The sequence below is a fragment of the Prunus avium genome, chromosome 8 (genome assembly GCF_965620075.1).
Source record: "Prunus avium chromosome 8, drPruAviu1.hap1.1, whole genome shotgun sequence".
In the NCBI taxonomy this organism is placed as follows: domain Eukaryota; kingdom Viridiplantae; phylum Streptophyta; class Magnoliopsida; order Rosales; family Rosaceae; genus Prunus; species Prunus avium.
In genome coordinates, this window is record NC_142291.1 from 25374834 (window position 1) to 25446922 (window position 72089).

The window sequence follows — 72089 nt, forward strand, 5'->3', positions numbered from 1 at the left end:
TTAAGCAAGTTGTGAATTTGAATGAAAAATGCTAACCACCACATGTTAAAATATTTCCTTTAAACAATTGTATGGATATAAAATTTACCAACCGCATTATTAAATGGATATAGGGAAAGAAAAATATCATGTTAGTGAATGTCATCTAATTCTACAAAAACCTTTGTGAAACATTATTTCAGGATCATGATTCATGACATAGGAGCCGTTGTCATGTTACGAACCAAACAAAGGAGATAAGAAACCAACAACCATGATTGAAAACGAGACTGCTGTTGAACCTTGTCCTTATTGATCCACTCTTTAACTCTAATATTTTTTGTAGTAAACTCTAAAATATAATTTAATTATAAAGACATCTATGTACAGATAGACATTTACCAATAAGACATTCTGGCTTACTAATAATAAGATCCCATATGGACTAAAAGATGAGTCCCAAATCAATGTCCAACATCCTCTCTATGAAATCGACGTTGACAGGGCAGCTCCATCACTCCGGTAGATCCTTCCATTGTTGAGTCACAGTCTTGATCTGGGTGTAAAATTGAAGTCCAGATTTGCCTGAGGTTCAAAAATCTCTAGCTTGAATGAATTTTTAAAACTTCCCTATCTAATTTACTCAACATAATTTCCTCTAGCAAGTAAGGGCGTATAATTTACCATCAAAACTAAGATCACCCGCAAAAGATGGCCTGGAGCTAGTAAACAAGGAAAAGGGCAATGGAACTGATATAGGAACATTTATGCCAACCTGAACCAAATCCAGTTCAAATGAAATCAAATTAAAAAGAAGTTACATTCAATCAAATGTATCACGGCCAATAATTAATAGCAACTTTCATTACCTGGCCAACTTCAATCTCAGTCTGGAATTTTCTTGCAGCCACACCAGATGTCGTAAAAATTGAAGCTCCATTGCCATATCTATGAGACAAGGAGATATAAGTTTTAAAGGTTCTGGTACCACTATGGAAATCAAGAGAGTTTCTCTGTTTGGAAATACTTATTTTTGTTGACGATGTTTATAGCCTCTTCGATGCTGTCAGCCTGGCAATCAGAAAAATTAAAAATTTTAATCCGTTCTGACATGACTACACAACCAATTTGTCAATTAAGGAACAAGAGCTACGAATATCAACCTGCATACAAAGAAGAACCGGGCCAAAAATTTCCTCCTGCACAACATAAGGTGTTAACATTGGACTAGGAGATCAAGACTAATTGAAAGTTCAAGTCTTCAACTGAAAAATCAGTAAGTATCTTCCGTTTTTTTTAAAACAAATAATATGAAGACACCTTATAACACTCCATGTCAGCGGTAACATCAGATAAGATGGTGGGACCAATGAAGTTTCCACGCTCATACCCTGGAACCTATTTTTTTACAAATCAATAATTCAAAATTAGAACAGCTAGAGCCCCTAAAATACATTGCAAACAACCAATTCTTAACCATAATAGAAAATTAGCAATGTAAATGCAAATGCCAAAACAAAAATAGAAAAGAAAGAAAGAAATGGTCATATATTTAACCACTGATATTTTGCAAAACTGGAGACAAAATTAGTGATATAGCATTGACCAAAAGAGCTACACCCATGGCAAGAAATGATATAAAACTGAATTCAAGTTATATTAAAAAATGGTATAATCAACCCTTAAATGGAAACCCCCACCCCAAAGTTTGGTTGTGCCACAATTCTTCAATGCATACTAAAACTACTTTACATTCTGTTAAGAAAAAATGAATTCGTATTTCAGATAAAATATCCATGTCCTGCCATGTATGACAAAGTGGATTCGTCAGATTTGATTTTCTATAATATATAGCATTTATATTTACCATTATATGTAGGTGGCATGTCATACAACCATCCACAAACACAATATACCATCTTATCCATAGTTCTACGGGAATCAGGTGGAATCAGCCTTTCAAGCGGCGATCATGTATGACATACTTGTTTTCATCTGTCTTTATTATTTTCCTAGGTGTGATCGATACTTTTTAGCAACTGGTTATAAAAATATTATACATTTTTTTAATTGATTACTGTGCTTGAATAATGATCAGTGGCTCTTTTCAACTATTTTATACTATTTAATTATAAAAAATCAATTCTAGAAGGTTTAAGCCTTATCTCACCAATAATAAACTGCCTCACATTACTCTTTCTCCTTTGGAGCACTGAGCACAATAAAATCGCACTAAACATGGTGTAATATAAGAGAGAATAAAAAAACCTTACCACACTGTTTCTACCATCAAGCACCAGTTTTGCACCACTTTCAACACCTGTTTGAATCAATCTGCATATCTGTTCCTTCGCCTGTAAATAATGAAGAATACAGGTAAATAGGAACTGATAATAAGCCAGACGCAACACTACAAGCATCTGATCTTTCCAAAAAATTCTCAATCATGCTGCAAAGAAATGACTCAAAATTTGTTTCACTTATACAGTACAACACGTATATAGGGTATGAATTATGTAATCTGTGAAAGGTATGAATCATCTAAACCTGCTTGCTAATCACTGGACCAAGGTCTACATCTGGTTCTGTTCCAGCATTAACCTTAAGTGCTTTGGCACGCTCCACTAGTTTATCTTCCCTGGAAAGGTCATAACAATAACAAAACCCTCTTTACCGAATTATTTGATATTTAACAACCAAATTAGTTCTGACATGCTACTCACACATGCACAGGGACATTATGCACAATAAACAGACTCACATATTTCTTATACATTAATTCAACAAAGTCGCATACCTAAGAAACTCAAATATAACCTTTCTTTATTTTAAATTTTGATTCGCACACCTTCAGAAGAGTATCAATAGGAATTTGACATGCACAACAAATTAGATCCACTATTCTTTTCACGTTTATTCTTTTCTTTTTGTTCTCCAGATACTTCCACCCTAAGTATGGGCATTGGGAGATCCCATCACAGTTGAAAACTAGCCTAGTTCTACCACCACAAACCTATGTTTAGTAGCCCCTGAGGTTAAGGAAATCAAACTCTAGGCCCCGTTTGGTTCACGGAATGGATTTGAGGGGAAATCAATTCCCATGTCATTTCCCAAGGAATGGGAATGAAAGATTCCTTTCCCACTTTGGTAATGTTGGGAAAGTAACCGGGAGATTTCACTTTGTTTCCTTTCCCATGTTTGTTTTGAGTAGGAATGGAAAACAAAGTTTGTATAATTTTCCAATTATATCCATATTAAATCAAATAAAAAAAAGAATGCATTTAGTGATACGTTGTAATTATAAATTGTTCATAGGGACAAAATAGTCATGAAAATTGTGCATTGAATGTTGGCTCATTTTCCCAAACTTTCCCATGAGGAGGGAAACCAAAACCCAAGTTAAGAGAAGGGCATCACTTTCCCCCCTACTTTCCCATGTGCAAGGCATCCATTTCCCATGCTGGACTTACCAAACATGGGAAAGGAATTGAATTCCCATTCCCAAGTCTCCTTTCCCATGAACCAAACGGGGGTCAACCATATACAGTACTTTCAAACTAGATTTCGGTCATGCACCCTAATCTCTGACTAAATTTATTAATAGATTATTATAAATAAACCCAATCCTAGACATGTATTTATAAAAAAAAACCCAAACACTATTTAAACATAGAAACACACCCAAAATCAACCCCAAAATCAACAATTGTATATTTTTTGGGTGTGTTTATAAATGGGTTTTGAGTGTGTGAGTGTAATGATGGGTTTTGGGTGTGTTTATAAAGTGTTTTGGGTGTTGGGTTTTTTTATAATTTCAGCCCCCATTTTGGGTGTTTTAGTGAAACCCCCATTTATTAATGAGATATGGAATATCATCAAAATTGGGTTGCATAAAGAATAGTTAGTCCATTTGGCATTACAAATTAAAACAATCAATTAAGTATACAAAAATTACAATGAGGCATAACTCCTTTTTTCATCCAAGTAGTAGAGTTGAACTACGTTATTTTTAGACATTTACACAGCAAATATTTATATAGAAACAAATGTAATCATTAATGTATATCAGAAATGGGATTGCAACAAATGGAATTTTAAAAAAAAAGAGTACTGAAGTTGGCTTCCAACAGACTATTCAGTAATGCTGTTACTAGGAAATACACTAATTTGACACAAATTAAATGCAGGCAGTCTCATTTACATTAATAGGGAATAACTGCAGCTCAGTAATACTAAACATAATTCTTTTTTTCGGAAATGAAATACTTTCAATAAATACTGCGTATTGAGCACATCCAATTCTAAATGGATTGTAGGAAACAAAACTAACTTTCTGAAATAGTTTTCTAAATTCAAGATTGTTTCCAATAAACACTGAAACGAATTCACAAATTTTCAGTAAAAGAGAATAGTTTCATCACTTATTAAAGGCAAGTAATGAATAAGACATGAACTCTCTTTTCAAAAAAAATTAATAATAATAATAAGACATGCACCTACTTCATATGATCAATCATACACTTCTTAATAGAATCATAACATCTCTAAAAAAGCAAAAACGATGACAATATTGAAGCAACATCCACTCACTACCAGAATCCTGATCCAGATAAGGTTCTTCTACAGAAATGCTCAGTCTTGCTGATTTTATCATTTCATGGGCATGCAAACACCTTGAATCTACAGTACAGGTAAAAAAAGTATAGTAGGTATTTGTGTGTTCTAAGTATGGGTTCCTTCTGACCAAAAAAAAAAAAAAAAAGTATGAGTTCCATCTGACTACCATATGTCGGAAACCCTATAAAACCATATTAGTCTATCATTCTATTCTTCCCTCTGTATCCAAAGTGCACACAGAGGTGAAATAACTCATTCTCAGCGTTGCTATGTTTACAGTTTTTAACCTTCAATAGATATAACTCAAAAATACCAGGATTAAGGAAGTCTAAACATTGAATAAGGGGCAAAAATGCAATACCATAGACTTATGCCTCCAACAAAAACAACTGTACTGAGTGCCATACACTTTTGTCCCGCAGCACCAAAACCAGCAGCAACTAGAGCATTCAAAGTAGCATCCATGCTTGCATCAGGCAGAACAACTGCATGATTTTTGGCCCCAACATTGGACTGAAGACAATAGTCAACCAGCCAATTTACATTGACTTCAACTACTGCATTGGTAAAAGTGCAACCACATTGCTCATAGTAAGAATATTAGGTTTGTTACGAAAGAAATGCTTGAAATTACCTGAATGCGTTTCCCTGTAGCCAATGCTCGTGAATATATGTAAGCACCAGCCTTTCAAAATTTTGAAGAGGAAATGATCAAACATGAAAAGTAAGCCCAAGTAAAAAAGGCAATAAAAAGAGCAAAATAAGACACGAGAATTTTGAGATCACAAAGCTAAAAAACCGTATGTTTCTACTATAACGTGTATAGCATCAAAATACTATTCCAAACAGGAAACAAAGAAAACAAAGAGTAACTAAAGCTGAGATAAACAAAACAAAGAATGAAACATTACAGTCAAAGGAATTATCATGTCAAAAAATATTCCTGTAGGGGTTGCAAGATGTCAAGTTAGGATACATAATCAAAAAGAACCTGCATGAAGGTGTACTGTGCATGGTATGTAATCTAAAGGACTTGCTTAAGATAAGTTTCTGGAATTTCACTAAACCTAAGTGATGTAGAACAGCCCGTAGGTATTAAATTAATCACTTAACAATCGAACAGAGAAGAATATAAGAGATTGAGGAGAAGAAATATAGATCAAAAAGACGAGGCAAAGGGCAGAAGCAGTAGAACAAAGAAGAATATCGGAGGTCGAGGAGAAGAAAATATAGATCGAAGGTATGAAATCAGAGAGTTCTAGGAAAAGGTTTACTCAACATTCAAATCTGAATTTTAAAGAACTACATGGGGGTATTTATAGCAAACTAAAACCTAGACATAATAGGATAAAAATCTCTTGCTTAAACAGAAATCATAACCCAAATAAAATAGGAAACTTAAAACTAGAAATCTGGAAATCTGGAAAAGTAGAAATCCTACTATAATTTGGAAAACTAGAGTATCTAGGAAACTAACAAATACATTAGGAAACTAATAAATTTAGGTCCTACGCGTCCTACATCATTCTCCTCCACCGAAAAGAACTCGACTCCGACGAGTAAAGAGCAATAAAAGCACAATCCTGAGTGTGAAGAGGCACGTTGCGTCCTTTAGTTCTACTAGATCAGCATCATATTTGCCACCTTGAAACCATCTGTTCCGTAAGCATGGAACATTATGCCTGTTAAGAACGTCAAATAGAGATCTCTGCCTAGACCATGAGCAACAGGATCGGCCAATGAACACAAGCGTGTGTGTGGGTGTGAGAGACCCTCAATCCAGTGTGTTCTTAAGTCATCGCCGTAGTGCCGCTGTTTAGGAAAAACACCTGGCTGGGCATGGTGGTCTATGTCAAAATCCAAGTGTTGGTGCACAAAGTTCTTGTCATGTTGTCGGGGAGGCAAGTTAGGGATGGGAACTGTGTCGTCAACCAGATGAGAACCCATCATATGTTGGGTATAGTTGGGCTGCAGCATAGAATCAAAAGAAAAGAAGGGCTCCAGTTGAGCAATGGGCATACCAATCGATAGTCCCTTGGAATGATTTGGCATACCTGGTTGCACGGCCTTCAGTTTGTGATCCACCAGTGGATTGGGAAAAAGGCCACCTTTTGGCAGCGGTGTAGACGAACTCGAGAGCACCACTGAGGTAGAAGAAGGCTCAGCTGAGGTGGATTGGGAAAAAGGCCACCTTCCAGGATGATGAACGATCCATGTTTTTAAAACATTGATCCATAGTGAAATAAAGCTCCTTATAGTACATCTCTATAAATTATTGGCTGTGACCTTAAAAGTTGGACACATATTACAATTCGAGCTTACCTTCATGTGGCTATAAATCCACCATGTTTAGCTACATCACCCCACTATAATTAAAGGGTCATTATTTTCTACCACCAGATCAAATGCAAACTTATAAACCAAATAGGAGAAGGCAAAAAGGACATATTAGTCACAGATGTTTAACACTTATGATACTTTTCATATAAACATAAGAAAACTGCAACTCGTAACAGTAGTTCAATTGAGGAATAACTTACTGCATTTGGTCCGACAAATGAGATAGCTTTAATATCATCATCATCAGAAATAGCATTGAGAATATCCTGCTCCGAATCAAAGTTTAAATAATGTCAAATTTTACAGCGCAATAAGGACACATTAATTGCTAAGGAATGTTGAATCATTAAAACAGAATAAGTTCAACTCCAGTTAAAAGTTAAAACTTCTGGATTAAGACAAGAAGAAAAGTGAATAAAGCAAATGACATAGACCAAACAGAAGTGGATTTGTTTGTCAGACATTCAATTGAAAAAAATAACATGATTTACTAAATAGTTACAGCATCAAACATTTGGTGCAATTTCAAATGGTTTAATGGACTCAACAAAAACTGATAAATGATTGTTAAAGGCTTACATCAGTGCCATGGACAATATTTAGCACACCATTAGGTAAACCAGCCTCAGTAGCTAATTCTGCAAGCATCACAGAAGCCCCTGAAAAACACAACAGAATACGTCACTTCTTTTTAAGCACAACCATATGCACCTGTAGTGAACCAATAAGTAGTTGTCAAAAAGTCCTAGTGTTTAAAGGGAGAAAAAGGCATAAGAGGCAACCCATAATCCCAATTGTTTTAATTTGCAATACTTTACTTAAAGTGAATAAAACAAAAAGAAGAAAAAATGAAGGAAAAAATATCAACAAATTGAGGGAGATACGAGGAGGAAGAATACCAAAGGCTACAACCTCCAAGGATCACCAACATGCAATAATCATCTACAGTACAGACCAAAGAAAGACGATCCCTCGAGGGAAAAAAAATACACCCAAAATAGACAATTAGGAGATACAAGAAGTAGCCAACCGTTGTCCTTTCCAAACTACCAACTAGACTGATCAGTCCAAGCGGATTAACCGATCTGACCAGAATAACTGAGAACCAGTAGGTTGGCCAGTTTTTATCATATCAGAACTGGCCAAAAATAATGAACCGGTTGGTTCAACAATGGACTGATAAACCTGATCATGGTACTGAGAACCAGTAGGTTGGCCAGTTTTTATCATATCAGAACTGGCCAAAAATAATGAACCGGTTGGTTCAACAATGGACTGATAAACCTGATCATGGTACTGGCTAGTTCATATGAAGTGTGTGTCTTTATGTTCAGTTGAACTTGAACCAGCCAATACATATAAAGCGTCATTATGCAACAAAAAGCATTGTTATGTATCCTGGATACTAATATAGAGGATATGTCATGGAGTTAAATAAAAATACATATGTATATATACTGAAAGGATACAAATTTTAATGATCGTCTCAAAAAGTGCAAAACTGTGGATATGGAGTCCACATCAAAACTACAAAACAATTCTACACACAAAATTAAATCACAACCAGACCAAAGCTAAACAACATGAAGGTATATTATATATAAAATATGTGCATATATAATGTATTCACAAGCTCTCCCATGTCATTGGGGTTTTAGGTTAATTCTTGAATTGGCTTCCGCTTGGAATTTCACTATGGGATGTAAAATTGGCTGAAGAGTATTGTTATAAGAATAATTACCCTCATGAGTTTTGAATATGTTCAGTAGGTTTTTAGGAAAAATCCATGTCCCTATTATCTCTAGTTTGAAAATTGACCCAAAAGCCCTACCAGTATCATTTAAAACCCCAAAAAAAAAAAATACAAATTACAGATTAAGAAAGAAAAAAGAGTTAAATTTAATGCATTATAATTCTAAGGAGCAAAAGCTGTAAAATTCAAATCACATTACTAGGATGGTTTTGGCAATCACCTGGATCCTTCTCTGATGGCTTTAGAATAAATGTATTGCCACATGTGACTGCGATAGGGAACATCTGCATATAAAAGGTGCATCAGAAAATACTTTTTAAAATTAAATCAAACTTTTCTCTTTCTTTTATTTTTGCAACAAAAAGTCTTTCTTGCACTATGTAAGATCCTAACCTTTGCATGAACATGATTAAAATACAAAACTTAACAATAACAATTAGTTTAATGGAAAATTGGAAATAGCTCAAATAAGTTTCCAACTTATCACAGCAGGAACTGTTTGAGTGCATTTGCCCACACAGGTTTTTTGTTCAACATCTATGCAACATGCATCTGTGCTCTGTGTTCTGCAAGCTCATAATTGTTGCACCATAATGTGTAAGCTTTTTAATTTCTGCATGTTTGCATTCCTTGTACTCTTGTGTTTAAATACAAGTAACCAACACTGTAGGTCGAAAGTAAGGGAATATATATCCCAAAACAAAGGGTATGGCGTACCCTACAACATCAAATTGGGGCTGAACTGTGAGCATAAAAAGACTTTATAAAATTAATTGAGGGCTGAATCAATGGGAGGTTTGACATGATGGCATCAAGCATATCATGAAGTTAAAAGAAGTGTATTGAGTACCAGAGATCCAACTAAAGCATGCATGCAGTAGAATAAGAGAATTCTTTAGAAAAACGGAGCCATATTTTTACTCAATCTGTTGTGTAATCACCATCCTGACAACAATTCGTTGTCTCATTTAAAAGCTAATGAGAAAAAACAGCACTATTACTAATCACCTTATTAAGCATGTCCCTAGATCAAAACGATAGCCCAAAACTAACCAGAAAAGAAAAAACAAATTAAAGTTTAGCAAGCTTACCCATAAGGGAATCATGGCTGGAAAGTCAAAAGGGCAAATCCCAGCACAAACACCGAGTGGCTCTCTAATGCTATAGCTATCAACTCCATTGGTTACATTGGAAACAAATTCCCCCATCTGCAGCGTTGCCAGTCCACAAGCATGTTCCACCACCTCTGCAAAAGGATATTAAAAAACTTACAGGAGGTAACCATGACCAAGTAAGGGTTTTATAATTCAAACCACTGACCTAGCCCGCGTAAGACATCACCGTATGCATCCTTCAATGCTTTTCCATGTTCACTTGTAATGCACATAGCAAGCTTATCCTAGGACAAAAATTGTTATAGCTCCCATTAATAGAAACTTTTTTTAACCTAAATATTTCAACTTAAATTATGTAATCATAACATAAATTTTACAATGTCTCTCCGAATTAGCTCTTGGAACTTAAACATAATGCGCTGACGAGTAGTAATAGGAGTATTTCGCCACAATGGAAAAGCACGTTTTGCTGAAAACACTGCAGCTTTGAACTCCTCATTTGTTGTTAAAGGAACTTGTGAGACAACTTGCTGCGTTGCCTGCCAAATAAAAGACATAGTTACTGAAAAGTTAACTTCACATAGACAAAATGAATAGGCAGTGTTCGTGTTTTCGCACTTACAGGGTTTAGAACATCGATGGAGGTAAATGACTGTGAATCAACAAATCTGCCTCCTATGAGATTGGGAACTCTCTGTTTTACATCAAAGAAATTTCATGTGGAATCATATAGCACCCATTGACAAGATATATTTATACAGAGAGAGAGAGAGAGAGAGAGAGAGAGATAATAACGCCAATAATTCCTTATGCATTTATCACCATGTATCAGTCACAGAAGTAGTTGAAATAATAAGACTGTGAAACCAAAAGTTAACTATGTTGATTGGCCCTTTGTTGAATAACATCTAGCTTACCTGGGGGTTGCACTGCCTCCAAGATGGTTCCGTAACCGCAGAGTAATTGTTTCTTACAAAAGATTTCTGCGTGCTCAAAGACTTGAAGTTTCTAACTGCAACACAACATGCAATCACCCACTGTAAGGAAACCGAATCATTTCTTTTTGTTGAAAAGAAAATTTAAGAAAGGGAGAAGAGGAGATCTTATTTATCAATCATCCAAATCAACCAAATCAGCTCAATACATAATGAAAAGTCAATGAAAATTCCTACAGATTAGCCCCGAAAATATCTAAATCTGCTCAATCAAATCAACTAATTTAGATCATCAGTAGCCCTAAATTAGCTAAACCATATCAGCAAGTTAGCTCAATCATCTCTAAACATAAGACTGTTCATAGCCTTCATTGACACTCCCCTTCAAGCTGGACAATAGTTCTTGGTGGCTGAGTATATAGAAGCTCCAAAATTCTGAATAAATCTTGGCTAGTCGTACCAAAACTACAAAACAACCAAATCATATGCAACCCATATGATATCAACAACAAACTCATGAACCTACAACCCAAAGAGATATGCTAGATCTGATTGTAAACTATGAAGGACATCGGGGCTGATGGTTCACTAATAATAATTAGGTGGTTTTTCTTTTATTTTTCCTTTTACCTTTGAGGAAGTGAGAGCAGATTAAAGCTTAGCAGTCAATTAAAGACTCTTTATATACTTCCTCAAATAAAGGTCTCTACCTGCCACGTTTCCTTGTCGAAGCTTTGCTTTAACATTATAAACATGCTTCGGAGTTGATAAAAGATCCGGATTGCTTTGTCTTAATCTCTTTAGAATTTGGCGAGGTTTTAATCCAGATTCTGTCATCTCTTTAATTAGTAAAACTTCTCTCTCAGAGAAACGACGAGCAGAGGGATGTTCTGAAATGTCCTTCAAGGGTTCATGGTTGTGTGTTCCATTTTTTATGGTAAGTACCCACAAGCCATCATCCTTTTTACCTACAGCCTCAAAAGGACAATTTGTCAGCCGAGAACCTGTTTTTTTCCTGCGGCTATGTTCACTGGAGGACTCATCAATATGTTTCTGCCTGTTACGATAAACACCTCCTCTGTCACAGCCAAGGATAACTACTCTATCCCTCTTAGACTGCTTGATAGTTACAACATATCCCTGTGATACAGCGAAGTCCCCAACATGTTGAATGAGTTCGTCACGATCCACGAAAGTTCCAGATGGAGGTGGAAGCATCTGCAGTGGATCATCTAACTCTGTGCATATCTGAAGGTCCATCTTTAATAACTAGAAGACAAAACCTGCATCGAAACATCCTTATCATCATCACTCATGTATCATATTATCCCCAAATCCAATGTTTCTTGCTTCCTCTTTTTTTCCTATAAGAAACAAAATTTATTACTATCAAAATTCAGTGTCCCATATCCATTGCGATATGGCTCCTTCATAAAAAACAGAGAGGCTTTCTTTTTAAAAGTAAATTCGGATTTTGAATTTCCATACTGACCATCCATGCCCCTCTAATGTCAGATTGTCATAAAAGTAATGTGAGATGCATAACTACAGAAAAAGTAAAAGGATATTCACCTCATACAATAGCCTGAATATTCCCCTCAAACATTTCATTTCCTGCAAGAAAAAAGCAAAAAAGAAAGAAAGAAAGAAAGCAAGAACACAGCGTCAAATTACTCAGGTTCTACTTTTCAATTAGCTCATTCCCAGACTGTTTATGACTAGCTACACTTGATTCAAAGGTATTAAACGAATCTACTTCAACCAATTATAAAGGTTGATCTAATGTAATAAACAAAGGATGCTATATTAGCTCTCGCACTTCAATCACAATTTACCATTTAGAAATTATGTTCTTTTAGGGGAAACTGAAAAGTAAATTACTGATACAGACGTATATTTACATTGAAGGTGAACAAGGAGTCCACATAAACAAAAACAACCAAATAAAATCAACTAAGAACTCAATATCCGGAGACGTCCTGAATTTTAGTTATATGTATAGAAACATCTTGCTCTTTTATTTAAGGGAAGGAGTGACTCTATTAAGTAAGCCCAAAAAGTACAAATGAAAATTGAAACATCCATCAGTAGGCTGTCCACTGATGAATGTTCCATTTTTACATTTATGTGGACAAGAAGCACACAAATTTACAGAGACAACATAACAAAAAGAAATATCATCTAAAGCCCCTACTAATGTGATTGACCTTCCTACTAAGAAATCTTTCTTCTTTCTTTTCACCAGTGATTTCAGGTTTTAAGCTTCCACCTTTCCGCATATAATGATTGCTAATACTAACAACACATCTGAAATTTATAAGATTTACTTGATTTAATCTCAAATTAGAAAATCAATTTTTTTTTATCAATGAGAGAGGGGGAAACTGAAGCTTGTAGCTCTTCCAACATTGTGAAGAGAAAACCCACTAGACCAAGAACTAGTTGTTAGAACATCAATTTTAAGATATCAAATAATTTACTTGCAGCTTATATTACACAGCATTTAAATTTTTATCATTTAATCTTTACAGGACTATTTCTACTTGCAGTTTCCTAGTTATGCATTTCCATTGTCAAACTGATCTATTGTACCAAAAATGCATTTAGCCACACCTCATACCAGATGTGGCACACACTAAACGCTTCAACAGCCCTGAGCAGAGTTCCTTCAATTTTTTTATTTTTATTTTTTAATAGAAACGAAATGTATTGAAAGAAACGAAAAGGAACACACAAGTGGATAAGGCATCCACAAGCCAAACGAACAACAACAGAAAAAACAAGGGAAATTGGCATAAATACCACCTGAACTTTTAATTTCTACTATTAACCAGTGTTTTCAAAGGCATGCCTTCGCGCGTGTCGGAGCGAGTCGGCAGGAAATCGCCCGAGGCGGTCGGCTGTTTCGAGAGTTGCACGTTTAGCGCGGGGAAGGCGTGAGGAGGCGTTGCAAGGCTTGGCCAGGCGGAGCGAGGCGGAGCAAGGCGCGCCAGAGCTGGACACTTCTGAACCGGAAGAAATTTTGCGAGTCTGCAAATTGGCTGCGACTCTGCGAGGAAGACGACTCGGGTGTTTTTTTTAATAGCTTTATTGTAATGAAACGACGTCGTTTCGATTGCGGTGTTTTAAAAAAAAAATTTAAATGAAACGACGTCGTTTCACTTGGAGTGTTTTGAAAAAAAAAAAGGGGCAAAGTTTCTTTTTTTTTTTTTTTTTTTACCTTTATTGTAATTTTAGAATTAAAAAAGATAATGGGTAGTTGTGTTCCATAAAAGCAGGATCAATTATCTGATTTTTCTTTCCATTTCAATTATCCTCATTTAATTAATAATTTCAATTCTTAATGTTTGCATTAACCATTTTTTGGTATTTTGAATATTTCACCATTCTCTATCTTTTGCTTTATATATATAGATAAACTCCACCCGGTGGTAGCTTTATTCTACTTACATTTTTTTTTTTTATCTAAATTAATATATTAACACATGGACTTATATATATCGTACAACCCTGAACTTTATATAATGTTGCAATGTACCACCTGAACTTTATGTCTTCGTACACCCTACTTCATCTCTCTCTCTCTCTCTCTCTCTCTCTCTCTCTCTCTCTCTCTGTGCACCGAAGAAGAATATTTATTCTTCTATAGCCATAATGCAATTACTCAATTCTTGTCGAAGGTTCATATACCAAACAACATATCTGTCTTTTGATTACTCAATTCTTCAACAACCTACAACAAATTTTGTTGGATTCAGGGGAGGGAAACAGTGGGAGAGGTAGAGAGAGGTATAAAATAAGGTTTATGCAGAGGGGAGGGAGCTACTAGGTAGTGGGGGAGAACTGGTGTTGAAAGATGCATGAATAAAAAATATTTATATTTATAACTCTATACTTTTAGAAATTCTAAATTTTTTAGTTATAAAAGAAATTGACCGAAATGTCATTAAACTTAACAGAAAGCTTAACAGAGTTAGACGTAGGTGGTACATTGCAACACTATAAACTGCAGGTGGTTAATAGTATAAATTAAAAGTTCATGTGGTAATTTCGCACATGCCTAAAAGTTCATTTGGTATTTATGCAAATTTCCCAAAAAAAACAAAGACACCAGCCAAACTACACAGAGACTGCTACACCAGAAAGACCCAAAGAAAAAATGATGCAAAAAAACACTTTACATCACAGCAGCAGCCATATCCCTCAGTATAGTGGAGTAAGAATAGTCTTTGAAATCTGAAGTGACAGAAGCCCATAGAGCTGCCCATAATTTAACTCTATCCCATAATTCACCAATACCCACTCCCTCATACTCATCAAAAACCCTCATGTTATGCTCCAGCCAAATTTTCCAAAATACAAGCTGCACCAAGCAACCCCATAAGGTTGAAGCACACTTTCCCCTGCCCCAAATGACAAAATGGGAACAGAGAAGATCAAAACAACCTTTTGGAATAACCCAAACAGTCTTAACCTCCCTCAACAAGGTCCACCAAAGACTTAAAGGGCAATGTAAAAAAAGGTGATCCACATTTTTCTCACTCATTTTGCATAGAACACACTAGTGTGGAGACAAATACATGTACGGTTTTCGTCTTTGGACAAGATCATATGTGTTTACTTTCCCAAAGGCCACCAACCAGATGAGAACTTTAACCTTAGGAGGAGATTTGGCCTTCCAAATTAGAGAATAAGGAAGAAAGCCCTCTGCCATCCCATTGTTGAGAAGAAAAGAACAAAAAGATTTGCACGAAAAAAAACCCTAAACCCTCTAGCTCCAACCATCTCCTATCCAATCTAATTCCGTCAAGGATGTCCAGCATCTTGATCACCTCAGCTAACTCCCTCTCATTCATATTCCTCCTAAAGCCAAAGTCCCAATTATACGGGAACACCTGAATGTCCACGAAACGAGAAATGCATAAAAAGTGCTTCGAAGACAGCACAAACAATCTGGGAAAAAGATCCTTCAAAACCCCTTCCCTCGCCCAATTGTCCTCCCAAAATCTCACCATGTCCCCATTTCCACCTCAAACCTACAACATTGTAAAAATGTGTGGTAACTAGAAGAAATATCCTTCCAAGGATTACGAAAGGAGCCCGTAGTAGCAGGATTGGCAACCTACCCATTCCTAGCAACCCCGTATTTACTACTAATCACCAACTGCCACAAGGAATTAGATTCCAAAGGAAAACGCCACAATCATTCAGCACGCAAAACTTCATTCTTTTCCTTCAGAGAACCCACTCCAAGTTCGCCTTCACTCCTAAATTTGGCCACCAAATCCCATCTAACAAAATGGTCCTTAGCAACCCCGTACCTTCAATTAGGAGAAGCTAAACACACTAGAGTGCTCTAGTTCACACAGTGGACGGCGTAAAAAAGAATTCTTATTCACACCTTCAACTGGCTAGTTATTCCCTCATGTCGATATGGTTTTCTTAAAGTTCAGCTTTGTAGCATTTCATACTTTCCATAATGCAGCCACATATTCTAGATAAATTACAACAGTTACGATGAAAATGTTGCAATATATTTTGATATCCACAACATGCACTTTTTCCATGGATACTCACATTTTGCACTTAGGACCTTAGACAACTTGAAACTTTACTCCTTTGCAAGACACCGAGAATTTAGAACACCCAAAACTATATTGAACATAGGCATTCATCAATTCATCTTTCACAAATTTTGTTATATTTTTCAACCTCCAAACAATTCTATGGATTACTGTAAACTGAACTAGAAGAATATCCATAATCAAACAAGAATTACTTCCCTCTTTCAAGACAAGGAACGCATAAACGATGCCTTTTGTACACCCAAATTAAAGTCAAATGCATCAAACCCTTATTGAATACTTATCAAGAACAAAAGAAAATCAAAAAGCTTGAAGATTAAAAAAAATCAAATAAAAGAGTTAGTGTAAAGAAGAATTAAGGGGGGTGTATTCAATTAGGATTTTAAAAGACTATTTTGGGATAAATAAGTCTTGTGGTATTCAATTAAGACTTTTAAATAATCTAAACAAGTCTTGTGGTATTCAATCAAGACTAATAGGATTTTTTAAAGAGGGTGTCCAAATCTAGTGGTATTCAATCAAGACTTTAAACAAGTAACAAAAAGTCTTTTGGTATTCAAAAACTTGCTAATTTCGAAGGATTTTTTTTAAATAGGGAATTAGTGTGACTTTTTAGTGGGAGGTATAAATACCAAACCCTATAAAAAAAATCCCACCCTAACCCATCAGACTTTTCACGTGAGATTTTTTTTTGTCTGCTAGAGAAGACGAACAGCTCTTCGTGAAGATAAACAGCTCTTCAACAAGGTATTGCTTCCTTCTCGTGCTATGTCTTCTTGTGTTTATTGTCTGTATATTTGTTATATGCCTTTTTCGATTTATGGTCTGTGTCTATGGCACTTTGTGGGTTTGTTGATTGTTTATATGTGGCGTATGGAGTGGTTTATTGACTCTTCTTAACCATGCTGATATGTGGTTTGTTGACTCTGTGCCTATGGCCCTTCGAGGAAGAACAAGATTTGTTGGGAGGAATGTCTATTGTTTATATGTGGTTTGTTGACTCTTCGTAACCATGCTGATTGTTCATATGTGGGTTTGAGATTGACTAGAGAGCTACTTCCATTAACCATGCTGATAGGAAGTGTACAGAAGCAAAATTATCTACCAACCAACAAAAAATAAATAAAATAAAAGAGTCCAGGTTTGGTGTCGTCTTGAAGCAAAATTATTATTGTTGTTGGGTTTTGAATTGTATGGAGAGAGATAGAGAGAACTGACTGGGTCTTGAAGCACGGATTTTGCATTATTATTGTTGTTGGGTTTCATTAAGGAGATTTCCTTTTTCATTCAGCATTATTATTGTCGGTGGTAAATCAGTTTTCCAGTACTCCCTTTCTTTCTTGGTATCCAACTAATATTTACCAAAGTTAGAAAGAAAATAGAAAATAGAAAACATGAGTGAAATTCTTTTCTTTTCTTTTCTTGTTTGGTATGATATGTATTCTTGTGAAATAACTAATAAATTTCTTACATATGTTGTAGTAGTAATTTAATGGGGGATTCACAACAAGGAAATAACAAAGGAAAGGGCAAAGAGAAAGAGAACTATGAATCTTGGACCATGGACGATATCAATGAGTTGTTGCACCTCTTGGTGGATGCTATCAATAGTGGATTGCGTGATGCTAATGGGTCACTTAGCAAGCAAAATGTAGAAAGACTGATACTTCATCGTCTTAATGCGAAAATTAGGTTCCCAAAAACTTATAATAATTACTTGAGTCGAATGAAGTGGTTTAAGAAGCAATATAACAAGATGTCTACGCTTATGCGTAACAACTCTGGCTTTGGGTGGGACCCAATTGCAAAGACGTTCACTGCTAGTGATGAAGCATGGAAAGATTACTTGAAGGTGAGCTTAGTTCATAATCTTTTAAATATATTTATAGCTTACTAGTTTAGTACAAAATATTAACAATGAATAATTTGTTCTTTGCTAGTCCCACCCAAGTTACAGTAAACTTTGAGAAAAGAGTGTTGTTGATTATGAGGATTTGAAGATTGTCGTTTGGGGTGGAACTGCTACTGGGAATGGCTCCATTGCATTGGGCGCTGATGATACCGATGCAACAACTTATGGGGAAGAAAATAGAGATTTCGGGATGGAAGACTTTTCATATGATCCTAACAATGATGCGTTCATAGCACCAAATCACTATGAACCATCCTACCAGCCTCCATCACCCTACCAATGTTGTTGAACTATATTTTTGTTTGTGCTATTTTGCTTCTACTTTGGCTGAACTATTTCGTACTTTGGTTAAACTATTTGGGTGCTTTGGTTGAACTATTTGGGTTATAATTTGGTTGAACCATTGTTATTGTAATTTGGTTGAACTATTGTTATTGTAATTTGGTTAAACTATTTTGACAGCTTTTACTTTTTTATTTGGTTAAACTATTTGGATAGCTTTTACTTTTTTACTTGGTTAAACTATTTTGACAGCAGCTTCACATACATATTATATTCTTCTCTTTACTGTTTTGCAGTCTCGTATATTTTTTTATATACGTATAATGTCACAACAGAACATGTATGAAGGTAATGACATAGAGGAAGAAGAAATTGATGATGAAGATATGGATGATGAATTAAATAGATGAAGAATTTTATGAATCCATTTACAGTTCAGTGATGGCAATTTATTCAGTAATGCATGTGCTAAATCAGTTTCTGAATATGATGCATGGTGAATATATTGAACGTCCATTAACTCGACGGCGAATTACTACCATTGGATATGACTATATACATCAAGCATTAAACGATGATCCTACAATCTTCCGACAAGTATATAAAATGTATCCAGATGCATTCCGGAAGTTATGCTCAATTCTTAGAGAAAAAACACTTTTGGAGGATACAAGATTTATTTGTGTCGAAGAAATGCTTGCAGCGTTCCTACAAATAGTTGGCCAAAATACTCGATATTGTGTAATTCGTAATACATTTCGCCGATCACAATTCGCTGCTAGTGAAAATTTTCACAAGATTTTGAAGGCCTTGAATTCAATAGCATCTGATTTGATGGCTAGACCAAGACCGCCTGTGCCCGCTCATGATTCAAAGCTACTAAATGATGCTTTATCAAGGAGGAATGGACTTAAAGTGGCCCAAGGTAAGTACTTATTTTTTAAATGATAAATATGTTTTTTTTATTTTAACTTTTCATACTAATTTTATATGTATTGTATATATAATTAGGTAAATATTTTCTAGTGGATTGTGGATTTCCTAATCGGCGCCAATTTTTAGCTCTATTTCGAGGTGTGCGATATCATCTCCAAGATTTTGCAGGTCATGGTAATGACCCTCAAAATGAAAATGAATTGTTCAATCTTCGCCATGCGTCATTGAGGAATGTGATTGAGAGGATATTTGGCATTTTTAAATCACGATTCACAATTTTTAAGTCAACGCCTCCATTTCCATTTAAGACACAAGCAGAGCTTGTGCTACACAACATAACTTTCTTCGCAAAGAGTGTCGTTCTGATGAATTTCCAATTGAACCAACAGACGAATCTTCATCTTCAGTATTACCAGTTAATGAAGAAGATAATTTGGAACCTATTGTTCAAACCCAAGAGCAGCAACGAGAAAATGCTAATGCATGGAGGGCTACCATAGCTTTAGATATGTGGAGAAATGCTACTTAGGCCATCCCCAATGGGGGCTCTATTTGGGGCTCAACCACCACAAGGCTCTAATATATACAAACTCTCTTCAAAAAGGCATCCCCAATGGTGCAAATTTGGGGCTCTAAAACTTAAAGCCCAGCCGGAGCAGTAGCTAAATGTGTGACCTTGGTTGAAGCCCCTGAAACCGAGTGGGACCCACCAATTGAAAAAGTTGCAGCCCACTTTTGTGTTATTTCTCACTTGCCTGCGACTGTACAAGGCATACTTGCCTTCAATTTGATTGTTGATTTGCTGCTGGCCCACGTTCTTTGCATGTTGGCCCATATAAAACAAATTTGCAAAGTTGTTTCAACAGCTTTATTTCAACGGAAAAAAACGGGCAAATTTTTTTGCCCAACAGCTATATTCCAACGGATATAAACGGCCATTTTGTCTTCTTTTCTTTTTTTAAAAAAAAATTTTTATTTTAATAAATAGATTTGCAACTCAATTCTCCCTATAAATATCCATCATATCTCTCATAATTTTTACACACCACAACATCTTTCTCTTGCTCAATTTGTCAAATTTTTTCACTCACTAGATTATTTAATTTTTTGTAATTTTTTGTGTTAATCTCTTTTCCACCAATGGCCGAAAGTTCGAAGCAAAAAGGTGCAAATTACTCCATCGATGAAGATGTTGCTCTATGCCGAGCTTGGATAATCATTAGTGAAGATCCAATTATCGGGAATTGTCAATCAAGTGGCACAATGTGGAATCGAATAAGAGATCAATTCATACAATTTCATCCCGATGCCGAAGAAGTTAGATCATCAAAGAGCTTGAAATCGCGTTGGACGAACATCTCCCAATTGTGCAACAAATTCTCCGAGTGTCTTACTCAAGTGGCAAGGTTGAACAAGAGTGGCCAAAATGAAGTCTATCGTCCCCACTTTGAGGATGAAGTCTATCGTCCCCAACTCCCAGAAGATGATGATTTCTAGAATAGTTTAATAGTTTGTTTTATTTAAATTCCGTTGTACTTTGTTCTATTATTTAAATTCCATTGTACTTTGTTTTATTATCTTAAAAATGTTCTAGTTTGTTTAATTTAATGACAAAAGTAAAAGGCATAGGGATGGAAGGCCATAACAAAGGGGACATCACCATGCCTACCACAATTATTATCTGACAATGTAGATAAGAGAGGGGTGGAAAGCCATAATGCAAGGGATCCATATCCAACTTTGGGATGACCATTGTATCTATGAAATAAATGTTGATTTCCAAATCTTGTCCAAATTTTGATTTTTTTTGGTTGAAATGTTCACAAAAAAAAAAACTAACATAACATGAATAAACATTAAAGTAAAATAGTTAACCAAAAAAAAAAAAACCATGTAAATCAAATTACATCATAAAAAAATATAGAGCCCGCCATGAATATAGAGCCCCCCATTGTGGGAGAGATTCCTTTAGAGCCCCAAAGATTCCATCGGAGCTCTAAATGGGGCTCTATAAACCCTTTTTAGAGCCCCAACCATTGGGGATGGCCTTAGGAGGACATGAAGCTACATCAAATTGGCTATTTAAAGATTGGGAAAATTTTATTGGCTTTTACTTTAACTTGTCTTTCTTTGTTATCTTTTTCATTGACTCTTGTAACTTTGAATGTTTGCTTTTATTTATTGTTCCATTCCATTTGATCTCGTATCTATTATCGCTGATGCAAGTGCCCACAACTTTAAGCAATTGACTTTTATTGGCTTTTTTATTATGGCTCCATTCCATTGTTTGAACCAAGTGTCTGCAGCCTAGTAACCTTGCTCATCATCCGACTGTGTCAGGACTCACCAGTTTGATAAAGATGTCATTGTTTTCCTTCTTGTTTGAAAGTTGCTGCATGGACTTCAAGTCTTTGTCCAAATCAACATTTCTTTCCTCAGTCTTCAATGTAAGCAGAGCCTTCCTCTTCTCTTCAAGCACCTTCTCATACTCTTCTAAAGTCATCTCCTATAATAAAGTGAAACAATGACACCGTTTTATGTAAGGATGAGCAGAAAATCCAATCTCATTAGTTAGCATCATACAAATAAAAAATCCATCTGGTCCTTCCAAATCTTATAAATTCTTATGATATAAAACTTTAAAATCCAAACATAAAAAATCCTAAATATAAAAAATCTTTTAAAAAGTTCTTCCAAGTCATTATGTTCCTAAATAGTCTTTTAAAATCCACTAGACTTATTTATCCATAAATAGTCTTTTAAAATCTCAATTGAATACACCCCCCTAAATTTCAACCAACTTAAGTCGTCTGTTATTAAAACTCAAACTAACACTCAATTTAACAATTTACTTTCCTTGTTTTTCTGAGTTTCTTGGGAACCAAACAGAATATAGAGCTACATAGAAAGAAAAAAGGCTCACCGGTGACAGAGGCCGGCTTGCGAATAGACAGCGGCGAACGTCCGGCGAAGCTTATGGCGTTTGGTTCAACCCGTTTGCGTATAAAATGAACTCAACCCGTTTGCAACATGAGGTTTCTGCTTCGCACCGTGAAAATGAGACGTCTATGAAGGCCTTTTTGGCCAAAAATATTTGGTGTAAAAATAATTAAATGGAAATTCTAGATCAACCATAAAAATTGCTCACTAGACCTTACAAAAAGAATTTATCTTCTATATTTTCTATTAGCGAGATCCTAACTTAATTAGGAGATTTATTTCCTAGTTTATTAGAACTATATTTCTTTCCTTTTTACAGATATTGTGTAATTAGGATTTTATCTTGTTTTCTAGTTTGACCCTACTAGGGTTACATCCTTGTATTATAAATACCTCCTTTCCGAGAATGAAATATAACCTGAAAATATTCTACCCATATTGTTTGACTTGGCATCAAAGCCAACTTTTCTGGTGACCTGTGTGTTGTGTCCACTCGTGTTCTAGTCTCATATTTTTTCTACCTGTGCCATGTGTGCCATGTGTGCCATCCTGGGTTTGTGTGTTGTGTTGTAGTGTTCGTGCCTCTACTGTGTTCGTGTCATTCCTGTGTTTGTGCATCTATCGTATTTGTGCCTTTGTTGTGTTCCGTTGTGTACTTTGACGTGTTTGTGCCTCTATTGTGTTATTACTTGTCTTCGTGCATCTGCCGTATTTGTGCCTCTACTGTGTTCCGTTGTATACTATGCCATGATCTGCTCAGGAGGATTTGCAGCTGCCAGCTTTTAGCCATGTGCCTCCTTTTAGCCATGTGCCTCCTTTTAGCCATGTGCCTCCTTTTAGCCATGTGCCTCACCCCAGCTATAACTGACTTTGTACCCAACATAATGAGTGAAGTATGGAGGCATTCCAGCTATGAAAGTCTAAAGGAGAAAGTTGGTACATGCTGGAGCTATTAAAGAGAAGCATGTGCATGCATGTGAAGCAAAAAGAAAGAAATGAAATGAAATGAAGTCAATTCCAATCTTTGTTCGGCAGCCAACTTGCAAGGCCCAAAACGCACACTTCTACTACTCCGATGGGAATACTTTCTTCATAGAAGTTGTTCCAATGGGTGTCTAGTATAACATATCCAAATTTGAGCCCCATTGGATACGTTTTGAAACCTCTGGCCTTCCTGCACCAAGCCTGGTTCAGAAAACTCATTTTTGTTCAGCACCCAAAAGAAGACCACATGGGTTGGAAGAAGACCACATGGGTTGGCAGCAAAAGGCAGCCACAACTAATCACCTTTGAACCCATGTGAAGAAAGCTTGAGGTGCAGCAGCAAAAGATGAAGGATGGTGTGGGAATTCATCATGATGTTCCTCCCTCTTGGCCCTATAAATAGAGAAGTCTTCAAGCTTCAAAACACACCCCAAGGGGGGGGAGCTCTCAAACACTTCTCTAGAGCTCCCTTCCCTTCTCTCCCTCACATTCTCTTAGTTTCCTTTCAAATTGTCAATTGTTGTAACAAAATGATTTTACTAAATTTTCCTTCAAGTTTTCAAGTTCTACTTTAATTTTATTTGTAATGTACATTCTTTCTTAAGTATTCAAGTTTAATTAGTTTCCAAGTTTCAATTATGGTTTTTGTTCTTATTCATTATGCTTATAAGTTAATATGCTAGTTTGAATGATTGATCACCATTTAGGCTTGCATGTTAGCTATCTTGGTTTGAATTAAGAGTAGACACCATGCTTTAATTCGAATTGAACTATGGATAGGAAGAGTATGTATGGACATTCGACAACAGGGATTAGATACATAATTGGTTGTTTAAAATGTTCTTCTATGTTTAATGGGCTCCTAATGCTTAATTTTAGGTTAGACAACAAATGATCAAATTAGGGAATTAGGAACACAAGGTTAGGACCAAACACCATGGCTTAATCATACTTTAGCTAGAATAAATCTGTTAATCTAATTGAACTTGGGAACTTATCTACTTGAGTTATTTTCTTTTCTTTCTTTCTTGTTTTATTTATTTTCTTTCTTGTTTTTCTGTTTTGTGTAGGAAAACTGAATTGGATTATTCAATCACCAATCCCTGTGGAATCGACCTCGCACTTACATATGCTATACTACCGAACGGCTCGTGCACTTGCAAGTATCACAAGTTGAGGATGCAGATGAATCCATTTTGGTGCAGCTGAATTGACGCAATATGTGTCTGAAAGAAAAAACCGACAATTGCTTGAAGTTGTCCGCTCACTCATATTGGATATTTCTGTTCCCCATCATCTTTGGGGGCATGCTGTTCTGTCTGTTACCTATTTGATTAATCATAATCCTAGTCGGGTTCTTGATTTCAAGACCCCACATGATGTGTTTGGTGACCATGTTTCCCCTGTCTCCGTCTCCAAGTTGCCTCCTAAAGTTTTTAGGTGTGTTGTCTATGTTCATGTCTACTATCATCAACGGAGTAAACTTGATCTTTCTGCTTTGCAATGTGTCTTTATTGGTTACTCTTCTACTCAGAAGGGTTATAAGTGCTATCATCTACCCACCTACCCAGAAGGTGCATGTTACTTTGGACGTGACTTTCCATGAAGAAGTGCCCTATTATGTCTCTCCCTCATCTCCAATTCAGGGGAAGAGGGGGAGTGAATTGGAGAGTCTTGAATTGGAGAATCTTGACTTGAATTGGAGAATGATGTGTTTGAAGATATTGCTCTCGGGAAGGAAACGATCGGTCGCATTGATGCAAGCGACTGGTTGCCCATATTTGAAGATGAAACATGTGGTTTTTGTGAAGAAATGACTGGTCGCCCTCTGGAACTCGACCGGTCGCCCATATCTAAGGATAAAGTAGATGCTCTCAGTGTCGAAACGATCGGTCGCATTGAAGCAAGCAACCATCACCTATATCTGAAAATAGTGACAGTGATTCTTGTATGGATGAGTTCAATGCAATACCCCGCTCTGCCCTGCCAGTGCCCCAATCTACTCGTGATAGTGAATCAAGTGAGGTAATTTCTAATGATCTATCTGTGTCAACTTATTACCCTCGCGAACCACTCATGGGAAACCTAAAGTACAATATTCTCCTTATATACATGCCAAGTCTAAATATCTCATTAGCCATAATGTGTCAACTCATCGTTTGTTTAAGTCATATGCATCATATTTGTGTCAATTATCTAGTGTGTGTGTGTGCCAACTAAGCTACAGGATGCTTTACCTAACCCTAAATGGATGGATGCCATGAATGTTGAAATTGATGCCTTGAACAAGAATAAAACAATGGATTTAGTTCTTTTGCCATAAGGGAAGAAAGCTGTTAGATGCAAATGGGTGTTTACTTTGAAGCATAAGGTTGATGGTTCCATTGACCGTTACAAGGCTAGATTTGTAGCAAACGGTTATACTCAAATCTATGGAGTGGATTATTTGGAGACCTTTGCTCCAATGGCAAAGCTCAATACTGTGTGTGTACTATTGTCCCTGGCTGCTAACCGCGACTGGCCCTTATTGCAATTTGATGTCAAAAATGTGTTTCTACATGGTGACCTTAAGGAGGAGATTTACATGGATCTCCCTCCTGGTATTCCTATAACCTCTAAGAAGGGTGTTGTGTGTAAGCTACGAAAGTCCTTATATGGATTGAAGCAGTTTCCAATAGCATGGTTTGGGAGATTTGCAGCATCTATGAAGAAATTTGGGTATGTGCAGAGCAACTCAAACCATACTTTGTTTCTGAAGCGTCATAGAGGTAAATTGACAGGTTTAATTATTTATGTTGATGATATGATTGTGACTGGAGATGATCAGGCAGAAATGCAAAATCTTCAGAAGTATCTGGCTTCCGAGTTTGAGATGAAGTCATTGGGTGATTTGAAGTACTTTCTTGGGATTGAAGTTGCCAGATCTAAACATGGTATCTTTCTGTCTCAAAGAAAGTATATTTTGGATTTACTTGCAGAGACTGGAATGTTGGATTGTAAACCAATTGATACTCTTAGTGAACAAAATTATAAGTTGGGGTTGTATCCTGATCAAGTCCCTACAGATAAAGATCGTTATTAACGACTTGTGGGGAAATTGATTTATTTAGCTTATACACGTCCTGATATTGCATATGCAGTGAGTGTAGTGAGGTATCTGAAAGTAACTCCTGGCAAGGGGTTAATGTTTTGCAAGTATGGTCATACAGATGTGGAAGTGTATACGGATACTGATTGGGCTGGTTCAGTCATTGATAGACGTTCTATATCTGGGTATTTCATATTTATTGGTGGTAATCTTGTTACTTGGAGGAGTAAAAAGCAAAAAGTGGTTTCTAGGTCTAGTGCCAAGGCCGAGTACCGTGGGATGGCTCAAGATGTGTGCAAGTTACTATGGTTGAGAAGATTGTTGAGAGATCTTGAGTTTGGACCCCAGAAACCCATGGATTTGTATTGTGATAATAAAGCTGCAATTACAATTGTGCAACATGATCGTATAAAGCACGTGGAGGTTGATCGACATTTTGTTAAAGAGAAGTTGGATGTTGAAGTTATTTATTTTCCGTTTATATCATCCAAGTATCAACCGGCAGATGTTCTTACGAAAGCTGTGTCTACTATGGTCTTTCTCAACTCACTTGACAAGTTGGGCATGCGTGACATTTTTGCTCCAACTTGAGGGGGAGTGTTAGCGAGATCCTAGCTTAATTAGAAGATTTATTTCCTAGTTTATTAGGACTATATTTCTTTCCTTTTGTATAGATATTGTGTAATTAAGATTTTATCTTGTTACCAAGTTTGACCCTACTAGGGTTTCATCCTTGTATTATAAATGCCTCATTTTGGAGAATGAAATACAACCTGAAAATGTTCTACCCATATTGTTTGACTTTTTCAATTAGCTCCTGAAAGCAATTTTAAAAAAATTATTAGCATTGATATTTCAATTTCATCAATTTGAGATGCAACGTTTCTAAATCTAACCAATTCACTTTCTTCGATTCAAAAGTTAAAAGCTGATGTGATAATCACAATAATGGGTTTTTATAGCTGCTTGTACAATCTGTGTATGTGATTTTTTTTTTTTTGGACTTGAGATTGGTCTTATTTCATGTAGTAATAAATCTTGGCCAAAATATGTTGGTCTCAGTAGTTTTCACAAAATTCTACATTCATTCCTGTATTTTCAATTGCATTGAATGTGGTCCTGTAGTTTGCAAATTGTCCTAATCCAACAAACATCCCTCAACTCCCTTTAATTTTTTGTACAAAACCATTACGTGTGTAGCACCCGAGAGAGTGGGTATAGTGGCACTCTATTGAAGAACACAGATTAAAAATGTACTTTAATTTTGTATTGAAATTATTTACAAAAAGGGATATTAAAAAAATGTGGAGTGGGTATAGTGGCACTCTATTGAAGAACAAGGCATTCACCTCTAGAAAAATGATTAATGCACAATTAAACCTAAAATTTACCAAAAGACACTTCATACAAAACTACTAGGGGTGTACATATTTTATCAATCCAATCCAATCTAATATTTTATTGGATTTGAAATTTTACAATCCGATCCAATGTGTTCGGATGTCAGGATCCAATCCCATCTAATTTAATGTACATTGGATTCGATATGATCAATTTGTATGAAAATATGATAATCCTAAATATAAATAAATAAATTTTAGAAAACAACACTAAAACACGAAGTTTGACACACAAAAATTAGAAATCTAGACATAAATATGCATAAATAAATTTTAGAAAATACCATGTTATAGACATAAATAAATTTTAGAGTTCAAGTTACATCCATTCCTTAAAAAAAGAAACGCAAAAGTCAACACAAAAAATTAGAAATCTAGAATGTTTATGCTATATTAATATATTTTTTTTCGAAATAATATCAACGAAGTTGTGTTGGTGCGTGGGTGTGAGTGAAACGTGAAAAGTGGTTTAGGTTCTAACACTAGGAAAGGTAAATATTTGCATATTAGGGAAAAAAATTTTGGATTGGATTAAATTGTTTGGTTTTACTAATATATATAAGACCTTGTCTGTGGTCCCGTTTTATACATTTGAGCAATTACAGGATTACATGGATGCTGTGCAATTTCTTATCTCATACTCAAATCTTCAAATGAAGAGAGAAGCTTAAGCTATATAAATGCATAATTCAGTATGTGCTTCGGAAAAATAAAAAGGAAAATTATTTGTACAACATTTACAAACCACGTCATCGTAGATTCGTAGATCATATTTATTCACTAGCTTAACATATATTCACATTGAGCGCATCATCCCGGTTATCCAGGACTTCCAAGTAATAAGGTAGTCCTCATTTTATTAAAGATTCGAATCTACAATGTGGTTCTGTGGTCTCTCCCATGAATCGACGTCAAACATGTCATCCATGCCATCGTTCGCGCTTGGATCGCCATCTTCGGGTTGACGCCTTTCATCAACTTCAGCATATTGTTGTAGCTTTTGGTTGCACAGCGTCAGTTGCTCTTGCAATAGACTCCTCTCGGATTCGTGCTTCATTATAATCCACTGTAACGATTGAATCACTTCTTCATCATACTGCTGCTTCTGTTCAGCCATCCGACGGTACTGATTGGCTTGGATTTCAATACAGCTTTTCTCATTCTGAAGACGCAAGATCATGGCCATTGTTTCCTCGGCTGCAGATGCAGCTGCCATCCTTTCCTTCTCGAGCTCGGCACGAGCCTCGTTCGTCTTTCGCCGCTCGATCTTCACTGACTTTCTCAATGCCAGAACATCAAATTCTCCATCCTCATTGCAACAAATACTTTCCTCCTCATCACCATCAGCATCATCATCAGCAGCAGCAGCGGCAGCATCATCATCATCAGCTTCATCTTCTGCAGCAGCTTTCGCCTTAATTTTTTTGCTGAAGGCCAAGCCATCTGCATTCAGTGGTTGTGAATTCTCCAACGATTTTGGAGCATAAACTTCATCAAAACCACGTTTTGAACAAAACCCATTTCTCACTTCACTTGCTTTCCCTCTAAAATCACATAAAAATTCCATCAAACACTTGGCATGACAGCCAACTTGCAAAACTTTTAACCCCAACACAAACACCAAGAACAGCCCCAACAGATTGAGAACTGGTGAGAAACGGCCAAACATAAAAAACCCACATCCAAAATCACTCCCTTGACTCAAAACCTTGATACATGAAGCACACTCCATGCCCAAAATCCCCAAGAAAATCTGCAAAACCCTCTCAAAAACAGAGCAAAACACAACCAACAAGCAAAAACGACCCAAAATCTGCATCTGCTTCTCCCAACTCACCCAAATCCAATCCAACCTTGATATTTATACTCATACATTCATTTTAAGCAAGAAATCCAGGGCCTTTATGAAATTCAGAGAGAATTTATACAAAACCCAACTGGATTTTACCTTTTCTTTGCTTCTTTGCTTATAAAAACGATTAAATTGAAAGTCACTAAAATAACTTTCCAAATAAGAGTAAGCCTTACCACTCAAGAGAGAGCCAGAAAGTTTTGAGGCACTAAACAGTGAGGGGCTGAGTTGGGGATATTGGAAATCGAAAACAAGCGGTGTAGAAAAGGAGGAGGGCGACTTATTAAGGGAAAAATAGAGATGATGAGACCAATGTGGATATTGTGGGCTTGTCTATTTTTCGGGTGCCATTTATATATAATTTTGGTCACAAATGTCGCAATTATAACAATTATAGCAGTAAGATTCGGTAAAGTCATGAGAGAAGAGAGAGATGTCAGCAGAGCCCTCACTCCCTTCTTATTGCAGAGAGGACCGTTGGTACGTTACGGATTTTGTGGCATTTCTGTAAATGATGACAAGTCCAGGGACGTTTGTGTTAGATAGAGTGTCAGCTAATGGCCGGCTAACGGCTGTCCGTCTCAACCTAGAGATGTATAATCTAACGTATGCCAATCACATGGGTTTTAGCACTTATTTTGGAATTTATTTTTGAGATCATGATAATTATATGATGTGCCTTACTCTTACGTGTGTGTGCATAGTATGGATAATTTTTTGGTGTGATTAGGGTCGGTTATGAGATTTTGAGGGTTCTGTGCAAAACATAAACAAGAACCCACAATCTAAATTGAAAGTATTTATATAAAAAAATTCCATGACTTTACACCATAAAACAATTTTTTTAATAACTAACATTCATCATCTAATGCATGCAATAGCAATCATAAATAACATTCATAAAAGTTTTAATGTTTCAATTTGAGAAAATGTAAGAGGAAGAAAACATGAACTTTTTTTGGTTTCGTTTTGAGTGGATGAAAACATACACTCCAAATTTTTTTTGTTTGATCGGAGGAAGCTTGCATATATCGCTTTCCTCTTCTTTGACGTGTTTCCTTTTCCTTTTTTTTTTTTCCTGTTGTTAACAATAAAAAAGAGTAGAAATGTAAAAATACAACTTTTTTTTTTTGTTGAGAAAGAGGGGAAAACCCCAAACAAAACAAACTAAGCAACATCATGTATCATGCGGGGTGTAGTGATCCCAAGGATATCATCAAGAAGGATATTTTCCAGCCAGCTTGGGGCCCCAACAAGGAGACATCCACCTAGCGCTAAGATCAACTTTTGAATGACATAATATGGACTCAAACTCAACTTGGGTACTAAAATCAAGGGGATGAATTCCAACTCAACCAAATAAACACTTGTGTTACTTTCCTGCACGCTCAAGTATATATATAATACCTATAATATTAGTACACATAATATATACGTAAAAAAAATTCAGAACCTTGTGCGGTGGCACCACTTGCACACCCTCAAGGGCGCCCGCCGTGCATATGTATACTAACGTGAAGTCATATGTAGATGATGTAATATGGTTCCTCATTTTTGGCTCATCATTCTTTGAATTGTGATGAGACGATTGTATACCACTCGTGTACAATTTCATGATTCTTAATGTTTGGAGATTGAGCAGGAGAAAAAAATAGATACCGTGACTAATATGACAATGCCTTATTTGTGTATATATGGATCTACTGTACATGTGAATCTTATTTATTTCTAGCAAATACGATATTGATGTAATATTGATGTAATATGTCTTATTTATTAATTTCAAGTTTTGGAAATTTAGTGCATATTAAGGTGCGGACGAATCTTTCACTATACCTCTTACCATTTGTGCAGCTTTTGTTGTTTTGTTTTTTGTGTGTGGAAAAATACTTTATTCAAAACAAAATAAGCACTATAGTCCACATATTTTTTTTGGTCTGAACCATGAGGTGGTCCTGGATGGGCCCCAACTATGGGTGGCACCTTTAAGCCTTAACCACAACTCAGACTAATCCCCACTCACACCGGGTCGGCCCGTAAGGGGTAAAGTGTTGGCCAAAGTGGTGACTCCGTACGAGAGCAGGGATCGAACCCCTGACCTCTCTTAAGGAATGAGAGTGCTGAACCACTCACACCAACCACCTTGGTTTAGTCCACAGATTTTAGCTAAGCAAGAGATCCTAGGTTCCGCTCCTATAGTGAAATAAAAACTCGAACCTTTTGCTCCTAAAGCAAGAGTTCTCGGGTTCCAGTCCTCGTAAAGTAAATAGTTGAATCTTTTGAAGAATGTTGGCAGTTCAAGTTGTTAAGAGCATTCACTTTTTACTGAAATTATGTCTTCGATTTCTCACTTTTCCTAAAATATTCTTTACCATTAAACCGTGTTATATATCATTACTGTCATATTGTTAGCTGAAGATGTATTCTATTTGCATATTATGTTTATTATTTTTTTAAAATTGTATATACAATGACAGTCTAATAACATAACGTGTCAATAAAAATGACGAAAGGATTGCAAAATTGAACTTTGATAGATTAACAACAGACCAAAGGACAGGGCACCTTCTACGATGCACCAGGTGCACCCATGCACCATTTGTTGTTTATGAAGCATGTGCAGTGCACATGCCAATTAATTTGTAAAAAAATAAAAAGAAAACCTGCTATAACAGGTGGAGGTAATAGGTTTCTTCTGTGATATTTTAGCGCGCTTTTCCTCAAACTGGTTCAGAACTTCAAAACCCAAAAACCTCTCCTGCATATGGCGATCTCCTCCATGTATCTCCTCCAGTGATCAGTTGATTCCTAAGGTTGAAAACATTGGGTAGCAGTTGATTTGAAGCGTTTTAAGGTTAGTATTGAGCAATCTCAGTTATCTGTTGCTAAGCCCTAACTAACCTCACCTCTTTTTAAGTTCATTATGTTTATGGGTAAACATTAATCTCATCTCTCTCTTGCTAAGCCCTAACCAATCTCAAGAATTTTTAGGTTAATTTCTGTTTAGGGGTAAACCTTAATCTCACCTAAGTTTTCTACCAAATTTGAATTGAATTTGTGTGGGTGGGTAACCTTATTTAAAATTGTAAAATTTGAATGGAAGTTGCATCGTAATTTATCTTTTATACAGAGAAAAAGCAGTGTAAAATTATGCACAAGAATTTCGTTGGATGTATAGAAGATGATTTATTGGAGCATGAATATACAATTGCATAGGGGTCATGCAATTCATAGCTTTCTGTTTGTCAATTGGCATATGTGTTGGCATATTACTATCCAATTGAGTTTGTTTGATATGATTGGCGAGAATGCAATTTCATATATGGTTCAATAAACGTCCGTTTGATAATTGGAATATGAGCAGACATGTTATTATTTTAGTTTATTCGGTATGACTGACTAAAATGGAATTATATTGGGTTCATGCAATTTGTTTGTATGATTTGGCAATTGAATATGAGTTGACATATATTATTTGGTGAAGATTCCTCCATTGATTGGTAGCTATTTACTTAAGGTTTAAAGCACTTAGTTAGAAGTTTTGTAAGGGTAGTATTGAAGAATCTCATTTTATCTCTTCATAAACCCTAACCTTTTGTAAAATATGACTTGTGTTTTGGTAAACCCTAACCTCACCTCTTTAAGTTTATTTTTGAAAACGTAATATGAATTTCATTTTTGTGGGTGGGTAACCTTATTACAAATTGTAAAATAGTCATTACAGTCAGAAGGCTAAGAACAACCATTAAAAGTGTTTCGTGATGTGTCATAATTATATTGGATATGTAGAAGGTGATATAGTATAGCACAAAAATGCAATTGTCTAGGGGTAATGCAATTTCATTGCACCTGGTTGGCAATTGTCTAGGAGTAATGCAATTTCATGCAGCTGGTTGGCAATTGACTAGGGCTAATGCAATTTCATAGCACCTCGTTGGCAATTGACCTATACATGTTATTTTACGATTGTTTATTTGATAAGACTATTTTTTGTTTTGTTTAATGTGTTGTGTTCTTTGATGTTCGAACTATGGAATGGATTGAAAGATTTAAAAAATAATGGGTTGAAGTTAATTTCGTTCACATATTATTAAACATTGCATGAGAACAAGCATTGAGATTGTTTTGGATCCCTGAGAATTACGTTGAATGGGAGATATATTGAAGCTCAAACATGCAATGCCTAAGGGTCTTGCAATTTCATATCTCCTCACAAAATATATGAGTTCAAATATTATTTTCCCATTGATATGAGTTGACATGTTATTATTTCATATAGTTTGACAATTTGCATATGAGTTGACATGTTATTATTTTCTATTGAGTTTATTTGATATATTAAATGTTTTTCTTGTTTAATGCAGGCTCATCATTAATTGGACTTATGAAATGGTGAAAAAGAACAGTGATGTGCATAGTAAAAGTAAAAATCCAAAAACAACAAAAGATGAGTCCAAGATGATGATTCATCGCAAGACCGGTTACTTTAACTTTCTGTAAGTGTTAAACGGCTCTTGCAGTATATTAAGTACTTTTTATAGGACTAACTAAATGTGAATGTTTTAAATAGGAAAATAAAGGGCGATGAAATGAAGCAACAAAAAATAGTGGAGAAAGTGGATACAAAGGTGATAAATTGTAAACAATACATTTAAGTAGAGACATTACAGTTCACAACTTATAATGAATTGATTGAATTTTATTATTTTCTTCCTCAGACGAAGAAGGAAATCGCAAATATGTGGCAAAAGTTGGATGCTACTCAGAAAGCAGAGTATGAATCTAAAACAGCTTCAACTAACACATCGAACAAAAGTTGTTTGAAGATAGCCACACGATGCAGTCCGAAGGATATACAGGACACTATAAATATTTTAAGCGATCAGAAAAAAGCAGCCATTGAAGAAATGGGATTTGTTTCGTTGTTGGAAATGAAGTGTGGAAAACTGTCTCGTTCAATGTGTCATTTTTTGGTTGATAAATTGAATCCTGGTGAATCATCAATCGTGCTACATGGGAAAACACTTAAGATATCTGTGGATGACTTCGTGCGCATAATGGGTGTTAAGGATGGAGGAGAGGAAGTTGACTTCACCGGATCCATGGATGACCAACACATTGTAAAGGTGCGAAATTCATTTTTGGGTGGGAAGAAGGTTTTAAAAAATAATGAGTTGAAGCAGATAATGGTGGGGACAGAAGAAGCAGACGACTTTTTCAAAGTTGGTTTTGTCATGTTTGCTCTATGCACGTTGCTATGTCCAACCACTTCCTTGTGTGTGAATCTAAAATATCTGCTTCCGTTAAGAGATAGCAAGGCAATCGCAAAGAAAAATTGGGCAAGTTATTCATTTAGATTTTTATTAGACAGTGTGATCGGTTCATAATTGTATATTATTTCTTACCCTTCTAGCTTATGATTTGGTTATGTTTTTGAGTTAAACTTGTGCTTTTAATCCTTTTTGTGTTTATCTTTCAGTTAATTGAGCTTTAGGTAACAATGATGGCTTTGGAGAACATAATTCATGCAATTCAAGCATGTTAAGGCCTAATTTGGATGAATTGATGAAGAGCTTAAAGACAAATTCATTATGGCTACAGCCCCCTGCCAGTCCAGTTCCGTAGGTCATATTGCAAGCTTTGTTTCAGCAACCTACATAGCTCGGATGAGGCCACATTCTTCATGAAAGTTGCTCCAATTGGTGTGTACTATAACATATCCAAAATTCAGCCCCATTGGATAAATTTGGAGTCCGTTACCTAGCAAACACAGAACCATGCTCAGGATGGATCTTATCAGCGCGGAAAATGAGTTAGCAATTTGTTTCGGCCTTAACTTCTTCCTCCGACCTTGGATTGGCCCAAATAACATATGGCTGGAAACAAGACATTCTGAACTTCAATTTAGAGTGCTTAAAGTCCTAATTTGATTAATAGAAGCCCAAGTTGTAAGCCCTTGAAGTTGCTGGTCATGCTGACCTCAGCATGTGCTGGTTGGATGCTTGGTCATGGTGAGCTAGGTATGAGCTATCATTTCTGGTTGGAAGCTTGGTCATGGTGACATGAAGATGAGCTAGGGCTGCTGGTGGGATTTAGTGGTGAAGTGCATCAACCAATTCAAGATTTTCTAATACAAGTGCATCAACCATTTCAGATTTTATAATTCAAGTGTTGTATGCATTAGTCTTATTGAATTCTGATTTTCACTTCCCCTAGGCCTATAAATAGGGAAGTTCTCTAAGCTTGTAATAACACCCCAAGGGGGGGAGCTCTCAAACACTTCTCTAGAGCTCCCTTCCCTTCTCTCCCTCAAATTCTCTTAGTTTCCTTTGTAGTTCTCAATTGTTGTAATAAGATCATTCTACTAAATTTTCTTCTCCAAATCTCTCAAACACTTCTCCCATCTCTAAAGTTCTCCAAACACTTCTCCTCCCTTCTCCAAATTTCCCAAACACATTTCCCTTCTCTTCCAAAAGTCTCCATGTCTCAAACACTTCACAAACACCTTTCTCTCCACTCCCTAAGTTCCCAAAGTCTCCAAGTTCACAAACATTCTCCATGTTCTCCAAACACTTTCTCAAACAACTCTCTACTTCTACTTTCTTCTCCAAAAAGCCTCCATGTCCTCAAACACTTTTCCCAAACACTTCTCCTTTCTTCCTCAAAGTTCTCTTAGTCTCTCTTTAATGTTTTCTTAGTTGTAATTTATTTTTCTTGTAATGTACATTCTTTCTTAAGTATTCAAGTTTGATAAGTTTCCAAGTTTCAATTATGGTTTTTGTTCTTATTCATTATGCTTATAAGTTAATATGCTAGTTTGAATGATTGATCACCATTTAGGCTTGCATGTTAGCTATCTTGGTTTGAATTAAGAGTAGACACCATGCTTTAATTCGAATTGAACTATGAATAGGAAGAGTATGTATGGACATTCGACAACAGGGATTAGATACATGCTTGGTTGTTTAAATTGTTCTTCTATGCTTAATGGGTTCCTAATGCTTAATTTTAGGTTAGACAACAAATGATCAAATTAGGGAATTAGGAACACAAGGTTATGACCACACACCATGGCTTAATCATACTTTAGCTAGAATCAATCCATTAATCTAATTGAACTTGGGAACTTATCTACTTGAGTTAGTTATTTTCTTTCTTCCTTGTTTTATTTATTTCCCTTTTTTTTCATTTCTGTTTTGTGTAGGGAAAATGAATTGGATCATTCAATCACCAATCCTCGTGGGATCGACCTCGCACTTACATATGCTATACTACCAAACGGCTCGTGCACTTGCGAGTATCACAAGTTGAGGATGCAACTGAATCCATTTTGGTGCAGCTGAAATCCACACAACAAGTTTTTGGCGCCGTTGCCGGGGATTGGCAACATAGTTTGGTTCTATTTCTTTTCCCTACTTGTTTTATTTTTATTTTTCATTTTCATGTTTTTCTAGACAATTTCAAGTTTTAAAGTTAATGACGTTAATGGACAAGTTGTGTTTGTAGTCCAACAGAAAAGGACAATTGCCCAACAAGCAAGAGAACTGGGTTTAAGTCCCAGCTTACACAACCCATTGGTGCTTGTTGCTTTGAAGCATGGAATTGGATGTGTGTTGATTTTCCTTTTCATTTTAGTTTTTATTTCTTAATCCTTTTAATTCCATTTCAAGTTTGTGTGTTTGTTTTAGCAATTTATGATAGCTTAATAAAAATGGAGAGAGATGGCAACCTCAATCATAAGAATGGGAAGTGTGGAGCAATGGGAGAAGTCGCGACCTCCAAGTGCATCACATTCGACCTAATCGCTTCAAGGGGGAGCATTTCAATCCTTTCTCTTCTTTGAATTATGTTTCTTTCCGTCATTGTTTTTACCTTTTGGTCCGCGTTGAGTTCTTTGTTTTTCTGTGCTGAATCCAACCATATAAAGAACGTAAAATTTGGACTTACGGTTGGAAAGTTATAGCCTAAAAACTGAACAGAGGTCGAAGCTGAAAAACATAGAAACGAATCTGTCCAAATGGTGATAAACGGGTGATAGAAAGTGCTGTTTGTGTTTTTCTTTGGTTTATTGGTTTGTTTCTTTTAGTACAACAATTTATGTTGTTTGTTTGAATTTGTTTAGAGTACTTAGTTCATTTTCGTTTATGGTTTGTTGTTCCATTTTATCTTTATTTGTTTTTGTTTCTTATCTTAAAAATTTTAAAAAGATTTTTCATATGAGCTGACTTATGGTAACTCCAGTGAGCACTTCCGTCAATACAGTGTCTATGAGTTCTATAGGCGACACCTTCGGTGTCTAAGAAGTTTGGGTTTTAAGCGGGACCATTGTGACCCCTCCAACCTTCCCGGATCCCCTGGCTGTGTTTTCTGAGGCCCTTAACTGGTCATCCATGAGTTGCTTGTATATTCGTGTGTTTTTAAATTAAGTTTTTTTTTTTTTTTTTTTTTTTTTTTTTTAAATTTTCTTTGTTTTCTTTTCTGTTAAGTCTTTGTTTTTGTTTTGTTAAGTTAGTTTATGTATTTATTTACGTGGTATGGTTAGTTAGTTAGTTTTTTTTCTCTGAGTGTTAAAAACAAACTTTATTTCAATTCAAACATTGCATAAAAAAAAAAAAAAACAAAAAAAACAAAAAAAACAAAAACAAAAAAACAAAATAACAAAATAACAACATCATCATCATCTTCATCATCATCTTCTTCATCTTCTTCATCTCCATCATCATCATGGCTTGCCTCTATTTTCTCGCACTTGTAGAATCTGCAGCAACTCCACATGGTCCTCATTTTTTCTCTGCAGTGCTTCCACGTGCTGATTGGCACAGTAGAGCCGCTTCTGCAAGTCCGCCACCATAGCCTTCAAGGAAACTATTTCCTCGCTCATCGCGGCACACTCCCTTGTCCTCGCCAGTAATCGCATGCCCAAATTGGTAGCGGAGACCGCGTGGAGCACAGTTAAATTGTGGGACTCCTCTACCGCTGCCTTATCAGACCTCTGTGCCACATGCAGATGATCTGTCGGAGTGAGCTTGCTGCTAATCATGCCTCCTAGCAGCACTGCTTTGTTCGACAGTGCCTCAGAAAAGTTCGGTATTGCCTCAGCAAAGTTTGAGGCCGTGCCGTGATGATATGAAGAGTTTGGAAAGACAGTGTTTGGAGGAGCCCTTGTTTGGGCATTCGGTGGTGCAAGTGAGAGCTCAAGGTTGAGATCATCAAGGTGAGTGCATGAGGATGCCATTTGTTTTGCTTCTGAATTTTTTGATGTTTTTCCTTGAGTTTGCAGGAAGAAATGCTGGGTATCATCCGCTTGCAGAGGTGTGGTTTAAATAGACATATGCTGATGAGAGAGAGCCAACACCATTTCGGATTTCCCGGGCATGCTCAACCTAATCGCTTCAAGGGGGAGCACCTTTACTTTACTTTTCTTTTTTTTTTCCTCCGTGTTTTCTGGTGTTTAATGTTTTTGCCCGTTACTTTCATTTTCTAGAGCTTTGTGTTTTTGCTTTTCCCTTTCGGCTATCATCTTTAGTTTATTTTAGTTAGGGAAATGTGTTTTCTTTTCCGTTTGTCGTCTTTGTTTTATTTTAGTTGGGAAGTGTGTTTTCTTTTTCTTTTTCTTTCTGCAACCTTACTCTTTTATTTCCGAAACAAAATAACGAAAATACAAAAACAACAAAATAAAATAAAAACAACAATAATGCAGTAGGAAATCATTTCTTCTCGGTGCTTGGTGTCTCGACCATTGGAGCTTTGAGTTTGGCCCTCTGGCTGTCCTCTTCCGGGGCTTCACGCACAGCTTCTTGGGGCTCATCACTTGAGCTCCCAAAGATCGCAATCTTAGCTTGAGCGTAACTACTCTCGCGATCTGCTTGTTTGCGTTTACCCGGTCGGTCTAGGTCCTCCAGCTGTTTTCGCATGTCGCGAGAGTACAACTCTACCATTTTTGATAGGTTTTTATTCTCGTCTCGCAATACTTCTAGCTGGTGTCGATTCACCTCCACAATCCTTGACCTCTCCCTTTTCAAGCTTTTTATAGCACTCTGACAGTCTTCAACCAAACTTCGCTCCGCCGCCAACTGAGCTTTAAGCACCTCTACCTCATGGGACTTCGCAAGTAGGCGATGACCCAAACTTGCGACACATGCTGTACTCTGCACGCTCAGTGCCAGGGCATCACTCGTGACCCGGTTGTCATCCCTTGTCCCGAACACACGTATATCTTTGGGAGTCACTAAATTTCTGCAAACTCCAATGGCAACATCGTTGTCCAGGAGTATTGAGTCATTGACAGTCACAGGCCCCCGTGCGGAGGCAAAGTAGGGCATCCATACTGGTGCTACTGCTTGGCCTCGTGTCTGAGTTGGTGGAGCTAGGTTGAGATCTAACGAAAAGGGGTAGGAAGAAGCCATTTGATTTCTCACTTTTTTTTTTTTTCTTTTTCTTGCTTCTTTTCTCTTTTGTGTTTCTGAGTTTGTGTGTTTTTTGTTTTTTGTTTTTTTTCCCTTCTTTTTCCTTCTTATAGATGTAGTCTTTGACAAACAAACCCTAGCCGTTGCAGCGTCTAAGCGTTTTCTGAATATCCAGCGTTCCTCGAGTCCCACAACCTTCTCACTTTCCAACCGTTTCCAACACATTTGTCACGACTTGCTTTGTCTGAACGGACGCGTTCAGCAAAGTTGTCGCGCCTTTCCATGAGCCCGTAATTTTCGCTTGTGGATCTGCGGCGCCTCTATGCGTCGACACGTGGCTCCTGCTTTCTGCCCGTGACTATCCATGAAACGACATCAGGGACCACATTCCCTCTTTTTAGAAATCCCGCTTTGCGCTCATAATTCACGTTTTATCTTTTTAAGAAAAAAATTAAATTTAAACGTGTGGGCTTCAGATTTTATGTTGGGTCGGGTTTTACCGTTGTTGGGTTAATTTCATTTTGGGTTGGGCTTTCAATTGTTTGGGTTTCAGTTTGTGTAAGACTATCTGTTAGGGCTTACTGTTTTGAGTGTTTTACTGTTTCGTGTTTTTTTTATTTATTTATTTTATTTTATTTTATTTGATTGTTTGTTTTGTAATTTTTATTTTGTAATTGTTTTATTTTATTTTTGTATGTTTTGTGATTTTTATTTGCTTTAATACCCTTCATTTGTTGTTATGACATTGGTTGTGGCTAATTTTTAAACATTGAGGACAATGTTCATTTCTAGGTTTGGGGGTATTGGAGTTTAGCAAGTAAATTTGGTTTTTCTTAAAATTAAAAAAAATAATAATTGAAAAAAAAAATTATTTATTTTTTTGCTTGTTTTTATTTTAAGTATTGTTTTGTTTTGTTTTTGTTTTGAGTCACTTTCCGAACACTTATGATGAGATAGTGATAAATGTTTGCATGACTTAAATAAAAATTGGATTTCATTTTATTTTAGTGTTTTTTTTTCTTTATTAAAAAATAAAAAAAAATTTGGCATTGTTCTAGCATGATATGTTTGAAACCTTCTTTACACTTGCCATTTGTTTCATAATTTTCCAATTAAAGGATTTGCATGACCCAAAGAATTGTATCAAGCACAAATTAGACTTATATAACCATATAAAGTGAGCTTTTGAGCCTTGTACTTCAATTCATGAGTGTTATATACATACTCTTATTTTCTTGTCATCAAAGTTGTTGTTTGATCTCATTATTTATTGATTTGGTTGAACACTTAAAAGTCATTCATTCTTATGCAATTTGACTTCACGACATTTAAGAAGTGATATTAAGGCCCTCTTTGGATCGTTTGTGCCTTTCAAGCTAACCTTATGCATGCTTAAGCATGATTTTCCATTGTTAACCATTTTGAGCCTACATGTAAACCTTTTCTTTCATTTAACCAATTATATTTCCTCGCCTTAGCCTGAAAAACAAATATTTACCTTTCTAAGGAACTCATGAGCTTTAATTGGGATGTGTTTTTCATACTAAGTTTGGGAATTTCGAAGAAAAAAAAAAATCACACAATTGGTGAAAGAAAAGAGAAAAGTTGTGATTAAGTGGTGGTTGAATGAAATTTCATTTTTGGGCCTTCAAAATAAATTGGTGGTTGTTCAGGAAAGGAGTGAATCAATGTAAATGAAGGGTATAAGGAGTTTTGATCAGGTAAAAGAAAAAAATCTAATCGTGATGATTCGAAGTCTTGTAAACAATTATTTTATGATCTTGCATTGCGAGTTCCTTGGACTTTGTATTATCCATATCCTTCATTTCTTACTCACCTTACACCCTTGGCCCCATTACAACCCATGTTAAAGACCTAAATTGATATTAAATGTCATGTGGTTGAATTGCATTCATTTTTCTACTTTTAAGTGTTTGACATCCTTCTTGAGATCATATTAATGCAAGTTCTTCATATTTCTATTGCGAGTTAAGTCCCTTATGGTTTAACTCTATTCTCATGTTTATAACTGAGTGTGCATTATAGCCCTCTTCTGAGTGATTCATTTGTGAGAGGACAACTTTGGTGAGATTTGAAGTTGAACTTATGCTTTGTATGATTTTTGAAATTGTGTGAAAACTAAGATTGGGGAATTTGTTGCATTTGGCTATCACACTACTACACTTTGAGCATATTGTGTTTAGAACTTTGCCGCTTTGTAAATAATGGCTAAAAATTGAGCTTTTATTGTTAAAACGTTTAAGTCATGTGCATGAGTCATTTCTCTTCAGAAAATGTTCGGAAAAATTGTTTTAAGTTCTTTGTGTTTTTGTGTTTGTTTTTGTTTTTGGTTTTGCTTAAGGACTAACAATCTTTAAGTTTTCTAATTACTTTGTTTTACAGAGTCAGTAAAACGTTTGTGGGTATCGTATCTGTTAAACCCTCAGGAGACACAACTCCTCCTACTAGGGATGCCTAGAGGTTTAAAGGCTTGTTGCATATGCTAAATGCAATCGAGTTACCTACGAAAGTGGTTTAGTTAACTTCTAGTTTTGTTTTTAACTTTGTTTTGTGTTGTTTTGCTCGAGGACTAGCAAAATCTAGGTTTGGGGGTATTTGATCGGTTCATAATTGTATATTATTTCTTACCCTTCTAGCTTATGATTTGGTTATGTTTTTGAGTTAAACTTGTGCTTTTAATCCTTTTTGTGTTTATCTTTCAGTTAATTGAGCTTTAGGTAACAATGATGGCTTTGGAGAACATAATTCATGCAATTCAAGCATGTTAAGGCCTAATTTGGATGAATTGATGAAGAGCTTAAAGACAAATTCATTATGGCTACAGCCCCCTGCCAGTCCAGTTCCGTAGGTCATATTGCAAGCTTTGTTTCAGCAACCTACATAGCTCGGATGAGGCCACATTCTTCATGAAAGTTGCTCCAATTGGTGTGTACTATAACATATCCAAAATTCAGCCCCATTGGATAAATCTGGAGTCCGTTACCTAGCAAACACAGAACCATGCTCAGGATGGATCTTATCAGCGCGGAAAATGAGTTAGCAATTTGTTTCGGCCTTAACTTCTTCCTCCGACCTTGGATTGGCCCAAATAACATATGGCTGGAAACAAGACATTCTGAACTTCAATTTAGAGTGCTTAAAGTCCTAATTTGATTAATAGAAGCCCAAGTTGTAAGCCCTTGAAGTTGCTGGTCATGCTGACCTCAGCATGTGCTGGTTGGATGCTTGGTCATGGTGAGCTAGGTATGAGCTATCATTTCTGGTTGGAAGCTTGGTCATGGTGACATGAAGATGAGCTAGGGCTGCTGGTGGGATTTAGTGGTGAAGTGCATCAACCAATTCAAGATTTTCTAATACAAGTGCATCAACCATTTCAGATTTTATAATTCAAGTGTTGTATGCATTAGTCTTATTGAATTCTGATTTTCACTTCCCCTAGGCCTATAAATAGGGAAGTTCTCTAAGCTTGTAATAACACCCCAAGGGGGGGAGCTCTCAAACACTTCTCTAGAGCTCCCTTCCCTTCTCTCCCTCAAATTCTCTTAGTTTCCTTTGTAGTTCTCAATTGTTGTAATAAGATCATTCTACTAAATTTTCTTCTCCAAATCTCTCAAACACTTCTCCCATCTCTAAAGTTCTCCAAACACTTCTCCTCCCTTCTCCAAATTTCCCAAACACATTTCCCTTCTCTTCCAAAAGTCTCCATGTCTCAAACACTTCACAAACACCTTTCTCTCCACTCCCTAAGTTCCCAAAGTCTCCAAGTTCACAAACATTCTCCATGTTCTCCAAACACTTTCTCAAACAACTCTCTACTTCTACTTTCTTCTCCAAAAAGCCTCCATGTCCTCAAACACTTTTCCCAAACACTTCTCCTTTCTTCCTCAAAGTTCTCTTAGTCTCTCTTTAATGTTTTCTTAGTTGTAATTTATTTTTCTTGTAATGTACATTCTTTCTTAAGTATTCAAGTTTGATAAGTTTCCAAGTTTCAATTATGGTTTTTGTTCTTATTCATTATGCTTATAAGTTAATATGCTAGTTTGAATGATTGATCACCATTTAGGCTTGCATGTTAGCTATCTTGGTTTGAATTAAGAGTAGACACCATGCTTTAATTCGAATTGAACTATGAATAGGAAGAGTATGTATGGACATTCGACAACAGGGATTAGATACATGCTTGGTTGTTTAAATTGTTCTTCTATGCTTAATGGGTTCCTAATGCTTAATTTTAGGTTAGACAACAAATGATCAAATTAGGGAATTAGGAACACAAGGTTATGACCACACACCATGGCTTAATCATACTTTAGCTAGAATCAATCCATTAATCTAATTGAACTTGGGAACTTATCTACTTGAGTTAGTTATTTTCTTTCTTCCTTGTTTTATTTATTTCCTTTTTTTTTCATTTCTGTTTTGTGTAGGGAAAATGAATTGGATCATTCAATCACCAATCCTCGTGGGATCGACCTCGCACTTACATATGCTATACTACCAAACGGCTCGTGCACTTGCGAGTATCACAAGTTGAGGATGCAACTGAATCCATTTTGGTGCAGCTGAAATCCACACAACACAGTGTCAGGTCATTTAAGGAGAACAATCAAGTTTACATCGGTGGTTGCTTGTTATTCCTTCAATTGTTTTACCTTGATGCTATAGCTCATGGTAGCGTACTTGTGGATAGGTCTATGCTACCACTCACTGTGTGGGGGAAAGTAGAGACCGAAAAAATGAAGAAGTGGCTACAAAAAAGAGGGGGGGTTTGAAAGTGATAAGGTAGTTGTTATGAAAACTGAATATGGAGGTCTCGGAGATGATGCCAAAACAATGACTCACTTTGCTGAAGAGTTAAGTTCAATAAGAAAGGATTTGGCAACTTTGGTGGCCACTGTTGCTCGTATAGACGAATCGCTCTCCAAGGTTATGTCTGAGTTATCATCAAAAAATGAAGAGAAAGAAAGAACATTGCACACTTCATGCCCTAATGAACGAGAAGTTAAACTTAATAAGGAAGATGATAACATGTTTGAAATGGGGCGTGATGGGGGAAAAGAAGACCTTGGAAATACTAAACCTCCAAAAAGTAGGCCAAACAAAGAAGCCGGAACTCCCAACGAGCAAGATGACAATGTGAAAGGATTTACAACTGTTGATAAAACTTCGGCTCCCTTTGTTGAAGTCATCCATGACAGAAAACATCCAAAACAACCTCAGAATGAGGTATGATGAGTATTGGTTGTAGCTTGTTTGTATTTGTTTTCATAATTTCACTTGTTTGTTTACATGTTTGGATGATGACAATTATCGAGTATTTGATTTGCAGACATCATTGTACTATGGATTATGTTGTAATTTTATTTGGTTTTGTCCCTATGTAATAACAAAGTTAGGTGTCCTTATTTTATGCAAATTCTTTGTATCATTTAATATATGTTTGTTTCAGTTATATTGATTTGTAAATGCTATTTCGTAATGATTTGTGAGCACTAGGATAAAATGGGTCAGAACGACGTAAAAAGTTTGTTCTTAGAGAATTGTAGTTCAACGTCAACAAGGGATCCGATAGTGACTCGTGCAAGAGCGATTAGAAAGCCGGGTCCCCACATGAGAACTCCTTATGAAGACATCAATGTGTTGAAAGCTAAAGCAAATGCAAAAACCCAACATGTAATTGCTCACGAGCGGATTATGAAGAGATTAAATGTCGGTCCATTCCGAATGAGCAACGATATCTCTGAAGATGATAGAGATCTACTAAGTTTTGCGTTTTGTTGCAATCCATTGGATCCAAATGTTTGGAGGTATACCCTGAACCAAATTTGTGAAATTAATTTTTATGTGTTATCATAATGACATAACAACAATTGATTAGAAGTTGTATTTTTTCTGTTTAACAGTGAACTACTCGTTAGCACTGGTGATGTAGCTATAAATCGTCGCCATTTTGGAAGCCTTGCCCCTGGGTTGCCTCTCTTTGATGATGTAAGGACTATGAATCGAATATATATTTAACTACTCATTAGTATATGTTTAGAATGTTGGTACTAGGATGCTAACAATCGTGTCTTATCTTGTAATAGGTAATCAATGTAATGGCAGAATATTTATATGATACCACCTCTACAAAGTGGTTCCTACCTACGTATTTTTGGTCGGTAAGTAATTGGATAAGATTAATGAATGATATTTTTTGTGCTGCTAGTGATGTGTTATATCTCATAAACGGGTAGGCCGGCGCCAAGCTTGTACGTCCCAGTGATCGTACAACATCATGTGGTAGGACACAAAAGATTTGTCGTCTCGCAAGATTTAATGGGCGACTAAAGGATTGCATGCAGGTGGGTTTCGTATGCAAGCTCCAATAATATCAATTATCGGTGATAATGAACCTACCACTTTTTTGCAGATATATATTCCGATGCACGATGAAGTCATTGGTCACTGGTATCTTTTGATTTGTGACATTTTCCACAAGAAAGCTGAAATTTGGGACAGTTTACCTGATGTGCGTCACAATAAGAAACGCGAGAACGATTGCCATATTACTGTAAGTGGAGAAGCTTTTGTTCAATGTCATTATACGTATTTCTTTTGCTAAATGTTACTAATGTTGACTATGTTCTTGTGTATGCCACAGTTGTTGTACCTAGACTCTGTTTTTCATGAGGACATATTATCGGTATTTGGGACGGGGTGGACGTTCTCCTCCTTTTCTGTTGTGTCCCCATTGGATGCCAATCCCATCCAACCTAATGGTGTGGATTGTGGCATTTTTGTCATAAGACACATGCAATATTATCGTCAATTGTGGCATGACCGGGTATGCATTGCGCATGTGCTATTTTTTTGGTAAAACTGATTAATACGTAATGAAACGCTAAATGTTTTTTTTTTTGTTGCAGTACGACTCTAATGTACAACGAATGCGACTTGCTATTGAGTTGCTCTGAAATGAAAAAAATCTATTGCGTGATGTGATAATACGTGAAACATTGAAAGTGATGGAAAATGCATCTGATTTTATGGCGAAGGGGAACAAGCTTGGTAATGTTGAGGTTAAAGACAAGGATGTGGCGGATATCACCATTACAAGAAAGAGGGTTTATAATCGGAAACAAAAACAATCAGCGGTGACTATACCAGAAATACGTACAGGTCGCGGTCAGCCTAGACCTCGGCGCCGCTAACAAGGTTAGGTAATGGGACTCTAATGACTGACCAGTATATATTTTTGTGACCTTAGATCTAATGCTGTGATGGTATTGGTTTTGGTGCATGCCCTATATATTTGGAAGGAGGGTCGCCATGGTATAACTTGACAACTTTTTTGTTTTTTGTAAAGTGATTGTCAAAGGATTCTGACCGTGGTTAGGTAGGAAACATTTTTTTGTACATCTAGGTCGAATGTCCTATTTGGTGTTAGTTTTTGGTTTCCATATTATAGATAATGACTAGCACAGGGTGTCAAAATGCAATTTGGTGAAGTTAATATGTTAACTTTGTTGGGTAACCATATGTACGAACAATTGATGAAGTTAATATGTTAACTTTATTTTGTGCTGCTAGCCTTGGTTCTGTTTCTATTGCAAGTTATGACGGTCATTCCAATGTTTTAGTGTTCAGCGGATTGACCATATTGGGTGACAATATTTGCCAAATCAGGGAACTGTAATTTATTGTTTCCGGATTCCAATTGCATTACAATGTCCAATTACTGCCTCCTGTTTGGCAATTGACAAACAGTATCTATGTATTTGTAATTCAAATGTGCGAAATCCTATTGCCTGTTTGGTAATTGGTAAACTACAGTGTAAAATGCCTGCCTCATGCTTGATCTTTCTCCCTTTCCATGATTGAAGTACCTAAAAGAAAAAACAATGACTTTTAGTTCAAATCATACTAAAACGTAAATAAAATAATGTTGTTACTTTATATTTAAAAATGAACACATTGCATTATGTAAAACCCCAAGTATTTGTGATTCACAAATGTAAGGATATCGTTTACTAATTTGTGGAATGCCTATGTCCATAATAGTGTACTGTTCGTGCTTATTGTTGCAACTATTTGTTCTTACAAGGACAAGGACCCAATTTACTCCTCCAAGGTTCATTCTCACCTTCACATTGTGTTGGGGGTCATTTCCCTTGTAAATTACAGTATTACGAGATTAAGTATGACTTTTACAATGTAATGGAATGAGTATGTCCATTTTAGTATAATACAAATCCTTCATGTTGTAATCACTACCTTGTGTACAAGGATAATGACTGAATTTACTCTGCTAAGGTTCATTCTTACCTTAACATTGTATTGGGGGTCATTTCCTTTGTAAATTACGATATTACCATAATAAGGATGGGTTTTACAATCTCCTGGAACATAACTATCCTAAATAGAGTAATACGAGACCTTAATATTGTAAACATTCATGTTTACAATACTAAGGACCCAATTTACCTTCCGAATGTTCCCCTTGACCCTAATGTTGTACTACATGTCTTTATATTTGTAAAGTACGATATTACAAGATTAATGATGCATTTTACAATCATATGGAACATACCTGTCCAAAACGGAGTAAAACAAGACCTTAATATAGTAAACGTTTGTTTTTACACGTATAAGGACCCAATTTACTTTCTCAATGTCCCTAGTTACCTTAATATTGTAATACATGTCCTTCTCTTTGTAAATTACGAAATTACCATAATAAGGATGGGTTTTACAATCTCCTGGAATATAACTATCCTAAATAGAGTAATACGAGACCTTAATATTGTAAACATTCATGTTTACAATACTAAGGACCCAATTTACCTTCCGAATGTTCCCCTTGACCCTAATGTTGTACTACATGTCTTTATATTTGTAAAGTACGATATTACAAGATTAATGATGCATTTTACAATCATATGGAATATACCTGTCCAAAACGGAGTAAAACAAGACCTTAATATAGTAAACGTTTGTGTTTACACGTATAAGGACCCAATTTACTTTCTCAATGTCCCTAGTTACCTTAATATTGTAATACATGTCCTTCTCTTTGTAAATTACGAAATTACCATAATAAGGATGAGTTTTACAATCTCCTGGAACATAATAATTCAAACAAATAGAGTAATACGAGACCTTAATATTGTAAACATTCATGTTTACGATACTAAGGACCCAATTTACCTTCCGAATGTTCCCATTTATCTTAATATTGTACTACATGTTCTTGTTTTGAAAAAAGGAATGCATGCACGTTTGCACTTTGAAACTTACGGTTTGTCAATTGCATTCATTGTTTTCAAGTTTCAACTCACTGTTTGGCAATTGCATTATGCTTGGTCAGTTTGGAATTTACTGTTTGTCCATTGGATTATGCTCTGTCAATTTCTTACTAACTCTTTGTCAATTACATTATTTCCTTTTCCTCCTGGGCGAGCCAATCTATCAGTGGCCTGTCCATCTTATGGTAACTTCGTTTCAAATTAACTCATTCATTCTATTCACATACAACAATAGACGATCATATTTGACATAATTATTGTTTGTACCAAAAATTAAATTTTTGCCTAAAATGGAAGATCATATGCCATGAACATCAAAATGGCCAAAATATGGCTAGACAGGCATTGCTGCAGTCAGATGGGGTGAGCTCAAAATTCAACTTCCAGCGCTCAAATCAATTTTCGTTCTTCATGAGAGTTGTTCATCTCTATGTCTACTGCACCATATCCAAATTTGGGTATATTTGGAAAAATTTGGAATCCTAAGAGCTAAAAACACCAGAAGCATACCAACAACAGCGAAAGCTGAAAACAGTGCAATTCTGGCCTAATTATGGCCCAATTATGGCCAGCTTCCAGTCCTCAAATGAACCTTCGTCCTTCATGAAAGTTGTTCAGTTGGATGTGTACTACGACATATCCGAATGTGGCCTCATTAGGATAAATGTGGGATCCTCGCGACATCAAACATCAGAAGCATACCAGCAACAGCGATGCACGAAAACAGTGGCAATTCTGGCCTAATTATGTCCCAATTCTGGCCAGGTTCCAGTCATCAAATGAACATTCTTCCTTCATGAAAGTTGTTCCGTTGGATGTCTACTACGACATATCCACATTTGGCGTCATTCGGATAAATGTGGGATCCTCGCGACATCAAACATCAGAAGCATACCAGCAACAGCGATGCACGAAAACAGTGGCAATTCTGGCCTAATTATGGCCCAATTCTGGCCAGGTTCCAGTCATCAAATGAACATTCTTCCTTCATGAAAGTTGTTCAGTTGGATGTCTACTACGACATATCCGAATTTGGCGTCATTCGGATAAATGTGGGATCCTCGCGACATCAAACATCAGAAGCATACCAGCAACAGCGATGCACGAAAACAGTGGCAAAGGCAAAAAGGCCCCCCAATGCGGAGAGTGCAAGGTTACTGGTCACAACAAAAGAAACTGTCCAAATAGCATTGTTGGTGAGAGAGGTAAGCGGAAAAGGGGTTATACAAGTGACAGGAGCGATTTTCTTTCTAGTTTTGGACCACAAGATGACACAACTGTTGGAAACAAAACATTTTTTTCCTCCTCGAGTGCTGTTCATGGGACTAAGACGTTGTCCTCTTCTTATACAACCCCTAACTCGGGCTTCTCATATGGCGAAGTGTCTAGTGGCTCCACTCATTACACCTCAAATGATTTCACCTTTGAGACACCCGAGTATAGTGTATTGGAATCACAATTTGACACACAAGCCTCACCACCTAGAGATCGTAATAGATTTTGGGTTCCGTTCACCCCAATAAAATGACATGGATTGTAGTACTTCCACTATATATATGGTTTAGCTTTTATGTACGAAATATTCATTAGAACCATATTGTTCATGTATTTCCCCAACTTTTGGCATGACATATATTATTAGTGTTATTTTGTATCTATGTTAATGTTACATCTAGGAGTTTTGATACATTAATGTTGTTAGATGCAATAAATTCCATTGTTTTTCATATTTAGGTTAGGTGCTTAATTATGAAGCTACATGGAAAATGGGAAAAATGATATGGCAGAGTTCTTTGGAAATTGCCTGACAGTCAATATGATTTTGCAACACGAAATGGCAATTACACATTGTCTGTTTGTCAGTTTCATTGTCCAATTCAGAATGTTTCACCATCAAACATTCATAATTGAGTTTGTCAGATATAGTCATTCTTAGTGTTTGTTAAACTACAAATTTGACATAGTTAACAACCAATCTTTGTGGGCAAGATCCTTTACTTGCACCCTTTACTATTTTTCAATATGTGCGCTATTGTTCACAATGTGCACTTGCACGTTTAACTTTGAATAATTTGAATGTATTAATTAGGTTGAAACAAATATTTTCGCACAAAATTCTTTAAATATCAATTTGTATTGTTTGTATAGATTTACTACGGTAGTCGATTTATGGTAGGTCATAAAGTTATTACAATGTGGCTTTAAATTTGATAAAAAAATTATAAATATAAATAAAGCTCATGACTACCTTACATTATGTCAGACTCACCAGATTAATTTGGAACATGAGAGGAGTAAGTGTCGTTTGTAACACACGGTTGGCTTGGCTTGGCCTAGACTAAATTTAGTACCATGTTTGTTTCATGTAATTCTAGTCTTATATGAGATTGCTAATACCGGGCCCACCAAAGCACCTCTTTAGGAAGGGACTACTAAACCCATGTGAAAAGGGACGATTAACTTATCCCATGCTCACCAATGTATAATATGCATATATTATATTATGATTATTATTATTATGATTATTATTATTATGATTATTATATACCTATATTTATTTATTACATTATATTACTTACATACACATGTACTATAATGTACATATATACACGTATATACACATATATGTATATATATATATATACCTACAGTTTTTCCTACTTTTTCCGTTTTTATTTTTGGTTATAAATCTTGTAAAATTAGTGAATGAAGTAAAATTAGTTAATTAAAATTCTTATGCTGGTGACCTTTTTAGATTTGCAGTTTTATATCGATTGTTCCAATTCCTTGTTGACTCTGGGAGTTTCCAACTCATTTTGATGATATGCATACATAGATATGTATCTATATGCGTATATTATTGTTTGGTTTCTGCAAGTGTTGTGAATCAATTTCTGATGATATATATATTTATTCTTCTTATATATATTAATATGTTTTTGTTTCATTAAATTGATGGGTTAAACATAGGAGGGTATTGGGAGGGAGCACATGGCCAACGACAAGGCAACTTCCGAGGCACGTTGCAAACTCAAGGGTAAGAAAAGTAGTGGGGTGCCCCCTCGGAAAAAAGCACAGGGAAACAACAGCAATTCTATTGTAACCATTGAGCAAGGGCAAGGTTCCGAACCAAAACACCAAAGCCCTGCGGATCACCCATTGTTCGGGGTGAGACGATATGTACATAAGAATCACAACGCATCCAATCCTGTGCTACATGTCAAAGTCACTGACCATTTATCTTACAAGGTAGATATTGGTAATTTTTGTGAATTAGGTGGCTGTTTTTTATTTATATGTTCGTTTTATAAGCATCATTAGGAAAGTATGTTCACTGAATCCCGTTGCGTGCTAAGTAAATCCTTTGCAATTTGATTGACTGTTGGCAGTATGATTAGTTTTGCTCAACTAGTTTTTGGGCACTTCACTTATGCAATTACATTTGACATATTTAATTACCTGGTTTCTGTTTGCCAATTGAAGATTTGTAAATACAATTGCATTTAAAGTTTGTTGACTATGCTTACTTTTTTTTTTTATGTTCCATTAATCCAAGTGCTTGCTAAGTAAATCCTTGGACATTTGATTGAGTTTAGGGAATGTGTTTAGTTTTCCCGAACTTATTTTTCTGCTTTCCATTGATCCAATTAGATTTCACAAATGCAATTACCTGATTACTGTTTGCCAATTGAATATTTGTAACGCCAATTGAATATTTGTAACACCAATTGCATGGACAGTTTTCTGAATATGTTGCATGGAAAGTGTTGTTGTGATTGATTAAATTTTGGAAACTTGCAGAATTCGGGTACCCATATTAAGGGATGCGGCAATGACAAACTATGTGGTTTATGGTTTCAAAATCATTTGCCTGTTCCAGTGAAAGACAAAGTCAAAGTAGCGGGATTTTCTGAGTTCGCAAATTTACTTGCGCGAAAGGGAAGGAGAGACAAACAAATCATTTCAGCATTGGCAGAGCGTTGGTGGGACACCACACATACATTCCATCTGGATGAGGTTGGGGAACTGACAATGACCCCGAAGGACTTTAGTGCGATCACAGGTTTACCCGTTTGTGGGAAGCCTTTAAAATATGACATGGAGGCCCACAAAAAGCCTAAGGAGGTAGTGAGGCTATTTGGGACCCCCATTGCAAGCCTGATTAATACCAAGATAAAATACAGGGACATTGTGGAGAAGTATAAGGGGTGGAAGCCCTCAAACCGCTGTACAAGAAGACCAGTTAACTCGTGTCTTCATTCTCGCATTGATCGGCAGCGCTCTATGTAATGATAAGAGTGACTCTGTTTATCTATACTACATGCCCAGTCTTGCTAAAGTCGATGAGATTAAAGACTACAATTGGGGCGGGGCTGGGTTGTCATGCTTGTATTTGTCGATGGATGCTATTTCCAGAAGAATAGTGTCAAGCTCAGGAGGGTATTGGCGGGCTTGGGAGGTGAATACATTTATACTTACAAACTAAATGATTATTATAATTCATTACACTTGGGTGTTTTGGTTGTCCAAACTAACAGTGTTATGTTTTGTGTTTATAGGTATGGGCATGTGAGTACTTGAAGCCACTTGCTTTAAGTCGACCATGTACCGATGAAGATAGTCAATGGCCGCGCGCGTTACGTTGGTTGAGTGCCCCGGATGTGCGGGAAACATCCCACAACTTGGAGCAATTTAGGATAACATTGAGATATATCACTACTGATCAAGTCAATTGGTATCCATGGGGAACTGATGATACAACCCTACCGCATTATGTGCAAAGCAGCATTCCAGCTACAAAACAAAGAATTCTACTACAAGGACCAGTCGGGTATGCTTGGTATTTAGGGGAAAGAGTAGCTGTGCAAAGCTTAGGTGCACCAGATCAGCGGATCCCAAAAAGACCCCCTCCAACCATGCTCAAAGACATGAAAGTGTATGCCATGGACAATAAAACCAAAGCATCACTGAAGGGATTTAAGGCTGATGACTGGTTTGCTGAGAAGGCCGATTATGGAGTCTTTCGAAATGAGTATGTCAGATATAAGCATTATCCAAGTGTCACCGACAATGTAAGTTTTAGCTTTCCTAATGGTCCTTCCTAATATAGTTTTGCATTATGCAAAAAAATATTGAATTCATATCAAATCACTATGCAGACTGCAGAAGAAGGTGTGTGCTCTGTTGGTCCGAACATTCAAGGTAGTGAAATTAAAATTCCACCATGGACTGTTCAAGTGGTGGGATGGGGGGACGCAGATGATTGTGAAGTATTAGATATCCCGCGAGGCAAGTCTAGCACGTGCCTACCACTTCCGAAGGATGTGAAATATGTAAGTTTGAGGTTCAGGATTGGATTTAAATGTTGAAATCGAAATTACACGATTATATTAACTTAGTTTACACATAACATGTTTGTACTATAGGTAAGTGCATCGACAGCAACACAACTATTGGATATGATTAGGCCACTAGTGAAGAGCAAGGAATTTAGGCCACTAGTAAGATAAATGGTCAGTGACTTTGACATGTAGCACAGGATTGGATGCGTTGTGATTCTTATGTACGTATCGTCTCACCCCGAACAATGGGTGATCCGCAGGGCTTTGGTGTTTTGGTTCGGAACCTTGCCCTTGCTCAATGGTTACAATAGAATTGCTGTTGTTTCCCTGTGCTTTTTTCCGAGGGGGCACCCCACTACTTTTCTTACCCTTGAGTTTGCAACGTGCCTCGGAAGTTGCCTTGTCGTTGGCCATGTGCTCCCTCCCAATACCCTCCTATGTTTAACCCATCAATTTAATGAAACAAAAACATATTAATATATATATAAGAAGAATAAATATATATATCATCAGAAATTGATTTACAACACTTGCAGAAACCAAACAATAATATACGCATATAGATACATATCTATGTATGCATATCATCAAAATGAGTTGGAAACTCCCAGAGTCAACAAGGAATTGGAACAAATCGATATAAAACTGCAAATCTAAAAAGGTCACCAGCATAAGAATTTTAATTAACTAATTTTACTTCATTCACTAATTTTACAAGATTTATAACCAAAAATAAAAACGGAAAAAGTAGGAAAAAAAACCACATATTACAATTGTTATGCATACCACAAATTATTTGTCATAAAAAAAGTTGCCACCCAGTTGCCTATCATAACAATGAATCGGAGAACTAAAGGTGCAATAAACAGGAGAACTTGTAAGCAAATAGCACTTTAGGGTTTCACATAATTTTCAACTCTCAAACACAAAATCCATCAAATAATACACAATCGAATCAATCAAAACCTCAATTTCACTATGTATACGAAAATCAGGGCATGCCCAAATCACCATTTTCACGAAAAAGGAAAGAAGAACCCAAAAGAGAGAGCAATCTGAATTACGAAACCCCAACCAATTTAATCGATTCAAATATCACTGAAACATAAATAAATTTTTTTTAAAAATACTCACAGGAGGTGGCAGAATCAGGGGCGCCAATCGCAAATTCGTTTCGTCTATTCCTTCACAGAGACGATGAGACTGCAAATCCCATCAGATTTGGGAACGAAGGGGCGTGATTGTCGTTGTCGGCGGCGTGGTGCTGCGTCTGAGAGAAGAGAAGCAGACAGAGAGCGTCGAGCGATAAGGAGAAGAGGAGGAGAGAGAGAGACTGAGGGAAAACAAAAACCTAATTCGTAAACTAAAGTGGGCCTGTATCAGATATGGCCAGTTCTATTCTAACAAAATAGAACTGGCCTAATAAAATAATATTTTTTATATTGTATATTATATATAATATATTTATCTCTTGACCTCCAAATCAAATGTACTTTTATTTGTTTTAATTATGAATGACATTAATATAATTTAAATTTCAAGGGTATTTAGTTGTCTAAATTTGTTTTTCAAGTCTTTAGCCTTTTAAAATTGTCCCTCTACTGAAAAATTCATGGAAATTATCAAGAGGAAATTCATCTACAAAAACATTAGGAAAATTAATCTTTTAATCTTTAAACTTGTTGTTTTTTAAAAAAATTTAAAATTAATGTAGTCCCATGTTTCCTTTTTTTTTTTTTTGCATTTTTTTAATGTGAAATAAATAATTTTGTAATTTTAAAAGAATAAATGGATAGAAAATGACTCATTTGTCCTAAAAAAACTTCGACACTTTTTACAGTATGACCCTATGACCCGAGAATCCTGAATCCGCCACTGTGTACAAAGTAAGAGATACACTTGAAACCTTGAAAAATAGAGTCCAAAATCGGATTGTACTCGAAAAAAGAAGTTGACGATGGGTGATTTGGGGTGGGTGAGAGAAAGAGAGAGAGAGGAGAAGAAGAGCTCGACGAAGAAGTTGTTGAGCGAGGGTTACTGGTGGCTACAGCGCGTATGATTGTAAAGGGTGCGCAAGGTTTTTGTTGTCCTTAAACGACATCGTTTTGAATTTTATTGGTGCAACAATTGAACTGTGCGTTTTGAGTTATTTTGAAACCTTTTTTGTTTTATTACTTTGATTAATAGTTATGTTTTAGTTATTATTTACTTAGTGAATATTAAAGGAAAAAAAGAAAAAGAAAAATAGAATTACTATTTATTAAGTAATATAAGTCATGAAGATAATTAAAATATTGAATACTAATTATTCACTTCATAAATAGTAATTAAAATATAATTATTAATTTCACTAATTAAATCAGGCAAATATATTATTTAATTACAAAAATTAAAATTTAACAAAATTAATTAAACAGCCTAAGTTTTTGTTGGTTTTTTTTTTTAAACACCTCTCCCTCATCGCATGTGTTTACAAGCCCTAATCCTCTTGTCAATTTAGGAATCATCCTACTCCATTTCAATTGTATGACTAATTGGATAATATTAGGTTTTGAAATTGATTATAATATGTATTACTTAGATGTAATTGAATATTAACCCTCAATCAGATGTACTGATTTAGTTTCATTATATTTTATCATTTATAATTGTTGTTCTCCAAAGACTTATTCATCATCCCTGCAAGGTTTACATCTCACCTTTGCGGGACCAAAGTTACCTAGCATCTACGCATCGTCTTTCAAAACTTTGGTATTATTTAAATTCCCAGGGTAATTGGTTATGTAATATATATAAAAGGAAAATATATATATATATTCCTTTTACTCTTTTAAAAATTGCCCATTCGTTGAAGAATTATTGGATCCACCACTGTAGGTATATATATATATACATATATTACATATATGTGTATATACGTGTATATATGTACATTATAGTACATGTGTATGTAAGTAATATAATGTAATAAATAAATATAGGTATATAATAATCATAATAATAATAATAATCATAATATAATACATGCATCTTATACATTGGTGAGCATGGGATAAGTTAATCGTCCCTTTTCACATGGGTTTAGTAGTCCCTTCCTAAAGAGGTGCTTTGGTGGGCCCGGTATTAGCAATCTCATATAAGACTAGAATTACATGAAACAAACATGGTACTAAATTTAGTCTAGGCCAAGCCAAGCCAACCGTGTGTAACAAACGACACTTACTCCTCTCATGTTCCAAATTAATCTGGTGAGTCTGACATAATGTAAGGTAGTCATGAGCTTTATTTATATTTATAATTTTTTATCAAATTTAAAGCCACATTGTAATAACTTTATGACCTACCATAAATCGACTACCGTAGTAAATCTATACAAACAATACAAATTGATATTTAAAGAATTTTGTGCGAAAATATTTGTTTCAACCTAATTAATACATTCAAATTATTCAAAGTTAAACGTGCAAGTGCACATTGTGAACAATAGCGCACATATTGAAAAATAGTAAAGGGTGCAAGTAAAGGATCTTGCCCACAAAGATTGGTTGTTAACTATGTCAAATTTGTAGTTTAACAAACACTAAGAATGACTATATCTGACAAACTCAATTATGAATGTTTGATGGTGAAACATTCTGAATTGGACAATGAAACTGACAAACAGACAATGTGTAATTGCCATTTCGTGTTGCAAAATCATATTGACTGTCAGGCAATTTCCAAAGAACTCTGCCATATCATTTTTCCCATTTTCCATGTAGCTTCATAATTAAGCACCTAACCTAAATATGAAAAACAATGGAATTTATTGCATCTAACAACATTAATGTATCAAAACTCCTAGATGTAACATTAACATAGATACAAAATAACACTAATAATATATGTCATGCCAAAAGTTGGGGAAATACATGAACAATATGGTTCTAATGAATATTTCGTACATAAAAGCTAAACCATATATATAGTGGAAGTACTACAATCCATGTCATTTTATTGGGGTGAACGGAACCCAAAATCTATTACGATCTCTAGGTGGTGAGGCTTGTGTGTCAAATTGTGATTCCAATACACTATACTCGGGTGTCTCAAAGGTGAAATCATTTGAGGTGTAATGAGTGGAGCCACTAGACACTTCGCCATATGAGAAGCCCGAGTTAGGGGTTGTATAAGAAGAGGACAACGTCTTAGTCCCATGAACAGCACTCGAGGAGGAAAAAAATGTTTTGTTTCCAACAGTTGTGTCATCTTGTGGTCCAAAACTAGAAAGAAAATCGCTCATGTCACTTGTATAACCCCTTTTCCGCTTACCTCTCTCACCAACAATGCTATTTGGACAGTTTCTTTTGTTGTGACCAGTAACCTTGCACTCTCCGCATTGGGGGGCCTTTTTGCCTTTGCTTCCCGTTGTTTGCTTTCCTTTTGTCTTAGCAACTATGGGGTCTCTTACAACATTATTATGGCATCCTAGATTAAGACTAGTTTGCTCATGTTGCTCCTTCCATCTCTCAACCAAAGTATTTAATCTCCCAAATTCAGCCTTTAGCCTCTTGTAAGCGACTTCTGTCTGCGACCCATAAAAACAAAGCTTGTTAAAATCAGAGCTTAATGACCCAAACCTAGCCATTTGAATAGTTTCGTTGGGAACATCATCCGACTTGACTACAAATTCACTCCCACATCTTGCATCCTTTGTCCATCTCTTCATTATTACGGACGGATGTATTTGATCCATATGATCACATTTCATGACTCCAAACATATGACAACATGGAATTCCACTAGATTCAAATAATTTGCACAAACACTGCAGATGTTGCTCTTTCTTGTAGTACACTACAGTCCATTTCTCATCGGGTCTTCCAAATTTGGAAAATGTGTAAACATGAGGATCTTCATTGTTTCTTACGGGTTGCACGAGAATTAATTTAGCCTCCTTGTTTATCTCATTTCTTATCAACTTGTAAATATCGTGAGTGAAAATAGAAGCTGCATGTTCCTCTAGTGATCGGAGGTGCGTACGAAGGAGTGGGTGTGAATTGTTGGAATCAAAGTCATCCTTCACATTCTCATTTCTCAACCTCAATAACGATCTTTCAATCCGTGGAATACACTCCACTAACTTCATGCCTCTACCAATTCCATCCTTCAAGTTCTTATGCATACCCTCGACACGTTGTGTTGTGGTATTCCCACCAAAAAAATGCCCCGAAAAGTACGCTTCAGCCCATCGTTTCCGTTTACGGTACATCGGGCTTGTCATATACGTTGGTTTTGTACGTGTTATCAAATATCACCACATCCCCAAAGCAACAATAATCGTGTAGAGATTGAGAGTTTCTCCAAAAGAAATTTGCCAATCTATTCTCCTCATCTACACTAAACATGCAAAAAAATTCCGGATCTGCTATTGCCTTGGCATTCATGTAGCTTATTGCTGCTTCTACATCACCATCCAATACTACTTGTCGACGCTCGAAATCCATCCTGTTATATAGATCCTTACTGGTGAACCCCACTTTCATGTATCCACCTGCTTGGTCAACCATATAGTCGTATGTCCGATTGGTTTTAATGGAGGCTTTTCTCATAGACATAGATGGTGCTATGTTAGATTCCGTAACACACCGGTGCGAACGAAGAAAAGGCACCTCACGAGAGTTAGCAAGTCGGTGGCTGTGCTCCGTTACAAATTTATTCACAATATAAGCATCCCGTTTAGGACAATACTTCACAGCAAATGTAGCGTGACAATTCTCTCTAGTCTCTTTCCTTGGTGTACGAACCATATTATCTCTATTCGTCCATTTCTTTGATCTGCTCCCTTCTTTTGAGCACACCCATTGTCTTCCCATCACAACCCCACCCTCGCTACGTCTCAAACGACTTCTTCGTATGCTAAAACCAATTGCAAGAGCATAGTTGCAGTAAAATCTTTCTGCTTCCTCAAATTTTGCAAACTCTCTCTCCGCTAAATCAGCAATCGTCATATTTTGGAAGTTTAACCCATCATACTCAAACTGTCCGCTTTTCTCAGTAATTTCTTCTGTTCTACTGTCCAAAATCTGTAAAGATGGGGCATTTTCAGTTTCTTCAAGTGACTCAGCCTCTGCAAAATAACCTTCACTGTTAGGTACAGAGTTTTGGCCCTGAATTCCATTCGTTTTACTTGCTTCTGCATCCATTTCCTCAAAATAGGCAACATGTCTTCCATGGCATAATTAATATGAACATAAATGGATACACATCAATTGCATTTAGTAGAAATATAAACATACAATTAAATTATGAAGGAGTAGTCCTTACTGAGAGATTCTACATTTCATACTTGTGCACATATAATGGCAATTGCGCGACAAGAATGCAAAGAGACTATTCTGTTTGTCAGTTGCAAGACTATAATGCAATTAGACGTAACTGTTTGTCAATTGCAAGACTATAATGCAATTAGACGTAACTGTTTGTCAATTGCATTCACAAATCACATATGTTCTCAAAATGCAAGAGGCTACCAATAACATGGCAATATGGATACAATCATTGCAAAATAGGACTAACCAATTGGTAATTGGATTCAACATGATATATTGAAGTACCTCTTACATTTCCATTACCAAAATGCAAGGCTACAAATATCATCCCATTTGCATTACAATTAATAAATTCTATCTAATGTTTTTCGAATGAGTCACAAACTTTTCAACATCAACAATATGCCCAACATTAAAGAAGAGAAAGATATTGACATTGATCATATTGTGTTTCTTGTCTGTCAAATAACTCAAATTACAATGGTTTTCTTTTCAGCAAATCAAAAACCCATTTACTTCTGCTTAGTTGCTTCCTGGGCTGCATTAATTTCTGCTTAGTTTTTCTGGTTTTCTTTTCATAACATAATTACTTGATTTCATAGAGGGAAAATTACCCATAGAAATAGCTGGTTTTCTTTGAGCAGATCAATATAGCAAAATGTTATATTGCTGGTCTTTGGGAACTCAAGTGTGGACAAGGATAATAAAAATCATGTGGTAAATTTTCATTTTCATTTTTTATTTTTGTTAAACAAGAGAGATACCATCAAGAATTCAACATTTTAATATATGCTTATAATACAAAGATTTTTTTTTTTTTTTTGGGGTTCTTTTTTCGGGATTGAAAAGTTTGGTGTCCTCTTTGTGCATGCTTAAACTAATAAACTTAATCACTCAATCAGTTGTTGGGTTTGATTATTGAGAAAATGACAGAAAGCTGTAGGGAAAGCACAGAATCTTGCAACAGCCAATCCAACCGACCCCATTTCCATTCATATGGAAAATGCAAGCTGAGAAAAAGCTGGGAACTCAAGTATGGACAAGGATAATAAAGCTATTAATTTTACCTTTGCAATGGCCACTTAAATTCGTTTCAGCAACAGCAACTCGTTTCCACCGATTTTTTGTGAACCACGCAAAATGCCCAGCCACCGAGATTTAAGATCTTCTCAATTCATCTCCAGAATCAAGCGATTCAGATGTAGGGGAAGAGAGGGAGAGATGAAAGAGAGAGCGCCGTTCTTGGAGAAGCCTCAGCAGCAGTTCACGATCTTCCCTTCTCCCTTTCTTTTTCTGTTTTTCTTTTCTTGTTTTCTTTCTCTTTTTCTGTTTAATTTTTATTTTATTCACTTTTACCTACACCAACCCTTTTAATAGGTTACCAGCAGTCAATGGTGTGGATTTAACCCTCATCTCCACTTACTCATCCAATGGCTGATATTTTGGGCGCATGGATACACCACGCCCATTGTAGAATTTTCCAAAGGACAGACCCACCATCGTCTGTCATGTAAATCTCCATAATGTTTCTCCTTTTGAAAGCTTTTAACATCTGTGAGATTGTCACATGAATTAGAGGGCAACAAATTCTGTGCCATTACGAGAAGCAGGGAAATGTTTTTTGTTGTTGGAAAATGGTGCTAGCTGGCTGGAATCTGTACGTAAATACCAATTCAAATGAGCTTTACCTAGAAAGATTTTGTTGGCTTTGACCTATAAGAGGAAGGATTGACTCACCCCTAACGAGGAGAAATTAAGTATATGTGTTATGTTAATCCAATTTATATAATTGCTAAGATCTTGTTGGAATTCACCTGGCTGGTGATAAAAGTCCCTAGGAAATGAATAATGAAGGGATCTAATCCAATTTTCATTCGTTATTATACTAACATTTTCATCTATTTATATAGAGTTTTTTTTTTATGTCAAGATGTCCTTTTAAAAAAAAATCCTTTATAGGGCTACCCCATAAATGCAGTCGAACGATTGGAACAGTCTGTATTTTTTATCTTCATTCAAGGATCATCCTGCAAATTCTATTTAGATAAAAAACTATTTGGTTATCTAAAATGTGAAGAAAAAAACAAACCATAATTCGTTAAATAGAACTTAATGAAAAATGCTGCTAATCAAATGACTAACTTTCGATTTGACTATTAGATTACAACCCAGAAATTTAATGTCATTGTTTTTCTTAAATAAGGACATTTTTACTAGAGAAAGCCTTTCTAATGTCACACTAATTATATTTAGCAGAAAAACTTGGAAAAAAAATGTCACAAACTTTATTTATGGACTGAAATACATTTGATAAAAAAAAAAAAGCCCACGAAGCTAGGAGCCCTATAGAATGCAGAACAAAAGGCCCAAGTAGTAAAATTTAAAGCCCCATAGAACAACTAATTTACACCTAGCTGCTTGCAAACCGGTGTGTTCAAATTGATTATTTTTTAGGGAAGAAAAAAGAAATTTGCAATGCAAGGTGATCTATAAATTCAGGTCAAATTAATCATTGCAAAGACATAATTTTTTGTTTTCAAATGCGCAGAGCTTTTAAAAAATATACATTTTGGTCAACTAAAAATGCTTAGAACTTGGAGGTCACGTTTTATGTGGAAAAAAAAAAGAAGGGAACTTGGAGGTTACATCTTCTAGTCTTTATTTTAAGGAACTCACTTGTAAGCTCTAAGCTAAGAACTCAAACCTCTCTCTCTCTCTCTCTCTCTCTCTCATATATACACACACACAGAAACTTCATGATGGCTGAAAAGGTGAGTGAGAAGAAGAAGAAGAAGAAGAAGCATGGTTCAAGTAACAAAGAAGGCAGATTGACCAAGTCATGGCCAGATCTTCCACCACAGCTTGTCAACTTAATCCAAAAGGACTCAACTATAATGCAAAATATGAGTTTTCAAGGTGTGTCCAAGTCATGGAGATCAGCACCAAGGCAATGCAATCCCTACCCTTCATCGCATCCATGGTTAGCAATCTCCCAATCCAACGGTCATCATGACAAAAATCATGACCAGTATCATTTCAACAATATTCCAAACCCAACAATTCCATGCCTTAAAATCCCAAGAGCCATCTTAACCCCAGACTTCTACACTCACTTCCTCCAAAATTGGCAAACCACACCCTTCTCAAATCACTTCTTCTGGGACCCAAGGAAGCAACCTCAGAATTTATCACACCACCCTGTAGGGTCCACAAATGGGTTACTCATTGCCAAAGCATCTCACAATCCTCTTCAGTATTGTGTGTGGGACCCAATTAACAGCCTCAAGTTGGACCTACCGCAGTGGGATGCCAATGTTCCATTTAAATGTGCAGTCTTGTCCTCAGCAGAGGAAGATAAATGCCATGGTAAATCTCTAAGGCCCCGTTTGGTTCACGGAATGAATTTGATGGGAAATCATTTCCCATGTCATTTTCCAAGGGATAGGAAATGTTGATTCCTTTCCCATGTTTGGTAATGCAGGGAAAGTGATCCGGAAATATCACTTTATTTCCTTTCCCATGTTTGTTTTGAGTATGAATGGAAAACAAATTTTGTTTAGTTTCCCAATTGTACCCCTATTAAAAAAAAAAAAGAATACCAATAATTGTTGGATAAAAATTGTAATTATGAATTGTTAGTAAGGACAAATTAGTCAAAAAAATTGTATTTAATGCTAGTTTTACTTTCCCATGGGAAGGGAAAGTGAAACCCAAGGAGGAAGGAAGGATTCACTTTCCCTCCTACTTTCCCATGTGCTAGGAATCGCTTTCCCATGCCTGACTTACCAAACATGGGAAATGAATTGATTTCCCATGCCCAAGATTCCTTTCCCATGAACCAAACGCAGCCTAACAGTAATGGTCTTAACTGGTTTGAGCCATCCAGCTTTCTTGTTCTACAAGATACGAGGAGGCAGTGAATATGCTTGGGTAAAACAAGATTCCACAATTACTGACCCTCAACACCATTGGGACAAGTCAGAACGACACCGTTACATGCAGTTCACCAATGCCATTGGGTTTGAAGGTAAGTTTTATGCCTTGAGTTTGCAGGGGACACTTGCAGTCATAGAAGTTACTGACCCTTACCCTGAAATTACTGCTGTTAGTACGACAAGGGCAGTACCGTCGATATCTTCGAGGCATTTCCGAGAGTACTTGGTTGAAACAGGCGGTGAGATCCTACTGGTGTTTCTCATTTCTAATAAAAGTTCAACTTATGTTGTGGACAGTGTGGAGGATTTCAGGCTTCATCTTGGTAAACTCTCATGGGTCAAAATTGAGAGCCTTGAAGATAGAGCATTGTTTCTTGGGGTGAATTGTTGTATGGTAGTCTCTGCAAGCAAGATTGGATTTAGGAGTGACTGTCTATATTTCACACATTTCTCCAGCAATGGCTGGTTGGTGTATGATATGAAAAGGGAACAAATCTCTCCATGTGACCAATATATGTTGAACCAACAAAGTCAATAGAAAAGAAATAATGATGATAATTCACATCTACATTTGTTGTACTCATCATGTGAAGAACCGTATTTTTAAAAGTATATGTATTAATAATTTGGGGAAATAAATATTTTTCTGCATATTTAGTTAGAGCGCTTCAATTGAGGGATCCCTCTATTTGAGGGATATCCTTGTAGGACCCACTATGTATTGTATTTTACTAATCCAAACCATCTATTTTGTAGATATTCTTTCAAAGATCATCTCTACAAAAAATCACTTGAATCCGATATCATTTGACTACTCAATTGAATTATTGAAATTTTAGTACTTTCTTGAAGCACCGTGTCCATTGATTTTGTAAGACACAATTAGATGTCGAAACGGTTTTCAATTTGTATAATTTTTTGCAAGGATGATCTATGAATGCAGACTTAAGAAATAGGTGGTTTGGATCGTTGAAAAAAAAAATCATAGGGGACCCTAAATGGTGTCCCTCAATAGATGAGCTGGTAATAAGCTGGCAATGACAGATGAAGAATGAATTACATGTGCAATTACAAAGTTGTCAAAAGGGAAACTAAAAAACTTAGCTAAACATAACCTAACAACAGTTCTTGGATTTCCTTTTCCCTTGGATTCAAGCAGAGAGAGATGCGAGGAGAATCTTAAATTAAAGAGATACGGGGAAGGAAATGGCGAGCAAAAGAGAGTGTATGAGAGTGTCACAGAGTGTATATGATGTTTTTGATGGTATTTTCAGTTTGACCTAAAACAATGAAGTTAGTTTTGGGCGATTATGGATACAATGCAGCTCACCAAATGGCCCCACTAGGGTTAAGAAACAGTTTTTAACTTCAATGGCCCCCAGTTTTTTCTTGCATTAATTCACATCTTCCTAAATCTGATTAGTATTTGGAATAGTGAAACTTTAATTCCAAGGGCGGAACCAGAAATTTTTTAATGGGTGGGCTAGCAAAAGTTATTAGCTTAAAATATAATGATAAATTTTTTTTGTACTTACATTTTCTATAGTTTTTCTAGAAATAAAAGTATACATTAAATCATATAAATCACATAATTGTAAACACAAGGAAAAAAAATTGAAATTAGAGCCATATTATTCGTGAGAGGGTGAATTTCATTTAGAAAAATGCTTTTCTTTTGGAGACAAATTAATAGAACAATTTTAAAATTGATGTTGGGATAAACTTTGACACCAAATACAAATGTGGAAGATCTCTTACTATGCATATTGGTGCTGAAATTGTATATTTATTTATTTATTTTCAGTTAAAATATATTTAATTTGTTTTTTTCCCAAACTGTCCCTGGGCTACAGCCAAGGGCAGCCCTTGCCTTGGTTCCGCCAGTGTTTAATTCAATGGATCCATGTCGTGAGTAGCTCTGATAACGCCCCTGGGGTGCACGTTCTTCATGCCCTCCAAGAGTGCCAAGGCAAAGTTACTCTCTAACACTCATCAAATTGGTCACGCCCAACAAAGTAATTCACTCATAAAACTGGTCACATCCGGCAAAGTTATTCTCTCAAACACTCGTAAAACTTGTCATGTCCAATGTCACATCACTAATTACTAAAGGACAATTGTGGCTAAGCCATATTATGGATTAATAAATAGAATATTGGCCGCATTCTCCATGATGGTTGGGAGGAATCAATGAACAGTAAATACTAATACTACAAGCCTCCTTGGTCGCGCTTCTTGTGTCTATTTATTTAGCAACCACAGGTCAATCAAAGCGGCGATTTTAAAATTGCTGACTGTGAACTATGTGTTCTTTGTCACATATGTATATAATATGGCTTTTGTTCATTTTTAGTGCTGCACTATGTATAACGTACACTATGGCTAGGAGGAGCAATAAGTTGGATTAAGATGATCCGTACGAGAGTCCTTGGTCTTCATTTGCCCAAACCCATCCTTGGTCCTCCATCCACTCTATGTAGGCACCACAGCCATCCTTGGTGGAAGAGGACCAGTCAGTTGGTGGAAAGGTAATTAACTGGGATGTAAACCATACATCTTAATGATGGTGGAAAAAATTGCACTAATTTTTTTTTTAATCAAAAAATTTGCGCTATAATTTTTTGTATATCATTGGCCTCTCCGCGCTATAATTTGCGAGAGGAGAGGCTACCCCATCCCAGAACCAAGACATATCAAGGCTTTTTTGATGACTTACAAATTGATCTTAGTCCATTTTTGGGTTTTTACATAAATTCTTTTTTCTATTTACAGATTAAAAAAAAAGTTATTTCTCAAGTGAAAATGGCATAGCATCTTGTGCCAGATTTGAAAAAAAATGGAAAAAGAAACTTTCTGTGATTCCACATTCCAAATCCAAATCACATCTCAGACCAAAATAAATAAATAAATTGGAAATCGCAACTGCCCACAACATTTTAAACTTTTAACGTTATGATATGACAGTGTAGAAGGGACAATTTGATTCTTGGGATTATAACCTACTTAAAATATTTTTTGAGGAGCCAATGGTCATTATGTACTGCAATTTTTCTTGGATCATCGACACTTGGCCGATTGAGCTTATGATTTGCAGATTAAGGCATAAATAAATAAATAAATTAATTAATTAAGCTTAAACTGTTTATTTAAATATATCCTTTGTGTTTATCAGAATTTTTATCTCCTAGGAGTCCATTACTTGGAAGTTAATTAATAAAGGAAACATCGTATCTCTCTTGGATAATGTAATCACGCACATGGCTTTTAACCAATCAAAAACAGGATTCAGAAACTGCGACCCTCATTTCTAAATAAACAATATCTTTAGGTTTCCTAAGAGATATTTTTAAAAAACAATTTCTTGAATATTAAATCTTTTTAACAGCGTGATTCATGAAACCCTAGAAAACAAATCGATGGCGTAGCAGGGTTTAAGGTGCAACTGCAAAGAAGAAGGGGGGAGGAGAAAGAAGAGTGAGTGAGAGAGAGAGAGAGAGAAATGATCAGAAAGAGTGAGAGAAAAAAGTATTTGAGAGAGCACGCCTCGCGTGGTGTGTGCTTTATATTCCCTATAAAATTAATAACACAATTTTATGTTTTATATGCAAATAAGCATTTTAATTAGCCTATTGTTTCTCACACACTCACTCACAGACGATTGAATCGACCTTTCTTTTATAGTTATGAATGCATTTGGGCAAAACTTTAGTTAAATTTGGTCATGTGACCAACTTTAAAGGGGTATTTTCATCAAAATATAGCTAATATTAGTCATAAATCTCATATTTTTACTTAATAAGGACATCTTATCTCAATATAGGATTTTGCATTCCATCAAGAATCAGTGGCGGATCCAGAATTCTTATGCAATACGGTCATAGTCTAAAGTTCCGAATCCATTAATCAAAACACAAATAAAAAGGACTCTAATAATTTAATGAAAACACACACCCTAATCAAATATAAAAGGAATACCCTAATAAATTAATATCAAAACACAAGCCTTAATCAATTAAAAAAATACCATCAATAAACGATTAATCAAAGCACAAATCTTATCCAATAAACCATAATTTCAATTTCAATTGAATTAAAAACTTCATATATTATCATCAATTGGCTCTTTGCTTTCTTCTTGTATTGGTCGTCCTCATGAGTCACGATTTCATAATATAATTTTATTTTCCTTATACAAAAGAAAAGAAAAAAAGTTCAACAATATAATTTATCTTTTATGTCACTAAGCACAACTCTAGGACCCACTTGGAAATCATTTTTAATTTCAAGAAATAAGTAGGATATCAAATTTTAAAAAATACTAAATAAGAGAAGAAAATAGAGTAGATGTTGATGTTGGACAGCTACCTGTGTCGACATAATTTACCAAGAATCACACTCTCAGAAGCCAACCCAAGCCAAGGAACGAAGGATAAGATAGAGAGAGAGCGAGAGAACACAAGAGCTGAGTTTTACTTCGAATATGTTTTTTCAGCGCCTGGACCAAAACGACGTCGTTTTGGCCAAGTGTTAAAAAATAATAATAATAATAAGAACCACCTCAGCAGTGCAAAGTTCTTTCAAACCTTTCGTCGAACAGGTGGTGTGCGCCTTGAGGTCGCACACCAGCTAGCTATAGGGTTGCTTGAGGACCTCCACATCCATTTTTCCAGCATCTATGGGGTCGCATTGTCCCTATGTGTGCTCGCCACTATCAAGAAGAGCAGATAGCCTTGTTGAGGAAAACACGTGACATTTACTATTTTTCATGGGTGGACATGTTGTACTTTGACAAAAATACCACTTTGAAGTTGGTATGCCATCACATGACCAATTTTAACAAATATGTTGATGGAAAATGCAAGATCAAGGATAAAACCAAAAGATTAAGGACTATTCGAAACTATCATGTTCAAATACTTCCCCCAAAAAAAAAAAATCATTTGAACATGAAAAATGTCACATTAATCATCTTTGAATTTGTTTTTCTTATTGCATCACTTAATACTTTCACTAATCGATCGAAAGAAATGGTTTTGGATTTATTTCATCATTGTGCTAGAGATATAGTTTCTTACATATACTATTAAGTTAAATTTAAATATTTAAAAACTGCCGGCCTAATACAATAGTAGTACATGGGAGAACCATATATAAACTAAAACAAATCAAGAATTTGCTGCAATTGTAGATCCTCTTGTTTTCTATACACTTAACCACATGGCATCGATAACAGTATTTAAGCAGGTTAGGGTTACAGTTGGAAAAAGGAGAACGCGAAGGGGGAAGGCTAGAGCCAGGACAGGTAGATTATTATTTTCTAAAATTTAGAAAGTAAGGTGAGTAGCTTAGGCTACAAGATAGGAAATGGAAGGCAACAATTCTGTACCCAACGTACTCGTTCGCTCACTCTATCAACATTGGACCTTGGCAGCCCTTTCCTTCCTTATATTATGCCCATACATAACACCAATCATCTTGCCCTTTCCTTTCTTATATTATGCCAATACATAACACCGATCATCTTAATCCAGCCCTATAGGTTGCCCCTTCGGGGGGAATTGAGCCCAATTGCATGGTGAAACTAGGTTTTGATACCAATTTGTTAAGCACCCATGGGTACGTAGAACTTGCCCCTAAAAACCGGCTTGTAAGGGAAGCGTGCCCACGAACTCTTAAACCATTCTCATATATGCTATTTGTCCAATGTGAAATCTTGAGTCCTAACAATCAGCTATACATATATTTTGTTTTTGGCCGCGATTTCTGATAGTTAAAAATGTTTGTATGTGAACAAACTGCTGAATTAAATGTTGCATTTAATTAGCCCTTGCCATTTGACAACTCAACGTTGTGTAATTCTTTTTAAAAAAGTTTTTTGACCCATCATCATAGGTAAGATTGGTAGAATTAGTTAACTTGGAGGCTTCCAACTAAAAGATGTAGTTATCCCTATTCAATCACACCCAAGGTCTAAAATAACAATGGTTTCAAAAATATTGATAGTCCAAAAATACAGAAATTTCGATAGAAATATCGGGATATTATCGATATCAATAAAAATTGAATAAAAACCACAGAAATTGTAAGAAAAACTTCGAAATTTTTCTTCAAACTTTGGAGGATGTTTATTTAGTCAATTATCTATTACTTTATCTCAAAAAATTGGAAGGAAATGCATTGCATGATGGGTTTAACTGATTTAAGTTGATTATATAGTGAGCTGACAAACACTGCGAGTGTAGAAAATATGAAGATTTTATATATTGCATGGTAATATACATAAGGTTCAAATATGAGTTATTTACACTAACACCTTCTGAGGTTTTCGGTTTTTTCACAAAAGTCCTTGAGGTTTTAGAAATTACAAGAACACCCCCTGAGGTTTTAAATTGTTTAAACAAAACTCCTTTTCATTGATTTTTCATCCGAAAATTGATGATTTTATATATAAAAAATTCTCCAAATGACAAAGTTGGCCTTTGAGATTAGATTGCATATATTTCATTTAGGTTAATTTTTTCATTTGCATAAGTTTTTTCTTCTTCAATGAAATGATCAATTTTTGGAAAAACAATCAACGAAAATGGGTTTTGTGAAAACAAACTGAAACATCGGGGGGGTGTTTGTGTAATTTTTGAGACATGAGGGGGTTTTGTGAAAACACAAGAAACCTTAGGGGGTGTTAGTGTAAATAACTCTTTAAATTTTTCATTGTCTTCATCATCTCGATATTATCGATATTATTGATATTATAGCGATATTATATCAATATTTGGCCAAATATTGCTGAAGTGTGAGAGAAATTATCGACATCTATATTTTCCGATATTATCGATATTTATACGATATGTGTATGGATACGTTCTAAAATATCATTGACCCAAAAAAACGATAATATTCTAAATATTTCATTGATATTTTAGACTATGATTCACACCCACATCTGGCGTGTCCTCTCCAATATGAAAACTTAACTTGGATAATAAAGAAACCCTAAAAAAGAATCTCCTCTGCAGCTTTTGTACCTAATTTTGTTATTTTCTTAAACTATTCAAATTAATTAATGTTG

General features: G+C 35.9%; 4 protein-coding genes and 1 pseudogene across 7 annotated transcripts; 2 read left to right on the forward strand and 3 right to left on the reverse strand.

The window, feature by feature from the left end:
• Positions 1-237: 237 nt before the first annotated feature.
• LOC110771600 (methylmalonate-semialdehyde dehydrogenase [acylating], mitochondrial-like) lies at positions 238-22479 on the reverse strand. Of its 4 annotated transcripts, none has more exons than XM_088245210.1 (21): positions 22378-22479; positions 12312-12353; positions 11450-12022; positions 10722-10816; positions 10427-10498; positions 10182-10343; positions 10010-10088; positions 9781-9935; positions 8910-8973; positions 7516-7595; positions 7137-7202; positions 5231-5281; positions 4958-5109; positions 2527-2617; positions 2253-2333; positions 1300-1377; positions 1143-1178; positions 1007-1050; positions 849-927; positions 664-754; positions 238-564 (listed from the first exon to the last, which is right to left on the reverse strand). In XM_088245210.1, the coding sequence occupies exons 3-21, from the start codon at positions 11997-11999 to the stop codon at positions 494-496; spliced, it is 2097 nt and encodes a 698-aa protein (XP_088101336.1). In that variant the 5' UTR covers positions 12000-12022; positions 12312-12353; positions 22378-22479; the 3' UTR covers positions 238-493. The 4 variants fall into 4 exon arrangements, with proteins under 4 accessions (XP_088101336.1, XP_088101335.1, XP_088101334.1 ...); XM_088245209.1 differs by lacking the exon at positions 22378-22479 and adding an exon at positions 13591-13801; XM_088245208.1 differs by lacking the exon at positions 22378-22479 and adding an exon at positions 13545-13801.
• On the forward strand, positions 18081-18525 carry LOC110771599 (uncharacterized protein At2g29880-like). Its single transcript, XM_088245802.1, has 2 exons — positions 18081-18176; positions 18325-18525. The coding sequence occupies exons 1-2, from the start codon at positions 18081-18083 to the stop codon at positions 18523-18525; spliced, it is 297 nt and encodes a 98-aa protein (XP_088101928.1).
• Positions 19125-20384, forward strand: LOC148292389 (uncharacterized; annotated as a pseudogene).
• A 6084-nt stretch (positions 22480-28563) lies between the features above and the next one.
• Positions 28564-30109, reverse strand: LOC110771602 (protein FLOURY 1-like). The gene has a single exon (XM_021975935.2). It carries the CDS (start codon positions 29683-29685, stop codon positions 28726-28728), a length of 960 nt encoding a protein of 319 aa, XP_021831627.2. The 5' UTR covers positions 29686-30109; the 3' UTR covers positions 28564-28725.
• Positions 30110-60014: 29905 nt separating this feature from the next.
• Positions 60015-60563, reverse strand: LOC148292390 (protein FAR1-RELATED SEQUENCE 5-like). Its single transcript, XM_088245803.1, has one exon. The coding sequence runs from the start codon at positions 60561-60563 to the stop codon at positions 60015-60017; it is 549 nt and encodes a 182-aa protein (XP_088101929.1).
• Positions 60564-72089: the final 11526 nt, after the last annotated feature.

Excerpts from the sequence above, each read along its gene's own strand:
- LOC148292390 (XM_088245803.1), bottom strand. The coding sequence starts at position 60,563 with ATGGTTCGTACACCAAGGAAAGAGACTAGAGAGAATTGTCACGCTACA.
- LOC110771600 (XM_088245210.1), bottom strand. The coding sequence starts at position 11,999 with ATGGACCTTCAGATATGCACAGAGTTAGATGATCCACTGCAGATGCTT. Across the intron at positions 5,110-5,230 it reads CTACAGGGAAACGCATTCAG|TCCAATGTTGGGGCCAAAAA; the intron begins GTAATTTCAAGC and ends TATTGTCTTCAG. Across the intron at positions 755-848 it reads CTGAGATTGAAGTTGGCCAG|GTTGGCATAAATGTTCCTAT; the intron begins GTAATGAAAGTT and ends GATTTGGTTCAG.
- LOC110771599 (XM_088245802.1), top strand. The coding sequence starts at position 18,081 with ATGTCTACGCTTATGCGTAACAACTCTGGCTTTGGGTGGGACCCAATT. Across the intron at positions 18,177-18,324 it reads CATGGAAAGATTACTTGAAG|ATTGTCGTTTGGGGTGGAAC; the intron begins GTGAGCTTAGTT and ends GAGGATTTGAAG.
- LOC110771602 (XM_021975935.2), bottom strand. The coding sequence starts at position 29,685 with ATGCAGATTTTGGGTCGTTTTTGCTTGTTGGTTGTGTTTTGCTCTGTT.